Raw genomic sequence first — 71,934 nt, forward strand, 5'->3', positions numbered from 1 at the left:
CCTGCTCTGGTGCCTTTTGCAAGTTAGCTAGCATGTGGAAATCACTCTAACAGAAAAATCTTCCTCCCTTTCTTCATTTAGGATGACCCCCCCCCCCCGCCCGTGCCCCAAACTACTCAGCTCCTAAATGTGTCCTTGATTGACCCTTAATCTAGGACAGTTGTTACCTTTTTTCTACTGGCCCTGTTCCTGTGCCATTAGCAAACACCTGACATGCAGAAATGCCTAGACTTTCCCCATCCCTTGATCTCTGCTAGGAAAAGTTTCTCTGGCTTAACTTCTGTCCATCAGGTTGCCATTCAAGAGACTGGATCAGGGCCAGTAAAAAGGCCATTTCTTACGGTTGGTCACATTCACCACTGTTTCCTCTCCACCGGTGTTCAGTCTGCAAAAAGCCGCTGAAATCCCTCCGCACGTATCAGCCACCCACAGGCACAGCTAGAAATTTTCCATACGTGCTAAATTTACCCAGTGTTACTTTGTCCCAGCCCACTCACGCACATCAAAGCTTATGCACTGAGAACAGAATCCCAGACACAGCCTCTCACTCACTTCGGGGCCCTGAAACAGGCCCTAAACTTACTCACACTCAGATGTCCTCGCCCACTGGTTTGCTTGCCTACACACAGAGAGAGAAATGTTCTTTCATGCTCTCACGGGGTCTCAGATCAATTATTTTTGTTTGTTTATATATTTCAAATATCCGCAGCATGTGGCACACATAATTCCTAATTTTGTAAACAGGGCCCATGTCGTTCTCCACATACTGCATATGGGCGGTGTACCTAAACCCCTAATGTAGGGTTCTTTATTCTGACACAGGGTGGTGGACACAGCCACGGAATGGCTGCTGCAGGTGGTGCCAGCCACAAAATGGCTGCAATAGCTTACCTACAGTTGCATAGTGAAGATCTTTATGCTGAGGCAACATTTTTAAAAATCTGCGCAGCCCATTGAATTTCCAGCAAGGCAGAAGCTGCGTCAGGCCCCGCCTGTTTTTGAAAAACACTCGGCTGGCACCAAGAAAGGTGTCAGTGGGTTCCATGGCACCCATGGATGCCGTGTTGGAGATGCCAGCCCTAGTGAATGAACAGCGGGAGTGAGATTTGGATTTGTTCCAGTTCATGCTGCTAGACCAGCGGTTCTCAACCTGTGGGTTGCGATCCCTTTGGGGGTCGAATGACCCTTTCACAGGGGTCACCTAAGACTCTTTGCATCAGTGTTCCCCATCTGTAAAATGAATAAATGTTAGGGTTGGGGGTCACCACAACATGAGGAACTGTATGAAAGGGCTGTGGAATTAGGAAGGTTGAGAACCACTGTGCTAGACCCTAAGTTAAGGGCCCAATTAATTGTACCCAAGATACTGTGGCTCTCCAAGTCTAGCGCTCTTCCACACTAGCTTTGCCATGAAATGTTGCTTTTTTAAAAGTGCCTTCTAGTTTGGGGAGAAGAAGGGAAAGGAGAATCTCCTTACAGGAGAGAAAAGCAATGTATGAATCCAAACTCTTTTTCGTCTCCTCTTCAACAAAAGCGCAGCATCCAACAATGGGTGTGGATGCAATCTGAGAATGTCTTGTAGCCTCTGCTTGCTTCTTCCCAGCCTCCTGGAACTCCTACGTAAGATAATATTATGATACAGGTTCGTTTATACCAGAGGAAACAGATTCTGTATAGGATGTGTCAGTGCGGCTTGCTTGACAATTTCCTTCCTTGTTGTCCTTTTACTATGAAAGAACATACTACATGTACTAATGTGTAGTTAATAATAATAATAAACATAATAATAAACATAATAATGTATTTCCTAAATCATAGACATGAATTATATCTTAGTCGTCCTCCACAACTTTATAAGGGAAGCAGCATCACTATTCTCATAGTGAAGAGCACAAAAATTACCTTCCTGGGTCAGAACAAGGTCCACAATACTCCTTGACCCAAAAGAGGCAATTGTTTCACTTCTGTTGTCTGGCCCCTACATCTGGTATTCAGAGGTACACTGCCTCTGTACATGGAGGTGCTGTGTAGGCGTTATGGGTAACAGCACTTGCTAGATAACAAATTCTTGCTTCCCTGAGATACAGATGAACACAGGGATGCCCTTATGCAGTGCCTGATGGAGGGTGGCCACTTTTCTTGGGAGGGGGGGGGGGGGGCTTCCTGCTATGCTTTGGCTAGCATGTTACCCAACAAGCAGAAATTAAACAGGTAAAACTTTTCACATCACCTTCTTGCCATGGCAGGAAAACTTCCCTTTCTTATCATTCTAGCTAGGGTGGGAGTCAAGAAGAAGAGTAGAAGAGTTTGGATTTATAACCCCCTGAGGAAACTGAGAGGGGTTTATAGACTCTTTTCCCTTCCTCTCCCCACAACAGACACCTTGTGAGGTAGGTGGGGCTGAGAGAGTTCCAAAGAACTGTGACTAGGCCAAGGTCACCCAGCAGGAATGTAGGAGTGTGGAAACAAATTCAGTTCACCAGATAGGTTGGCAGAGAGGTGGGAGGGTCACTTGAATATCCACTGCTTTGCCATGAGGAGGGGGGGGGGGTTTGGTGCTGTCCATGGTCCTATCATATACCCCCTTTTCCCTCCCTGCATTTACTAACAGGGCGTGGCAGAAGATCGCTATCTCTAAAATGAGAATTACAGCAACCTTTGGTCTTTAGAGGAGGAAGTAGCCTCTGTCTTACATTCCTTATCAAATGAGAGTCGGTGTGGGGTCGCGGTTAGAGTGCTGGACTAAGATCTGAGAGATCCAAATTTGACTCCCTGCTCTGGCACAGAAACTCTCTGGGGGACCGTAGGCCAGTCACACACTCTTAGACGGTGATGACAAAATGGACAAGAAAAGGATGAGGCAAACTGCTTTGGGTGCCCATTTAGGGGAGGAGCTGGGAATCAAACCCGGTTCTCCTCATATGGAGGACCTGGGAATCAAACCCGGTTCTCTGGATTAAAGTCCATCTGCTCTTAAGCACTACATCACACTGGTTCTCAAGAGCTGTCTTTGGACGGAGCATCTTCTTCTTCTCGGGGAGCTCCAACCCTTTTATAAGTAGAAGAGACGAGTTTGGATATATAGTCCACTTTTCTCAACCATAAGGAGTCTCAAAGCAGCCTACAATCCCTTTCCCTTCCTCTCTCCACCACAGGGGTCTTGTGAGGCAGGTGAGGCTGAAAGAATTTGAAGAGAACTGTGACTAGCCCAAGGTCACCCATGTGTAGCAAACCCAGTTCTTCAGATTACAGTCCCCCGCTCTTACCCGCGACACCGCGCTAGCTCCTGTGCCTTGATATGAACCTAAGAAGCAAATTTGCTATAAACCAAAGATCAGACTGAAGACTTGTTTAATTCAACACCCTTGTTCCAGCAGTGGCTGCCCAAATGCCCCTAAAAACTCACAAGCAGGCCAGGAAGCCTTCATCTTCTTCTTGCCTTCATCTTCCTGTATTTAGGGATACATTGCCTCTAAACATTGAAGCTCTATTTAGATGCAGTGGCTAATAACCAACGACAAATCTCTTAAGTGCGAATTCATTTGCTCCCCTTTGCGAAAGCTTCTTTAGAGATTAGACAAGTAAATGAGTGTGAATGAACCCGTTTCAAGAATTCACTACACGGCTGGATTCTTTTGAAAGGTTTAGTTCATATGGAGTCTGACTGCCCCCTTGTGGCAACACACGATGTCCCCTTTGCTTGGGTTGCACAAGTCTTCTGCACTGAGCGAGCCAAGTTTCTGCCAAGTCAGATCTCGGGGTTCAAGGCAACCTTCAAGGAAATCTCTGTTTATGACTTGGACAGTGCACAGGCACATGGGTATGCTGAGGAATTATTATTAATATATATGTCCCAATACTCATCTCTGGCATTAAAAATAGGTTCCGGTGCTGAGACTCTGATTAACTCTGCCTTAAGTTTGGCCTCAAAGGGGCCCCAGACTTGAATGCAAAAGATACTTTCATGCAAGGAGTGTCACTAATGGACCAGAAAGCAATGTTCTGGCTTGCTCTTTTGTCTTTCATAGAAATGTGATGGACACATGTCAGCACACCAAACCTGTCAGCACAGAAGCAATAAATGAACAGAGGCTACTAGTCCCTGCCTGTCTGGTGTTGCTAAGACACAGGTATGATGGCTGATTGGTAAGATGACAACTCCAAATGAAAATGTTTCTTGTATTGCCATTCTTCTGCACAAGTTGAGGTTGTCCATGTCAAAGGAAGCATTCAAGGTTCCCTTTCATAGAAGAGCCAGTTGTGGCTGGGCAGTGGGTGTTCTCCAGTATGCCCCTGAATTGCAAGCTGTCCCTGCCCATGTTCTTCCTGAAGATGCAACAGTCTTTGCAGAATGATAGAGGCACTCCAAAGTATCCTTCTTGTCTATTTCTACAGCAACAACTGCAAGGACTTCCCATTTGTTTAGCGTCAGGGCAGGGCTGAGCTCAACACAAAATTGCCATGCAGGACTTGCACCTTTTTTCATTCCAGGTCCTGCATCCGAGCCTTGAGATTCATTGTCCCAAATGTAGCGATGGTTTCTGTCCTTCAGTGGCTTTTTAAAGGGATCAGACATGTCCAAGGTTGTTACTGGTTGGCAGAACAAAACTTTCATGTTCAGAGGCAAATGAAGTTACCTCTGAATACCAGAGCTATCAGCATACAAAGCCATTACACTAATCCTCTGTCTGCAACCTTGCAAAAAGCATTAGGCAAGCCTCTTGTGAAAACAAAACACTGGACTAGTTAGACAGGACCACATCACACAAAGGGTTAAACTGTATTCCTAATGAAGAGGCCTCTTCCAGGTGTGTCTGCACTGGCACTTAATACTATATAAAGATTCAGAGAGGCCTTCCTTGTTTTAAGTTCTTTAAAAGACTGGATGTAATTTTTACCTCCATTAATAGCCAAGGGAAGGACTATTTTTGTGTTCTTTTGGTTGCGGCCTCTTGGGGGCTGTTTTTTGGCCATGCGTGTATCCTTTGACTGTTGGCCTGTATTTTTGGGTTTTCTTTGGCTGTGGCCAGGTAAAGGGCTCTTCTTTCTGGTCCTGTGGTATCAGTAGGTGGTGTTTATAGCTGCGGGGAGGAGTTGGCTGCCCTCAAGGCTAGCCTCTTTATGTGGTCCATTTGCGATACCATTAAAGGATGGTAAGCCAGGTGGTTTTGAAACATGAGAGGGTGCTGTTTGGATTTTATCTTATCTTTTGTGGAAGGGCTGCCAACTCCAAGTTGAGAAATTTCTGGAGGGTGATGCTTGAGAAGGGATTTCAGGTTATTGTAACCCTCCCTGAGACCACAGAAAACGACAGGGAATAAATGTAAATAAATAGAAATAGTCCACCCTCCAAATCAGCTGCTTTCTCAAAGGAAGCTGATTTGTATGGTCAGAGATCAGCTGTAATTCTTTGTGATTACGAGGCCTCATCTGAAGGTGGATAGGTCCAGTAGTGGGATTCAAATAATTTTACAGCTGGTTCCGGTGGTAGGATTCAAATAATTTAACAACTGGTTGTTTACAAGCACCATTTTAACAACCGGTTCTGCCGGCTGAATCCCAACACTGGGTAGGTCTATCCCTTGGTGGTCTCTGTCTTAGTTAAATCTTGTATTGGCTTGTTTCGAAGTGTCTTACGCAAACTGCTGTTGTGTGGTTTTCCTGGAAACTACTTTGGCCTCTATGAGGGAGAATGCCTCTCTCCCCATACAGTATGTTATGCAAGGCTCCCTCCTGCTTTCCCGCTTGCCACCTAACTCGAATCTGGCTGTTTCACTTAACAAGGCTGATGGAATCATTGAAATAATGTACTTCAATTGCTTCTTGAAAGTGAAAGAAGCAATTTTTTGGCATTAGCAGCCTTTCATTGTCTAATGGGTAAAATGTATTTTGTGCAAACCTCTCTGCTACTTTGTGGCGAAATCTCATACGTATTATCAAGGAAATTTGCATTACTGTTATTCAGCTTTAAAAAAAAGGACAGAAAAATATTTCTCCTACAGGTTATTTTCCCCTGTTTGTTTCTTCTGGAGCAACGAATGCACTCTTTAAAGAGGTGGGGAGCACAACTCTAATTAAAAACAGTTTGTGCTTCTTCTTCTTTTTTGGTTCAGAGTAAATAGCAACTTGAAGGGCTCGATTCTTCCTCTAATATTGTTTCACACTATTTTACCTATTTCCCCATCCCCTGCAACTCTGTTACATTAAAATCTTAATAATGCTATGGAGCTGAGTCGTATATCTTAACATTTTATATAAATTATTTTGTTGCCCTTCAATTTATTTAGTATGATGTGGTTTTAAGTGTTGTGTGTCACTGGGAGATGCTCTAGGTGAGAGGCAACTGAAAAACTAATAAATAAAATCCTGCTATGTGGAATTCTGGGTCAGTGTCTACTCCAGCTGTCCTGAAAATTTTGGATGTTTGTTTTCCATAGAGGCAGCTCACTGAAGGGACTTCTTATGAAAGAAGCTGAACTCCTGTCCATTCTGTAAAAATAGAACTAGTTCATTTCCTTCATTTATACCGTATCTTTCTTCCCAATGGGGGAGCAGCAGGGGTGTAGTGGTAAAGAGCAGGTGCATTCTAATTTGGAGGAACTGGGTTTGATTCCTCGCTCTGCCACTTGAGCTGTGAAGGCTTATCTGGGGAATTCAGATTATCCTGTGCACTCCAACACATGCCAGCTGGGTGACCTGGGGCTAGTCACAGCTTTTTGGAGCTCTCTCAGCCCCACCCACCTCACAGGGTATTTGTTGTGAGGGGGGAAGGGCAAGGAGATTGTAAGCCCCTTTGAGTCTCCTACAGGAGAGAAAGGGGGAATATAAATCCAAAGTCTTCTACTCTTCTTCTTCAAGGTAGCTTGCATCATTTTCCGCTCCTCTGTTTTATTCTCACAACCCTGTGAGATGCGTTATGCTGAGTGGAACCCAAGAACTAGGATCCCTTCTTCAAATCATGGCAGTTGCTAGGATTCAAGAGCTTGGGGTTGCCAGTGTTCAGAAAAAGAGGTTGAGCATAGTATAAACCCATAATGGCTGGTGTCTACTTGACTTAGACCAGTGGTTCTCAACCTTCCTAGTGCTGCGATCCTTTAACACAGTTCCTCATGTTGTGGTGACCCCCAACCCTAACATTTATCCATTTTATAGATGGAGAACACTGATGCAGAGAGTCTTAGGTGACCCCTGTGAAAGGGTCATTTGACCACCAAAGGGGTCACGACCTACAGGTTGAGAACCACTGACTTAGACTGTACAAGGCACAAGTATAGCTATGAGGGTATGGCGTAGTGGCTAAAATTTGGGAAACTCAGGTTCAATTCAGTGCAAAGTCCACTGAATGATCTTGGGGGCATGTTACATTCTAGTCTTGCCTACTTTCTTAGAATGATTGTGTGGACTAAATGGAGGGGAAGTGTAGATGCCTACCTAATCCCCTTGATGGGTGGATGGATACGTTCCTTGAGATAGCCCTGAGTTTGCAGTAAGGCTGAAGCCCCAAAATTGCTTTTCTTAGCCCTGCTTGCGAATGGCCATGAAGATGCATTCCAAGAAAACACCCAGGAGAATAACTTGCCAGAAGGTGGTCATTCCTCAGATGACATTCTCGACATTAACCAACGTAAGTAACTGTCTCCAGACAGATTGAAAAGTCCTGCACATGTGTGACAATTTGCCCTGATTTTAAGCTATTCTATAAAGTAGTAATGGATGCACAGTTTAGTCTTTTTGACCCCTATACGGCCTACTGGAAGTGACATAAAGGCCACTAAAGAAGAGTAATGAAGGCCACCAAAACCCCAGCCAGTTCTGACAACCTTAGCAGGCAACTGTTCCAAGGTTAGGAGGTAAGACAGAGTCCCTGGGAAGCTGGAGGCCTCATCAACCCTCCCCTCCCTCCCCTTCCTTATTCCCTCTCCCCTATATAGAGAGAGAAAGAGAGAGAGAACTGAATTTGTGTCTCTCCACCACGACCATTCTTAGGGTCTCTCTTTCCTTCAGTGTGGTGTAGTAGTTAAGAGTAGCTGGATGCTAACCTGGAGAGTGGGGTTTGATTCCTCAGTTCTCCACATGAGTGGCAGACTCTTATCTGCTAAACTGAAGAAAACTGAACAATTTGGGGTGCTTTTTGTCAAACGCCCAAACATGCCCTCTTCTAAATGTGGTACCAGTTTTCTCTGAATTCATGAAAGCTTGCCGTGTTGATGCTGTTTGGTAGCTGGCACACACTGGTAGTTGGTGGTGGAGAGGTCTGCTCAAAACAGTCAAGATGCTGTCTGAGGTTTAGGACTTCAACACAGATAGCAATGTTGCGTTCAAGATTCCAGCGCCATAACTGGTGAGCCAAAGTGAATGTCTGCAGACCTTGACTTCAGCTGTCAGCCTCAGTGACATCAGCATGTGGCATTTGAATGTATGAGCTTGCATCATGGTGAGCCTCAAACGATGACTCCCATTTCTCTCATTCCAGCGCTGATCCCTCTGGAGGCACCAGAAAGCAGCTTCCTGACTGAGGGGGACATTATCAAGGCGGTGAGTAATCACTGAATCATCTTGCGGAGGGGTGTTCCTTGTGGTTGGCTGATGTTTGATGCCCTAAAGTGGATCTGGATTCTGCTGCACATGAGTGGGAAGGGCAGGAGCTTTCCTGACCTCAGCCTCTTGCCACCCTGATTAATCCAACAAAAAGGAAAGGGGGTGGGTGAGGCTGGGAATAAATGGCTACATCTACACCATAGACCTTTTGGACTTGGGTGGGAGAGAGATTGTACGTTCACTCTCATGCCTGACTGCAGTTCCTTTCCCCAGCTCTGTAGTATTTGCTAATGATCAAAAGGGTAGAATCAGGGAGTGGGGGTGCTTGCCTCTGCCTCTCAGGCTCTGTTGACCCAAGCAAATTTATCATGGCAGGGGAGATATCTGGGGATTCCTGTTGGGGAGAGGAAACGTAGGGGTTTCTTGATTGCCTTTGAGGTCTTGGGCTTCAAGTGCCTGTAGCTGCTTACTGGGTGGCCAACTAGAGTTATCAGTCCCACCTACCTCACAGGGTGTTTGTTGTGAGGGGGGAAGGGCAAGGAGATTGTAAGCCCCTTTGAGCCTCCTACAGGAGAGAAAGGGGGGATATAAATCCAAACTCTGTCTTCTTCTTCGCCACCAGTGGGGGATGCGGGGAGACTAATGTCTGTTTTTGCTCCTCTAGAGTCCGTTCCGGCTATTTTCATCTGCCAACCCAAGATGGCCAAAGAAGGGTGGGATTGTCCAGATTCCTTATGTTATCTCTCACAAATATGGTGAGGAACAGTTTCTTGAAAGTTCTCCTTAGGAATGAGGGGGAGTGAGGGGGATTAAACCAAAACATGCTGAGGCAAAGGACCAGTGTCATTCTGCTACTTTCGGGGGTGAATGAAAGGGTACTAGAGGAAGAATCTTCAACTCCTGGGCATCCACAGGGTAGTGCATATATGTTGTTCAAATGTTTTGCCCTACGTAAATAAATGGAGGCATCACAGAATGCGAGTTCTCAACCTACAGAAGCACTTTTCATGAATGGATCCTAATCCATCCACTGTGGCTGGGTTCTTAAGCTATTGCCCTTCCTCCTCCTCCTCCTCCTCCTCCTCCGCCCACCTGCTTTCCTTCTGGCATTGCTGATGATATGTAGAAGCTGGAGGAGGTAATTGCATGCTGCTGTTTGTAGGCACTATGCAGTTGTTACAAGCATGGCTTGAAAAAGCTGCCATCTTGTGCCCATTTACCAGGCTATAAACCCCACTGCCTTGAATTAGTTGATATCAAACATTGGAAGCTAAGCAGGGTCAGCCCTACTTAGTAGTTGGATAAGAGACCACCAAAGAAGTCTAGGGTTGTGACACAGAGGTAGGAAATGGCAAATCCCCTCTAAACGTTTCGTGCCTTGAAAAAACTACGGGGCCACTGTAAGTCAGCTGTGGCAATGGCACACAAACAACAGAAGAAGCCCAACTGAATGATGCTGGTTTTCTTCAGAGTAAACATGCATGGGATTGCAGTGTGAGTTGGGTAATTTCTGTGAAGCATCAGTGCTTCAATGCAAGAGCAGAACCGAGATTCCTAGGAATTATGATTCTTTGAAGGGGGAGTCAAGCTTCTAGCTCTGGAAAACTATAAGACTTGGCAAGCAAGTGCAGTCATCAAGTATGAATTTTGTACTCCATATGAGCCTTTCTGCTACTGGTTCTGGGACTGCTCCTGACATCTGGTCACAAATCTATTTCTGTTGTACAATTACAAGTTTATATTGTGCTGGCAGCCTGTCATTAGAGCATTGCATTAATTCCCTAGATCCTACGTGGGAGGGCCAGAGAGCTGTGCTAACTATAAATGCAATGATGTGTTTAAAGACAGCGCTACAGGCCTATTTAAAAGGTGTTAGATCAGGCCAATAATGGAGAAAATGAGTAACAAATCCAATTTAACACTCCTCTTCTGGGAAAATGAATTCAGCCCTGACCACAACTCCATTCCTTTTTCTGGTTACCTCTTCAGATAAATCCAGTGTAAAGATGATCCAAGAAGCCTTCGAAGACTTTGCCGAGTTCACCTGCATAAAGTTCATCCCATATTCCTACCAGAGAGATTTTATCTCCATTGTTCCTCTTTCTGGGTTAGTAGTGACCTAGGGAGGGAATACAACTGGCTGTTCGGAGTGGGCAGGGTGTCTGTAGAGATGCTCACGAGGATATTTTGACAGATTAATGCCCTGTAGGCATTGGAATCATTCTTCCCCCACCCCATCACACTGTTGTCCCTCCAGGGGTCTTGGATTGCCCCAACACCCCTTTCATCTGCAAATTTCAAGGGCTACCCTTTGCATCTGTTGACTTCTCAATGGTGGCTGGCTTGCAATAGCATTTACTAGAGCACTGTGTTAACTTCACTTGTCCATTGAAACAGCTGAGATATGCGCACAAATGGAAACAGAATCCATAAGGGCTGCCTCTAGTTTGGTCAGACGGCTGGATGGGTCACTTTGTTGCATTGCAACATCTGACTTTCCCTGTTTCTCTGTGCCTTTCTCCCTAGATGCTTCTCCAATGTTGGGCGCATTGGTGGAATGCAGGTGGTGTCATTGGCTCCTGCTTGTCTCAGGAAGGGGAAGGGAGTAGCTCTGCATGAGTTCATGCATGTCCTGGGCTTCTGGCATGAGCACTCTAGAGCAGACAGAGACAAGTATGTCAGCATCTCCTGGAATGAAATCTTGACAGGTATGTACTGCTGCAGTACTTCCACTGTGTAAGGGACATGGTTTCATTGGAATAAGGCTGAGAATTTGGGTGGCAAAACCTGAGCGTGTCTGTCTCCTGGTGGAAGAAATTCTCTCTTTAGAGTTAAATAGCATGATGTAGATGTGGTTTCCATTGTATAGTCATGCTTGTTTGTTAATCTCCTTTCCATTTTGGTGGAACACTCATCTGGAACAATTCAGCCTTAGGATATATTTATATGATCCAAATGCATGTGGTTTCATATCATTTTAATTGGCTTCTGATAGAACCCTGGAAATTGTAATTCAAGGATGCAGAGAACAATCCTTCCTTCACAACCATATTTCCCAGGGGAGAAAAGACTGAAACAGAGATTAGTGTAAATGTGTTGGCATACCACTTTTAATACTATAAAGCACCATGGGGGAGAAATGGTGTTTGCTTTGAGTCAGGCTCTGCAGCGCCCTCTGCCTGCCGGCACTAGCCTAAAGGTGTCTACCTGCTTTCTCCCTTTTATTACCCCAACCCCTCCATTGTAGGGAAACAGCTTTCCCTCAGATGCCTCTTAGTACAGGCAAAAGTGTATTTGGGTGCTTGAAAATTTCTCTGTCCTTGCAGTGGGTTGTTGCACAGAACGCAGTCCCAGCTCGAAGACCAACTGAAATTCCGTTAATCATTTACAGCTCACGCCAGGAGAATTACATGACTGTGCATAATTTCCTTGTCTTCCAGGCTTTGAAATAAACTTCATGAAGTCTTGGAATCCCAACATGCTAGCAGACTACGACTACTCATCTGTTATGCATTATGGCAGGTAAGGAAGCCTATATAAGACTAGAATAGTAAAGTGGTTAGAGGATAGACTTGGAAACTGAGGTTCAGGTCTCCACTCTGCTATGACGCTTGCTTAGAGATTTTAGGTTAGTCTCATACTAGCTGTCAACGTAATTAACCCCACTAGGGCAAAGGGGGGAAAATGAGTTCCTTGAAAGAAGGATAGGATCAAAATGTATTAGATAAAGCTCCCAGACTCCATAAGACTTGACCTAAATAATTTTTTTCATGTGTGTTTGTGGAAGGTTCCCATCCACCCATCTACTTTCAAACATGACTTTTATATTGCTGAATTGGCTTTCCGTGTTTAGGACTACATTATTCTTGCAAGAGGAGAGTTTGTGTTTTACTTCCTAGCATTGGACTGTACTGTTCCCATTCACTTAAAAAGGTCCATTTTAAAGCATACAGCATGACCGTCAAGCCATGGAGAATAGATGTAACTCAATCTGTCCTTCAAAGTTACATTGAGCTATCAGGAGATGAAGATAGGGGGCTGCTGGTAATAGGGACCTATGCAGCATAGCTTAACTATGGGAGAGTCGTCTGGACCTGAAGAATAGCTGGTACTCACAGAACCTCCATTCCATATACCTTCACAGGAATGCCTTCAGCATGACGGGCTTGCCGACCATTATACCACTCTCCAGTTCTCACGCCATCCTTGGTCAGCGGTGGAACCTGAGCAGTTTGGATATTGTCCGAGTCAACAAACTCTACAAGTGTTCTCAGGTGGCACTGCAGCCAGGTATGGAATCTGTGGAGTCCTCAAGACCAATACAGGCTGCCATCTCTGGAGACTGAAGTGGGTAGCAGTAGGTTCAAGGACAGCATCTTATATATTGACTTGATGGATTCAAAACTGTCACTAAACTGTGGGGCAGCCCCATCCACAGGCTGGGTGTCCAGCCGTGGCACTGCAGCTGCACCAGCATGCGGTTCCCAGAGGGGCTTCCGAGTGGCATGGGGAAAGCAAAAAGCCTCCCTGCCTCTGAGAAGCCCCAATGGGCGGCACTGCACTTACGCCAGCCAAAATGCTGGCCTGAGAGTGGGCTGCAGCCTGCTGGCGCAATGCTGGAAAAGGCTGGGGGAGAGCCCACTAATGTCAACTCCTCCCCTGTCTCTGCTTCTCTGATGGAAGAAGAAGAGTTTGGATTTATATCCTCCCCTTTCTCTGCTGTAGGAGACTCAAAGGGGCTGACAATCTCCTTGCCCTTCCCCCCTCACAACAAACACCCTGTGAGTAGGTGAGGCTGAGAGAGCTCCAAAGAACTGTGACTAGCCCAAGGTCACAGGGAGCAGTAGGGATGCTGCTGCAGGGTCCTGTGCTGTGTCCCACCCCCAGGGGAAGGCAGTGGCAGCTGCACAGCAGTGGTTTCACCCCTTCACAAGGCAAGTGTCCCGGAGAAGGGGAATTCATCAGTGCAGCCTCCCCACTGCTCCCAGTGGCAATTTTCCACCATCCCCCCCTTTTGGGTGGGACTGTGAGTGAGGAATCTTGGTTTTGGGAAGCAGTGTGGAGATATTTTACAGGCCTTTCTACCTCATAGTTAACAGTTAGCTTCCTAAAGAGAGCCTGGTGTAGTGGTTAAGAGCAGGTGGATGCTAATCTGGAGAACTGGGTTTGATTCCTCTCTCCTCCACACGAGTGGCAGAGCCTTATCTGGTGAATTAGATTTGTTTCCCCACTCCTACACGTTCCAGCTGGATCATCTTTGGGATAGTCACTGCTTGGATGCAGATTCGTGATGAGGGTAAGCACAGTTGTGACTCTCTGACTGTAACAGAATGGCTACATTGGTGGTACTTCTGCATTTTACTGTACAGGAAGTAAATCTAAAGTAATTCTAATTATGCTAATTATGACTGAGAACAAAGGATACCTATATGAAGTGATGGATGCTCTAATCTTCTGTGCTAATCTTCAGAAACGTCAACTGAGAGAATTCTGCAAGAGAAAATAAAGGACTTCATTCCACATGAACCAGAGCCCTGTTCAAGTCCAAGCCAAATCAAACTCTCCACTGCCCAGAGTCTTGGTTCAATCACTGAGGCTGCACAGATGGCCCATTCTGCTAGAGAGACTCTTCAGAAGCCAGACAACCAAACCAAAGTGGGTATTACCCAACTGTTGAACAATCCTACTGGGAAAGGCTCTGATGCTGTACAAACCCAGACACCCCAGATAATGGAAATTCCGTTGGCAGCTACATTGACCCAAGAGGGGCATGGCCAAACCCTACTGTCTTCAGCAGTGGCCACCAAAATGGAGGACCTAACTGTTGCTCAGGAGGTGCCACCTGAAACCCAGCCTGCAGAAACAGAGATTCAGACAGTGGTGAAGGTAGCCCAGGACAGCACATTTTGGCGAGCTCTAGAGAACCCAACCAGTAGTGCCAAGGCGCTGAAAACCCAGGCTTCAGACTTTGAAAAGGCCTACACCCCGAGCCAGCAAAAGACCACTGAAGCCATGACAAGAACTGCTTCTCAAATGAAGCATACCATTTTCTTTGCAACCAGAACTGTCCAGGGAACTCTGTATGGGCCCCTCTCTGGTACAAGAGCCACATATGCAGAGAATGAAACTAAAACCTCTATCCTTAAAGAGATGAGGGGTCAACCGGCAATTGGGAGCAGCGAGTCTGAAGATGTGAGTGGTCCTGTCCAGTCAACTGAGGGTTACCCATTTACTCTAAATGGGAAACAATCAGAGGAGCTTGTCCAGCAGTCAATCAGCAGCTCTGGAAATGAACTTGGCAATTTTACTGATGTGCTTTTGAGGGAGGGCACTCAGGCGAAAGCATCAGCCTCTCCAGGAGTTCCTGAGAACCCAACTGAAGCTTCACAGGCCTCTGGAGTAGAAGTAACCATTAGCAGAGAAGCAGGGAGCCAAGCATTGTTTACCACTGACATCTCTCATAGAATGACAGAAGAAGAAACTAAAAGCTCCTACAAAACAAAGGGAAGTAGGCCAGTGCACACCCAACCCTCCAGCACCAGAGGAAGTTCTCCAGCAAATGATTTTGAACAGTTGCATTCTACTGAGGAGGCTCTAGCGTTTGGAAATTCAGAGGTTCAAGACCATCACACTGGTCAGATAGGTGCTACTGCAGTGGCCACCTCCCCTTGGGCCTTGGTCACACACCGTTTTGCTGCTCCAGGAATGAAGGAAGCCATTCCCTCTCAAAGCAGTTCTGTGGTGCCTTCTGTAGAAGTGGAGTGGTCTTCTCTGCCACGTGGTAGTCTGACAAGAAAGGGCAGATGGGAAGAGACTGTTACACCTTCAGGCTCTCTCTTTGAGAACGGATGGGTGCAAGCTACTGAAATGCCGATGAAGTCTGAGAAATTGACTCCTCTCCATGCAGAATTAGCGGGCCAAGCTCCAACCAAAATTAACTCGTATTCCTTTGCTGAGCCAGCTTCACTAACAGTGGAAAACAATCAGGCCATGTTCTCTGCAGAGAGAGGCCCTCTACAAGAGGTTGCTTGGTCTCAAAATCCTGGAAAGCCTGACCAAAGAGAAGGTTTAATATTGCAGGCAAGTAAAACTGAAAAATATGGCCTCAGTGCCCCATCTACAGGCGTGCAAACTGAAGGACCACAAGTAAAGCAAACCACAGAAACAGCATTTGCTTCAGCTACAGAGAACGTGTCTATAGAGCAGAAGATCACTGTGAGCCATGGGAAGGAAACTGGAAGCAAAATCCTGGTCGGAACTGAAGAAATTGAGGCCCACAGAAGGGAATCTATGCAGGGAGCATTGACCAGCAAGTCAGTGAAGAGTCCAGTGCCATCCTACACCCAGGTTGGGCAAGCAGAGACTCTACATCCACTTACTGACTTCTCACTAGTAAACAATATTACTGGAGCACAAAATGGGGATACCCAAGCCAGGCTCAGGAGAGCAACTTCTGCAAGGCAAGAAACGACTGCTTCTTCATCTGGAGCAAAATTTTCCTACGTGGAACTTACAACGAAGGGACTGTCACTCCTAGAGAGACAATTCAAACTGAGATCTAGTAGCCAACCAAATCCAGGAACAGAAGTAGAAGAACATGGCACCATCTTGGAAGGGACACTTCTGCCCATGCATGAAAAAACCAAAACTGCCCTCAGCTGGGTGATGGGGTCCAGAAACCCACCCAAGAGTATTGGATTTGGCAATTTTGTAGAACTCCTTAAAGACACAACTTCATCTGCGGTGAGTGAGCAAGAGCATACAATGCCATACAAGAGGACGATTCCAGAGATTACAGTGAGTGGAAAAGTTTCCAATATTAGTTCTAATTTTTTTACTACTTTGGTTCTTGGTAACCAAACATCAAAGTACACAAAAGAACCAACAAACTCTCCTCTGTTGTGGGAAACACAATCAATAGGAAGTTCTGAGAGGTCATTGCCACAAATCCTGAGTAAATTATCCTCTAACCCTAGAGAAATGAGCTACTTCATAGACAAGGAACATGCTAATTTATCAAGTACCACTGAACAGATGTTTCTTGGGGTGAAGAGGACCACTGCCAATGGTCAGAAAGACATAGCGCAAAGGACCATTGTCCCTTCTTCTCTAGTAGACATGCAACCAACAGCAATACCTCATGCTGCCACTGGAGAGATGGCTGTTCCTTTGACTACTAGTTTGCTGAAGTCCATAACCTACAGAGGGGAACCTGCTACTATCAGCCCTATAAAAGAAAGTCTGCCAGCTACAGTAGGCATTACAACTGCACCCATGACATTCTCAGCCAATGCTATTCCTGTACAGACTCGGGAAATCCAAGCAAGTATACCATTTGAAACAGGAGACCTCACAAGCACATCTACTAAGAAAAGTGGGGAAGCTGGCTTAGAGGCTTATGCTAGCTCTGAAATCGACAGAATGCTTTCTGCTAGAGCTTCCACCCTGGGGCTTCATGAAGGACCCACTACAAATACTGCTCAGACAAAAGTGATAGGAATCCCACAACTCTCACTTGAACCTGAAACTGCCTGGCCAACATATAAAACTGCAGAAGAGAGACAAACAAATCCCCTCCTGGAGAAAGCAAGCAAGAGTGGAATATATGTATTGGGTGAAAAGACTACTGTGGTGAATTTAGGCTTGGGATCTGAGACAGCTTCAAAAAATGGTGGTGGCACCATAGCAATTACCACTTCATCTGTTAAACTTGCTTCTCAGTCTGGTTACACACATTCCAGTCCTCCTTTGGTGGAAGAACCCACTATTTTCCATGAGAAGGAAAAGGCAATGAACATCTCAGTTGGTCCCACCAGAAAATTGATCTTGGAGATGCTGGGAAGTCCCATCCTAGGCAATGAAAGAATCACATCTCCTGACAGCCAGAACAATTTGAACAGCAAGAAGACCATGATAACCCTTCATTTGGAGATAAGCTCTGAAGGCATGTATCTGACTGATATGGAATCCACTGAAGGAGTTACTGCTACCACAGTTGCCTCACTGGTGCACCCCCAAACTGCCAACTCAGATGAAATTAGAATTCAGTTCAAGTACCATCAGCCACACATAAGCCAAGGTCTAGAAAGAGAAAATGGCAACAGTGGGTTGCTTCCAGTCAAAGGGACTCCTACAGTAATAGACGAGTTACCTGGTCCTTCTGCAGAGACATTAAGGCAAATTTCAGAGACTCACACTGCAATAAGACAGGAAGGAATGAACCAGATGAGGAAAGTGGAACCAGAGCACCAAGAAAAACTATTTGTAGACAGCCCAACTTCTGGTCATCAGCTTGGTAAGAAGCCTTTGTTAACAAGAAAATAGCACATTGGTGGTAGCACCATTCCCATGTGACAGTGTGACCCTGAGGATAGATTAATGATCTCCTTACTTGTAGCCAGCCTTGCTGGCAATGAAAAATATCTTGTGCAACAAGTGAGCAAAATAAACTTAATTTCTTTGCATGTTATGCTGGCAAGTTTGAATGCTTCTACCACATTTTTGGGGCATATAGGTGACAAAACAACCCCTTATAATAAATTTCTGAGTAAAAGCGAGTTGCTGGAATGAATACAAATACAGAAGGGAGTGGATGAATATAGGGCTTATTGATGCCGTCCCTACAGTTTAAGGCCACACTGGGTTTTATGTGATGAGATCATGGCTACCCAACCCCCAAAGAATTATAAGGACTGTAGTTTGAGCTGCCGTAAAGTCAGGGAATCCCAGAGCTTCAGTTCTTATGATTTGAGATTCTGGTGCCCAAACGAAAAAGCTATTAAACTTTTAGGATGTTAGCATGAAGTTTCCTCTGAAATACAAGAAGTTGCTGAATTCCAAAGTGGTAGGAAGAGCTGCAGCAATTCTTTTTATTCTTTTGCTGTTGTAAGGCAAGGTTTTGCTAAAGGTTTTACAACCAAATAAGGATTCCTACTGCTGAACTGTTACAAGCGCTAACTGTTTCTGTTACTGTTGATCTGGAACAACGCAGAACTCCTGGTGTTAATCCATAGCTGAGCATCCTCTTTTCTGTTTCCTAGTCTTGCACTGCTTGGCAGACTCCCACAAACTGGCCCCCACTATGCCACTGTAACCTCAGCTTGTGGGTTCAGTGGGGCAGAACTTGGAAGGAGTTTTGCAACAACTAAATTTTAAACAAGAGTGTTTACTTTTCCTTAACATATAACACTCATCAAATATTAACATTTAACATAACCATTCAAGGTCCTGTTTAAGCTTCATTTCATGTCCCTCTAATTACAGTCCAATAATGCCAAGTCCTTTTCTTCTTCAAGTGGGTGGCTCATGAAGACTCCAGATATTTGGTGTACTGGAATTGAGATGATGAAGGTCCCCAAAAGAACTCTCACCAATTACACACAAAAAGCCCTAAAACAATAAATTCTAACATTTACAACATAGCAAAAATAAACATCTCCCTTCCCACTAGTTCCCAACAACCTTGCGGTTACATTAAAGAAGGTTTTTAAGAGCTTATAATAATCTATCAAGGTCCCAGTCTGGTAGCCTTGCTTCCTTCAACTTCATGAGTTCTGCAGCCTTCTGCTTCTTTCAGTCTCCGCCCCTTTCTGGGTCATCCCATTCTTAACATAGGGGATACATCACTACTGTCCATGTGAAACCCGCATAACTGATTTTCTTCTTATCTCTTTCCTCCTCAACAATAAGACTGCTTCCAAGCACAGTCTCCTCACTCCAGTCTCCTCAAGATTAAAGTCATCTTGGCAGAAAAAGGGATGTCCTACTGGACCTCTTTTGTGGGAGTGTCTACATCTTGTAATAGATGGATGGGTTGAAGAAGAAAAGTTCCCCCTGAAGCTAAAAGAAAGGATTTCTAGGCAGTGCCTCAAGGTGTCATTGGAATAAGGTTTGAGGGTGGGAGGAAGAGGAGAAAATTGCCTAAGAGGCAGACAGGATAATTAGCCTCTCGGGGCTGTCAGAAACAGCTCTAAAGAAAGGAGCTGGAGTCTGTTCACCCCATCAAACAGGTGGGGTGGCTCCTGGGAAGACATGCCAACCAGGAAGGTTCTTGATTGGCAGCTTTCAGCTGCTAAGAAGGAGGATGAACGGCAGTGGGCTGATAGTAGCAGGTGGAAGACTGGGTATCTTACTGTGGGCCAGTACAGAACCCCCAGTTGTTTTGACAGCCCCAGCTATTTTCTCTGGCTGCCTTGCAGCATGAGAAGAATGCTGTAGCCAAATCTTCTGCCAGTGTTAGAGTTCCAGCAATTTTGCAAAATTGACAACATCTGTGCTGCTTTCAGGCTGTAGCCATTATTAGCAATTATTTTGGATGTTGGAGCGAGATCCAAAGATGAAGCTGCAAATGAGTTTGGTGAGCTCAGACAGATGAGATCAAAAATGATACGTTGGGTCCTGTCCCTAAATGCATATTTCTCTCTATATATGAGTATATAATTAACAACTCTTTTAGATGATAGAATAAGCTATGGTGGCCTCTATGAACTATTAATGAATAATTATGCTTTTATATATTTCTCTATATGTGAGTATATAATTAACAACTCTTTTAGATGATAGAATAAGCTATGGTGGCCTCCATGAACTATTAATGAATAATTTTGCTTTTACATTATATTATCTGCTTGAATATCTTCTCAATCCTTCTGCACACATAAAACCCCAACCCAAGGAGAAAGTTTTTCAGTCTAGCCTTTTCCTGGACTTTTTTTTTTTCAAAATTCAGCAACTTAGTTTTGACACGGGGAACACAAAATACATAAGTTGTGCTCCTTTGCAGCCTGAGAAATTACAGCCCAAGAAAAGCTTTATCTGGTGATTATGCTGCTAGAAGTTAAAATAACTAAACTGAAATTACTATTATTTAGTCAATGGAAAATTTTCACTGGAAAAAAAGGTAATGCTGGGAAATGATGTGGAGGGGACAGTAGGAAAATAGGAAGACACGGCATGAGATGGGATTAATTCATTAAAGGAAGCCATGGCCCTCGGTTTGCATGAGGTGTTTGCAAGGCTGTTAACAAGAGGGTGTTTGAGAGGTAACTGATTATAAGTTGGAAGTGACTTGATGGTACATAATGCATGTGAACAGGCCCTCTGTTCTTGTCTATCATTCCCACACCCCTATTTTCGCAAGATGTAAAATCAAGCTTTTTGAGAGAGGCTACCAGGGGGCAGGATTTGGCAAAATCAAGCATAACACATTTCCCAGTTTTAAAGTGGGGACTGGGAGAAGACAAAAGCCCACCCTTCTTCCCTCTGTCCCTTCTGCCTTCTTTGTGTATCTGCACAAGTTTGCAATTTTCATTTTATGTGCAGACAAATGAACGGTCTTTGTGTGCTCTAACACATAATCCAGTTTTGTTTTGGATTTCAGAGGCTCTTTGGAAAACAATTTCTATATTTAACATGGTCCTATTTTTGTGTGTGCTGTTGTCATAACACACTCATGAGCCGGTTTAAAACAGGCTGGACTTAGCTGGTGCCAGTTCTAGCTGATGCCTCTTGTTACAGGGTGGGGGAGAGAAAGCTCTTGTGCTGCTAGGGAGCTACAGTAACCCAAGAGGGATGAGATTGTTCCACAGCACATGTTGGCTGCATCTGTTCCTTGTAAGACACTCAGGTACCAAATATAGGGTTTCTTCTCTCCCTCATTTATCCTTGTATAACCCTGCAAGGCAGAGAAAGTAACTTTTCCCCAATTTATCCTGTAAGCTCAATATCCGTGAGTAATGGTTTAAACCAGGCCTGCAGGGTGAAAGCAGTGGTTCTCAAATTTTGGGGGCCGCACCCCTTGGTTCCATAACCACATCCCCCAAGCCCCCTACCCTGATCATAATAATGGTTTGCACAACCTTCTAAGAAAGTTAACAACAATAATATTCTAATCAATAACTAATTGCAGATTTTATTCAAAATTCAATTTTTTAGCTTAGTTTGTTCATCAAAATGGATGAATTTGATTGAGTGATTATCAGACTTTTCAAAGTCTGATAATCATTTAGCAAGAATCTTAGATACCACACTTAGTAACTACTTCACTGTTCAGCAAATACTTAATGCAATTGGTCTTTGAAGAAATGACACCAGTTTTCCCAATCCATTTTACATCACCACACCTGTAAGCTGTGGATGATGTAAGTAGGATGGAGAGGAATTGGATGATCTCACAAAAATCAAATTTCACTAAACATTTCAATAGTTCCCACCAGATTTTAGCACTGCGTGGAGGTAGAAACTTGGAATGCCATTTGCCAGTATGGTGCCATAGACTGGTCAATTGTAAATAAACAAGCAATTTGGCTGAAGAAACCCACTTCTAGCACCCCCTACTGTTTCCTTGCCTCTTAGCACCCCCTTGGAAAATCCTACCCATGGGCAGTACCACCCCCTTTGGAAACCACTTAAGCATTTGAAGTCATTTTCCTTCTCAACAACAGTTATGACTAAGGAAATGGAATGCAGGGGGATGTTCTTGCATTCTTTCTAACGCTGGTTTCTCAACTTAGATAGAATAGTGTCAGTGGAACATTCTGTGTACAGTCTAAAAAAACCTGGCCTGTACTTTTGCTTTAAAAAAAAGTTTCTAGGAGCAAGAAAGGGGTCGAGGAATTCAGGTCTGTTCCTGGTAATCTTATTTCCTATACTGATAAAAAAACTGGAAGGTTGAGGCAAATTGAGTATAGCAGGTGTCAGGGGAACATTCACTTTAAAAAAAGTGTTTGGCTTGAGATAGCCCAGTCCACCACTTATTTCCCCAACACCTTACTCAGACTACTTAGAGCACTAAAAAGAGCAGGTGGTTTTGGCTATTGCATGAAATAAGACTCCTGTTCATACGTGTAAAGCTTGTATTTGTTAGGATGAAGGGGATATATATAGTCTGCTTCATGTACTGTAGGGCACTAAAATGCCTTGGCTATTAAAATTTCTAAGCCAGCAGAGGGCGATCTTTGGCCAAGTATTCCCAAATTGTCCCCACCCACAAAGTCTTCAGAAAGCTTTCTGTTAACTGTTGCTCTCATGAGGTGCTGACAGAATCTTATGTTCTTCTCAACTCATTCAAAGCTAAATTGTATCAGAGCTGCAGAGAGGGAGAAATCATTTCATGGCTTTGCACATCTCAGCTGCCTTTTCTGGTCTACTAAAAATGGTGGGGTAGGGGCAAAAGACTGGATGGTGGAGAGTACGAGAAATGATGTATGTCACAACTCACAAGTTTCCCCGGGGAGGTGTTTTGTTCTCTTTTACAAAAGCAATCCCTATATAGAGGGTCACATCACCAAGAAGTGCTTAGCAACCTTGCCTTCCCCAGACCAGGTTGGCCTATCCCCGTGGTGGCGAACCTTTGGCACTCCAGATGTTATGGACTACAATTCCCATCAGCCCCTGCCAGCATTGCCAATTGACCATGATGGCAGGGGCTGATGGGAATTGTAGTCCATAACATCTGGAGTGCCAAAGGTTCGCCACCACTGGCCTATCCTTTGGAAAATACACGTGACTTTAGCTTCCACAAGTTAGTAAAGTTTCATCTTCAGTCGTGTCCGACCCTGGGGTACCACTGCAAGCAGTGATTTCATAGGCAAGCCATTTTTGTGGGGTAGTTTGCCATTGCTTTCCCCGGCTACTCTTTACCCCCTAGCTATGAGCTAGGTACTCATTTACCGAACAAGGAATGGATGGATGGCTGAGTTGACCAGAACCAAATTAACATAAGCATTGATAAATGGCCCTAAAAACTGCTTTAATAAAACAAACCTGTTGAGAGGGTATAACTTGTCCCATATAAACATGCCCCCAACTGACTGAAATCCTGGGTCCCACTCCCAACTTTCACTCAGGACTCTCTCCAAGCTCTCCAAGTTCTCAGTCAAAGAAAACTTTCACAACACCTGCTGTTCAAAATACTCTTTTGAGCTGCTTAAAGCTAGGGCCTTCTTTATGCAAAGGGCAGACCTGAGCCTCCCCAAACAGGGCCAGGGAAATCAGTGAGGCGGCAGCCGAAGGCCATTTCAAAAGGGAGCAATTCTACTGAGGAAAGAGGGAGAAAATCTTTTGGACCAGTATGGAATTCCTGGGTCTGCTGTAGATCAGATGAATATGAGTTCTCTAGATCCCAACATAGCCTAAAAGCCAGTTGGCCTGATAAATATGGTTATGACTTGATTTTTTCGGATATACCCGAATATTCGGGTAAATTTATTTACACAGATAGTTTTATGCCCGAATAAATCTGAATCTGAATTTTACCGAATGTTTAGGGTATTTACCAAGCCTAGTAAAAAGAAGGGTATGGGCTGAAGCTGAAATCAGTGGACAACTCATTATGTGGAATTCTGCCTTGAAATTTTGCCTTTGACTCAGTAGCATCTCTCTATTGTTCCAGCAGGGATCAAACGGCATAAATTTTCCCTTGTAATCTCTTACATACTATTACATGCTACCACGTGCTATTTAATATCACAAACCATTGCATGTCACCAATAATAGGCAACATTTCAATTTTCAAATATCAAAAAGTGTGTCACCCGCAGATAACATGAAGGAGGGAGTGAACAATATACTCTGTCCTCAGCCCTGTATGAAAATTGATAGTTAACATTCCGAAAATAATCCAGAGATTGTCTGACATCACAATTTCACGTATTTACTAATAGTTTAACTTTTTTTCTGACGCAACATATAACAGTTGTAACAGTTTAGTACCAAGAAGCATCCCAAAAACAAGGGAGAATTTTGGGGAGCAAATTCTCTTCACCTCTGAGCTAGATGTTGTGACTGTGAGGCATTTCTGCTGAAGGAGTTGGCAAACAACTTAGCAGCTCCTTAATGGAGATATTTAGACTTCATTGTTTCTGCAAAAGAGAAGGGGCCACTTTCCAATCTATTTAGACACCAGTAATGGATAGGCGAGAGTTCTCCAGAATTCATATTGCCCCAAAATGGGGCAGTGTGGTTTGATGAAATGGCTCTGGGAAACTAGACATACCCGTCTTGCGAACACTTGATGAGTCCTTCAATCTCCCCTCCATCAGCCTTCATATTTCTAATGGCTCCACTTATCAGTGTAAGCTGTCTGGGACCAAGACTGTCTGTCTTTAAAGCACTTAATGCCACAGGGCTGTACAGTCCTTTGGGCCTTGAATAGTTACACTTTCTATGTTGTTGCCCCAAAGGTTTTCTTTCAACTTGATGAGGGTTTGGGTCTGGCAGAAAATTTGGCTCTAACAGTATAGAGTTGTGCTGTAGCCAGATAAATTCTGGACATTAATTCTGATACTTTTAATAATTCACTGCACAGATGGGAAAAGGAGCTACTTGCGTCACTCTAGAAAAATTGTGACATTTGTCACATAAACAAATATTCCTTCCCATTGTGCCTTTGATATCCATTAATTTGAAATATCCATTAACTCAGGTTTTGAATCCCTGAAATCTTCTCTCATTTAATTGTTCTTATACATTCCGAAACATATCAACCATACTTGTGAGGTGAAACTGAGACACACTCTTGGAAGTACAGCGGCAGCATTCAGCAGTTACATCTTACATGATTTGTATTTTTTTATCATGGTGGGGGCCACAGTTATAATAAAAATATGGAAGGAGGATAGGGAAATGATAAGATGGCCAAAGACTTACTTTTGATGGCCAGAGATTTGATCAATATTTTGTTCAATCAATTAATATTTTGAATCAATACACGACCTCTAGTTTGGGAAATTTGGAGATGGAGCCTGGAGAAAGGAGGGAGCACAGAGGAGTATAATGCCCTAAATCCAACCCTCTGAACCAGCCATTTTCTCCAGAGGATCTGATGGGTGTAAGTTGGAGATCAGGTGTAATTCCAGGAGATCTTCAGGCCCAGCCTAGAGGTTGGGAACCCAGCTCTGTAGCATCTGGTGAATATGAGCCTCTGCTCATTCTCAGACATTCCCCTCAGAATTGTGCCTCTTTTTCCTCTCAACTCAGACAGCCAACATACTCTAGCTGTTCCAAAATAAGATCTGGGAGACCCGGATCCAAATATCTGTTCTGCCACAGAAGCACACTAGTTAACCTTGGACAAGTCAAACACTCACACAGTTCAGGTGAGGAATATTGAGGCATATATGAGACAAGATATAAAGAAAGCTGAAATCCCTAACATTAGTAGGGTTGTGAGGTCCCCCCGGCCCCCTGTGGGAGATGGGGGGGTAGGGCTGCCTGATCCAGGTTGAGAAACTCCGGGAGCTTTGGGGATGGGTCCTGGGGAGGACACAATGCCATAGAGCACAGGTGTCAAACTTGTGGCCCTCCAGATGTTATGGGCTACAGTTCCCATCACCCCCTGCCAGCATCATGCTGGCAGGGGATGATGGGAACTGTAGTCCATAGCATCTGGAGGGCCACAAGTTTGACAACTAAGCCATAGAGTCTGCCCTCCACCCATTTTCTCTCTGTAATCTGGGGATAAACTGTAATTCTTAGAGATCCCCAGGTCCCACCTGGAGGCTGGAGTCTTTAATAAGTTATCCTCCACTATGCTTATTTTTTTTCTGGAATATGCCACAGGGTAACAGAAAGAGTGCATGAGACCTCACTTGATTTTTATAATTTTAACTTTAGAATAGGGGGTGTGCCAAGTTTTAACAGGGAAGCAGTGATAACAAACATTTGCCCTGATTTGCAAAGGCATACACACACACGTATGCAAAGGCATACACTCACACATACACACCCAAACACGATAGTGTTTGAAAAGCCTGACCAGACCTTTCCAGAAGGAGAGAAACACAGCACCCCAGACTGGAAGCTCTCTGAGTTATATACAAGGCTATCAGCATAATTCAGTTACAAAGCATCTTGTCCAGAAACGCACACCCAGGCCCTGCAGTGGAGGTGAGACAGAAGACAGAAGCAGCAGTCTGGCTCTTGGGGGGGCCTCCCTGAAAGGAGGTCAGGGACTTCTGATCAGGTTGCTGCTGCTGAATGTGTGCATGTGTGAGCACCACATCCTCCACACCCCCTCTTTTATCTTCTTCCTTCTTTTCTCCCCTTCTGAAGCCCTAGCAGGGGATAGGACAAGAGCTGAAAAACTGCCTGACATCCACGTCAGAGATGTGGAGGGGGGGGGGAAACAGTCCTCCTCTTCTGCAGTTCGTTTCAAAAAGCACGGGGAGGCTTGGTCTTTCTTCAGCGAGAGAGTGAGAGCGCACGCAGCACAAGAGCTCGGCAAGCAGGCGCTGCTCGTCTCTCAACTTTCCCAGGGAGGAAGAGCAGAAGAAACTTCGCGGTCTGTTTGCAGCCAGCGATGCTCCTGTGATCAGAGCACCTGGATATGGGAGGAAGGAGGAAGAGGACCAGAGAGAGCGCAAGTGAGTTGGATGCTATAGATTGTCGCTATGGATAGGAGGGAACGGTGCTGCGATTTAGCAGTTCGCTAGCAGCAGTTTTCCTGCACGGCTGAAGGCACAGATGTTCCTGTTGGCAGAATCCCAGTATAGAAGCAATGCTGGGAAGTGAGCCTCAGCTTCTGTTTCCCCGATCATCCTGTGCCACTTCTGGGCCAGGCACCAATGGGGGTTTCTGATCTGTAGACCCTCAGCATCCAGCAAAAGTGAGGAAGTGGACTGTGCATCCCATTTGGACCTACCTTCTCAATGACTGTGGCCACCATGGGTAGCCATGAAGGCTACACAGTCCAAGCCACCGCTGCCATCGCTGCGGTCATCACCTTCCTCATCCTCTTCACCATCTTCGGCAACATCCTGGTGATAATCGCCGTGCTGACCAGCAGATCTCTGAGGGCCCCACAGAACCTCTTCCTGGTATCTCTGGCGGCTGCAGACATATTGGTGGCGACCCTCATCATCCCCTTCTCCCTTGCCAATGAACTGATGGGCTATTGGTACTTTGGCAGAACCTGGTGCAAGGCCTATTTGGCACTGGATGTTCTCTTCTGTACTGCCTCCATCGTGCATCTCTGTGCCATCAGTCTGGACCGTTACTGGTCCGTCAGCCGGGCCATCGAGTACAATTCCAAGAGGACGCCGAGGAGGATTAAGTGCACCATTCTTGTTGTGTGGTTAATTGCCGCCGTCATCTCTCTGCCTCCGCTGGTCGTCAATGAAAACCCAAACAATGCAAAAGAAGAAGAAAAGAAATGTGAACTGAATGAGGAACCGTGGTATATCCTTTCCTCCAGCACCTGTTCCTTTTTTGCTCCCTGTCTTATTATGATCTTGGTGTACCTCAGGATCTACTTCATTGCCAAGCGTCGAAGCAGGCAGGGGTCTAGAGCAAAGAAGCCGAAGGAAAAAGCTGATGAAGGGCTTCCTCAAATAATCACTGGCCCATCCAATGAAATATCTCCCAAGCAGAACCAGCCAGAAAAGGAACTCAATGGGCATCAGTTGGCTATCCAAGAAGGGGACCAATCAGATGCCCATATTCTCTCTACCAAAAGGATTTCTCTCATGAACCAGGAGGAAAAGCTTCCCCAGTCAGCTACTGCCACCAGCCCTTCTGAGCCCCAGTCAGAGAAGAAACCATCTTCAGGATCCAGTCAGGTGCAATGCTCCCTTCATAACAGCGTGAAGCAGAGCAATGGTACCCCACAGAGCTCGCCAAAGGGCATGGACACCTTGGCCACAGCCGGAGGGGAGGTTGTTCTGGTGAGGAGAGTCCTCAGCACCAACCCTTGGAAGAGGAAGACACACCTGAACCGAGAGAAGAGGTTTACTTTTGTTCTTGCTGTAGTGATTGGAGTCTTTGTCATTTGTTGGTTCCCTTTCTTCTTCTTGTACAGCCTCAGAGCCATCTGCCCTGAGAAACACTGTCAAATCCCAGAAAGCACATTCACATTTTTCTTCTGGATTGGCTACTGCAATAGCTCCTTAAACCCTGTCATATACACCATTTTCAATCAGGACTTTCGCAAGGCGTTCCGGAAGATTCTTTGCAGGCAGTGGACTCAGACTGCCTGGTGAGACTCTGAGACAGAAAGAGACACCAAGGAAAGTTAGAGGGGCTTGAAGGACCTTATCATGCTATTTAAACAATCTATTTATTTGTTGGCTTTTGTGTTTGCTGAAAGGGGAGTGAGGTGAGTGTTTCCAGACAGTTCATTTTGGTTCAGCTGTAAAATATGTGTGTGTGTGTAAATATGCATACATATTTTCTGTCAAAAGACCCCCTCCCCTTCAAACAAAAGACTATGTGCCAATGCCAAAAATTTTCTAGGTTGTTTGATAGATCAAATTTACTTTTTTTCCTGGAAACCCTGTGGCCAAATGAAAGTGTGATCAAGGGCTCCAACTTTTCCAGTAGCCCATCTCCTGGGCCATTAGGAACAGCATGACGTGCAGATAGATGTTAGCAGATGGTAATATTTCTCTTTATACTGTGAAAAAGTGTCCCATGCTGATTCCTAAATACCAAGCTGCAGTTTAAAGGCACAAGAGCTGGGAAGGCTGTTCTTCAGCGGCCATTTGGCATTCCTCATGTGAACTGCCATTACAGGCAAGTCACACACACACACACACACAACACACAACACACAACACACACACACACACACACACACACACACACCCCATCTGTCTGAACTGAGGCCTAAAGCCCAGCCACTGTGGAATACTGCTATATCTGTCAGTGAGAACTATACCAAGCACCTAACATTATTTGGTGAAGGTTCTGTGCTAGGATTGCCAAACGGCTGGTGGGGGCGGGGAGCCTGGCCTGGCTTTATGCCTCTTAAAAGCAGCTGGATCAGCAGAAATCAGAAGGTGAAGCTTCCCAAGGTGGAGTTAATCACCACTCCCTGCTATCTGCACGCACATTGAATGGCTGCTAGATTCAGGGTCTGGCGCACGTGTTTGGTGCTCCACTACATCCAGAGGTCAGTGGGATTTTTCAAGGACGAGGAGAGGTTTGACTCGGTGTTAAACTTTTGCTATTGTGCACGCCTTGTTACCTCCAACTATTGGCAGCTCTCTCTCTCTCTCTCTCTCTCTCTCTCTCTGATGTGCTAGGTTTGTGACATTTTAAAACTAGCCCTGCTCCTGTGCCTTTGAGCTGATTAGGAGAAGGTTGACCCACCCCTTTCCCTCCATACTAAGGCAAGCTTTAGCTGCTCAATATGGCCAGAGACAGGCTATTGTTAGATAAGGAGCAGAACTGGCAAAAAGATGGTGCTTCTGTGACAGCAACTCTTGATTTGTGAGGTGGCCCATTTCTTTGCTCCTGGAGTTTTGGCAGGTCAGATCTGGAACCTGGCAAAAGGCCCAAGTATCTAGCTAAGGGCACTTTTACACATGCAGAATAATGCACTTTCAGTCCATTTCCAACGCGCTTTGCAGCTGTGCGGAATAGAAAAATCCACTGGCAAACAATTGTGAAAGTGGATTGAAAGTGCATTATTCTGCATATGCGGAAGTGCCCTAAGAGTTACACATAACTCTGAATGTCAAAAGAAAAGATCTTGGTGCTCTTGATGCCTCTGACCATTCAAGGTTGCTCACTGATCAGGAGAAAACATGATCTTGGGCATGTTGTGAAAGTAAAGGTTTTTACAGCATAGAGCAAACAGTGATCACCTTTTCAGTTCTGCTTGTAAAAGCTGCTGTTAGGCTCAGCTAAAGGGGCTGGTGGAAAAATCAGCTGCCTTACTATTATTTACAAGATGAGCCACGTGTCCTAGAAGGTTTTTTTTTGTAAGGAGTGGGCTGGGAGTGGCATGTGGGAAACAGATCAGATGCAAGAGGGAAAGGTGTTTTTGCGTGGGTGGGTGGTGTCTTTGTGAGAAGGGTATATGGTTGCCAACTAGCTTGGAGAGATAATGTCCCTCCCCTTTAACAGAAAATGAATAGGATGTAAATTACTAAATGATGTTATTTACCTCCAAGCCATGGAAAACTTCAATGGCCCATTTCCACACATTAAGCCTCTGTTCATGGGACAAGACACCTTTCCTCCTGGTCGTTGGCAATCTTGCTAGCATTATGAACAGGTTTCCCATTTCAATTTTCAGTTGAAAGAAACTGGACTTTATGCTTACTTTGGGGTTGAGCTCTCGAGAATGTTTAAATTTTAATGAAAACCGAGCAGTTTTAAAACTCAGCGGGGCCTGCCCTCTGACTTAAAAGCCCTTTTTTCGTCTAGTGTGGGTATTTTTTTCCCTCCCTGCGCTTCTCTGAATTTCAACAGGTAGTGATGTTTGTAGGATGGGAATTCAGAAAAGCACTGCGAGAAAATCAGATATTTCCCCTAGGGTTGCCAATGTTGTTTTAACTAACCCTGTTCTGGTTCCTCTAACAGCACAAAATTTAAGTAGATAAAGGTAATTCTGATACGGAGGTAAAAGAAGTGAAGATAAAACAGAGCGGAAAGTTCCTTTTATATACCAGTCTGCATTCAAAGGCATGGAGCAGCTATAATAAAAAGAGACAAAGATCTTATCTGCATTTTAGGGTTACCAACTTTTCTTCTGAAACTGCTTCCCTGTCTTTAACAGCTGTATGGCGGGCAGAAATTCAGCAGGCAAAGCTTTCTCTGCAGAACCTGCAGAATTTCTGCCTATTCAAGGCACTAGTAACAAAAAGGTGACTGGACTTGTGAGCAGAGCCATTCCTTGGAAATCGCAGTATTTGAGATTTGTGGAGAACGTTTTTAATTAGTTCAAACTGACAATGGAAAAATACAAAGAAAAATGGGGAAAGGAGGATGCTCCCCCCCCCCTTCCTACTTTTTCGTTTTATGCCTCTTTTGGGAAAATTTCTTCAAAGGCTCTCGCCCCCTGAACGTCAGAATATATTAATTTGCTTTCTGTTTCTCCCGGAAACATGTCCTTCTGAATTCACACTGGTTCTGTTTCATGAGCTCCCTCCACGCCCTACTTCTGCCCCCGAGTCCCAAGATATTTCACAAACATCTTCGTTTTTCCCCTCCAGAAATAAATGTAACATTTGATTCTATACATTTTGCATTTCTAATGGAAACAAGATTTACGAAATGGTTGGTGTTCTGAACACGCTGAAGGTGTTCTTTGAATTGTGTGTGGGAAGCAACTGTGCAACAGATAAGAAGATCTCTTAAACTGGTGGGTTTTCAAACAGTTAGAGTACAATGGAGGGACTTCTCAAACACTCGACAGGATCCTTCAGTAAAAAAGAAAACTATCAATGGCCAACCAGCTTCTCTGGAAAACACCTACCCTGCCATTCTTATTCTCTTTCTTGTAACGCACAGCTGTGCTTTATGGTGTGGTTCAATATTTACAGGCCCCATAAGGACCAGCCTCCCTGCTTCAAAATAGGGATTGTAGTACCATGGAATACAACCTAGAATCCTTTGCAACACAGGTGGTTTCATCTTAGATATGCAGGGATTAGATGTCCAGAGAGCCAGTGTGGTGTAGTGGTTGAGAGCAGGTGCACTCTAATCTGGAGAACCGGGTTTGATTCCCCGCTCTGCCACTTGAACTGTGGAGGCTTATCTGAGGAATCAGATTAGCTTGTGCACTCACACATGCCAGCTGGGTGACCTTGGGCTAGTCCAGTGGTGTAGCACCAATGGGGAGGGGGCGTGACGCCCCACCTACGTGTTGTGGTGGGGGAGTGGCAGGGGCGTTCCGGGGCGTGGTGGGGGAGGGGCACAGGATGCACACATGCCCCAGGCGCAGTTCCCCCTTGCTCCACCCCTGGGCTAGTCACACTTCTTCGAAGCTCTCTCAGTTTCACCCACCTCACAGGGTGTTTGTTGTTGTGGGGAGGGGGGAGGGAAAGGGGATTGTAAGCCCCTTTGAGTCTCCTTGCAGGAGAGAAAGGGAGATATAAATCTTCTTTTTCTTCAGCTGAAAAATTAAGGTGGAAAAGATTCCATGAGGGTACAAAAGGTGACAATTATTAGCTTGAATGTTGTGTCCGGTTTCATTAGATGTGGCTGGACCACTTGCCCAGCTAACCCCAGGGGCTGCTTTGAGCAAAAGTATCCAGGAGTGCAAATAAAGGGAGAAGCCTGGGAGATACAGCTCAGGATACTTTGCAAAGGACACTGACTGGAGCACAAGATAGGCAGCCTCCAAAAGTTGCACCCAGCATCTTCTGCAACGTGGCAAGGGCCTTGGGATACCCCTGCTGGAGTGCAGCCGCATGGATAGAAATGTGCGGCTCTCCTTTGGCAAGTTTCTGCACCTTCAGCTGCCTCCTGGAAACATATTCACAAGGCCAAGGGTTTTTTTCTACCATCCTTGATGCCCAGGAAAAACATCACCTTTGTGCCCAGCTTGGGAGTTTCCCCAGAAACATCTGGTTGCCCATTGTGTGAAACCTGATGTTAAATTGGATGGACTTGTAAACTGCTGCAGCTCAGTCTTTCTTCAAATCGTTCAGTCAGACTTGTTAGGAATCTGTGCAGGGAAAGGGAGAGAAAGAGGAGAGCAAACAATAAATTATAGGGTCAATGTATTGTCAAAGGCTCTCAAGGCTGGAATCACTAGGGTGCTGTGTGTTTTCCGGGTTGTGTGGCCGTGTTCCAGTAGTATTTTCTCTTGATGTTTCACTTGCAGGATGCAGGCGAAACATCAGGAGAAAATTCTGCTGGAACACGGTCACACAACCCGGAAAACCCAGAACATCCTGATCATAGGCTCCTTGCCAATAACTGGTTTTGCCAGTTCCCCACTCCTTCGCTCTTGCTGCTAGCCATTGGGAATCACCTTTTCCTCTAGCTGGTGAGTTGAGGGTGGGCTGGAAGCAAACCTGCCGTGGCCCCAGATCTGGTTGCAAAACCTTTCTCAAACAAGATTTGGAATGATGGCTGTAACCTTGCTCTTCAATGAAACTGTGATTGAACTGGGCTTGGAACAAGACAGCTCATCAGAAAACAGCAACTGTTGGAGTTGACAGGAACCGTGGGTTTGTTTTATTTCCCTTGTTTTCTTTTCCCCACCTGCTAAACCTGTGCTTTATAAAAGATTGTATCACTGTAAAACAGCAGGGAAGTAATTTCCGTTCTGGGATCTCTATCATGCTCGTGGCAAAATCGGAAACTCTGCGGTGCCTGCCGTAAATGATGATATACTACTGGCTCTGGATTTGATGGTGGCATCAGGCTATTCCAAATCCATAAAATGCAACGCGTTTTACAAAGTGACATTCCTGATCTAATACTGAATGCTTGTGTACAAGGTGTTTTACTCTGTCAAGGGCTAGATGATAAAAGCAAAGCTGTCCAAATTGCCTGCCAAGATTGTCAAAATCCTGCACCGAAGAAGCCTCAATTTCGGAACAAGCAGCACAGTCTCATTTTGTGCAAACTTTGCTTGATTTTCCAGGAATGATTTACGTAGGAACTACTTGTCTGTAATGTACCTGCTTTCTGTTTTGGAACTAGGGGTTTCAAGCTTTCCCACCAGTCCTGTAGCTGTGTCTTTCCCATCATTTTCCCATAATACAGGAATTATCTAGTGTAGATTTTTGAGGCATGGAGGGTAATGTTAACCTCCCACTAACTGTTGCCTATTGAGCCACTGTAAAAGGCACAGCAACAGGAATGGCCTGAAAGGCTGACAACGCTACATGGTGATCTGTGGACTGGATGGTCAGGATCAGGTCAGCATGAGAAACCCAGAATGAGAAGAGCTAGAGAAGCCTGTTGATTTAGATTACAAAAAGAGCATTAGACATGGAGGGTAGACATAGCAGTTCCTGATAGTGAAGTGGAACTTTCATGGACCCAGGTGCTATGTCAGATGCTGAGGGAGGACTGTTGACTCCATGTCCTGCTGTGGACTCTCCAGACATTAGCACCAGCTTGGTCTGATCCATGAGGGCTCTTTTTACAAAGCTAAGTCCTGAGAGCTCTCTCATTACCTATTGATAGAATTGCCGGTTCTGGATTGGGAAATATCTGGAGATTTTGAGTGTGGATCCCAGAAGGGTATAATGCCAGAATCCACCCTCCACAGCAGACATTTTCTCTTGGGGAACTGACCTTGGTCATCTGGGACCAGCTGTAATTGCAGGCACTCTCTAGGTATGGTGTATGTGTGTAGAGTGGTGGTGGTGGTGGTACCACAACTTGCCAAAAAGCGACTCTGGAACCCAGGCACCTTGGCCCTCTGCCTCAGATTCCATTGTTAAAACTGAACTTGAAGAAAACTAATAGCAGATCAGAATCCAAGGCTTTTCTGTCAGGGAGCTTGCAAAAAGGTTCTGTGGATTTGCACGTTTAATTTTGTACATAGCTTTCAAGCAAATTTATAATTTGGGGTTCTTTTGATGCATCCACACTGCAGGTTAGTTGGAAGTTGGGACCGGATTGAGGTTTTCTGGTTTCTGCTATAGAGATCACTTTGTTGCTTTTAACACTTGAGAACTCTATGGTTGCCCTACTGTGCATGGGGATAGACGATGCACAAAAGGCCTGGGAGAGGAAGGGGCTGCCCGTCTTCTCTTTGACCAGAATTTTTGAAGAAAAATGGCACACTCTCCGGGTTACAACCTGGCAACTCTTTGTGGACCAAAAAATGAAGCTCTGCTTGCTTCTGCAGACTTGAAAACGGAAAGCAATGAGGTCCAAGAGAGAATAAACAGGAGGCATATTGGCCACAGCGTCTCCTGCTGTGAATGTATTGCTTTATTAAAAGGTAAACATACAATCTCCAGGTTACACCCTGGCAACCCTGATGGGGACCAAACTGTACCACTCCTGCAGCGCTCACATCCCGTTAATCTGAATGGACTGCTCCGGGAAACATTATGCTGCCACTGAAAAGAACACAGTTTTCCAGGTTGCCTCTGAAATGGTCAGATTGCTGGAAATGAGATGCTACATAAACCACTGGGTCAGCCTCTGCCCATGTCTTAAGCTGGTGTGTACTCAATGAATGTGATTTCCTGCTCTCCTCCAAGCCCCCTTGTATATACCGAATGATGTTTACTTAAAAAAAGAATCCGACAAGCTATTTTAACAATAAAAGATATTTTAATAAATGTGTGGGACCATATTTTGGGAAGATAATGATGCTTGGCTCTATATGACTGGGAAAGGAATTCTCCCTCTAAACGGTCATCTTTTGGATTTCTTTGCAACGAATAGAAAGTATGTGCTGTGAATCTGAATTGCTTTTAGCAATTACAGAATACCGCTGGCTAGTGAGGAAATATATTGAATTTGGCCTGGTGCTATTTTACTATATGTAGCACTAAAAAGAGCACTTCAGAATGTTCATAAAGCCTTTCATGTGTCATTTGTGTAATCCTTGCAATAGCACTGAATGATAAGCTATTTTTTAATGTATCATTAACATTTATGCCACACCTCCCAGGCAAAAAAGGTCCAGAAGTGATGTCTTGTAGGGTGGACACAGGCACGGAGGATTGTAGCTTTCATTGAGATCCCAGAGCATATCAAGCTGAATGGACCAGGGTTAACATATGAGGGATGAAAGGACTTGTAAGGTGAGAATTGCCCATCTGAAAGCTTGTGGCATGCTTTCAGACAATGAGTGAATTCATGTCTAAGGTGAGATTTCATTTGGGCAGGTCCTGATTATATATGCAACAGAGTGAGCAAGTTTTAAATGGATTTGGTACAGCAGATAGGAGGTTCCTTTTATGCATCTTCCAGTAAGTATTAAACAAAATCCTCTAGCAGTTCAGGAGAATTTTATACTTGTGAGGGGCACTCCAAGGTGTGATTTTCCCATCTGCCATCTGAAGTGGTACATTCAATTCCCCACCATCTCAGGACTCTACCATCTCATTCTGATGTTTATATAAAGCAGCCTCTGCCATAACATTCATTCAACATGTGCCACAAAATTCCTCAAAAAGGTTTCAGATGCAACCGTTTAGAAAAAAACTTCGAAGCTGTCTCGCTGAAAACAAAGGGGGGGGGGGCGACATGTTGCTGAAATCGGCAGGCAAAGCTGATTCACGTACTTAAATCAGTGCAAGGTCACCCAGCAACAGTGCTAGTAAAGGAAACATCCCAGAGAAAAACTCTGTCAATGGTGAGCGACACGGAGCATCACAAGTGGTACAAAATGGTTGGCGCAACAAAATGGAAGTGAGAGCTTTACAGTCAGCCAGGAGAAATAAAACATTTCCTGCCCTTCACATAGCAAGTAGGAAATGTTTTCAAAACATTCCAGGGAGAAAGTGGCTAGTTTAGTGTTTTCAAAATAAAACATTTTGAGGAAAAATAATTTTTTCCCCAAAAAGCTTTGAGAAAAAAGCTGTGTGGAATTCCTGCAGGAAACATTTTATTTTCAGACCTCAAAACGTTTTATTTGTGTTGTGCAGAATGGGACAGGGTGGTCCTTGGTTAGTACTTGGATGGGAGACTACCAAGGAAGTCCAGGCTCACTGGGCAGAGGCCTGCAAAGGCAAACCACCTCAGTATGTCTCTTCCCTTGAAGAGCCTTTGGCTGTGACTTGATAGCACTTTACATGCACACACATAAACTGAAGAGTCAAATCTGCATTCTGAAATGTTGCCAGATTTTAATTTTATTTAAAATAAATAAAATATTTGTTTTTTATTTTGATAAAAAAATTCTCCAAGGCCATTGTTATCAGAACAGAATACAACATTCTTCAAACAATTTAAACCCAACTGAACAGCATATGCAGAACAAATGGCAAGCATATGTTCCGTTGAAAACTTCAGTAAACAAAACAGCTTTTCCTTGGGAACCAAAGAAAGACTTCTGCTTTTGTCTCCTTCCCAGATTATACCCACGATATCTGCAACAGAGAGAAAAAGGGATGGTTCATGTGATAACTGCTATGTAAAAGGCCGAAATTCAACTGGAATAGGTTGCTCTGTCATATAAATATATTGGCTGGGAAAGCTTTACCTGTTCACTTCCTGTCAGTCCTGAAGCTGCTGCAGAAATACACAAGTCCTACCAGACATTATTTATTTACTTACTTCATGTATGCCCTGCCTGTCTCCCCAGTGGGTACCCAAAGTGGCTTGCAACCTCCTTCTTGCCTCTGTTTTATCCTGTGAGGTTGATTAAGCTGAGAATGTGTGACAGACCCAAGATCACCAGTAAGCTTCCACAAAATAGTGGGGCTTTAAACCTGGGTCTCCCAGACCCTGGTCCAGCACTCTAACCACTACCCAACCAGTAATGGGATTCAAATAATTTAACAACTGGTTGTTTACAAGCACCATTTTAACAACCGGTTCTGCCGAAGTGGTGCAAACCTGCTGAATCCCACCACTGTACCCAACATTGGCAATTCGGGTGGCCATCTTTTTTTTCACCTGGGCCTTTAACAGCAGAAATTAAGCAGGGGCTGCTTTTCCTGTCAGAGAGAGAAGAGTCACCTGGTAAATTTCAGTGTGTTATTCTGCTGTTAAAGGCGCAACTTTGTTGTGATCGCTCTGATTGTGAGCTTCACAGCATCCCTTTTAGTTTATTTATGAAGTGAGCTCACAAACATTTCTTCATGAGTTGTAAAGGGCAGATTTTTTTTTTGAGCCGTTCTATTCTCCAAATTAAATTGCAGATATCATCGAGAAGGGGGGCTTTCGAGTGAAGGTGAGATTAAATTGCCTGCTGGATTCCTGAGAGATATATATTTTAAGTTTAAATTTTAACTGCAAGTTTTAAAATGATTTTACATTGTATTTATCATGTATGTTTGAGAGAAGTTGGAAAACACCCTGAGCCTGAAAAAGGAAGGGCAGTATAAAAACACATAATAAATAAACAGAGCCACATACTTTCAAGGTTTCTGCGCTGCCTGGCAGGGAAAGCAGCTGGCCACTGCCTCCCCGCACCCCCACCCCCAGGCTCACAAGAAGAAGAAGAAGAGTTTGGATTTATATCCCCCCTTTCTCTCCTGTAGGAGACTCAAAGGGGCTCACAATCTCCTTGCCCTTCCCCCCTCACAACAAACACCCTGTGAGGTGGGTGGGGCTAGAGAGCTCAGAAGAACTGTGACTAGCCCAAGGTCACCCAGCTGGCATGTGTGGGAGTGTACAGGCTAATGTGAATTCCCCAGATAAGCCTCCACAGCTCAGGCGGCAGAGCAGGGAATCAAACCTGGTTCCTCCAGATTAGATACACGAGCTCTTAACCTCCTACGCCACTGCTTACTTCTCAACCGATCAACTCCAATGTGCCAGCTTTCACACACAATCATCCTAAAACTTGGTCCCCCATCCTCTCTTCCTCTTGGCATGGATTTCAGTGTCCTGATGCTGGACAGCTTAATATAAGCAATAAATATTTATTTATTTCTTCAATTTATAACCTGCAACCTCTCCTCAAGAGAGGACATAAGAGCATAAGAACATAAGAACAAGCCAGCTGGATCAGACCAGAGTCCATCTAGTCCAGCTCTCTGCTACTCACAGTGGCCCACCAGGTGCCTTTGGGAGCTCACATGCAGGATGGACTCAGGGCGGTTCACAACACACAAAGACTGCATCAAAACTTGATGCAGAAAATAAAACTGATAAATACAAATAAATATAATAAAACAGACTCAAATTAATATTCAATAATATTCAAAACTAACCTCCCAGGACAAAATCGGGCAGTCAGCGAGCTCACTTATTCTTGTGCTGCACTATAAGAGGCAGCCTTGCATGCCCTAATTATTTACTAATTTATTTTAATAATTTTATATCCTCCCCCTTCCCTGGTGGGCTCGGGTAGCTATGGCACCTTCATATATCACCACACACACACCTTTATTAGGCATAACCTTAATATATCTTGCAGGGCACAATTCTCCTCAGGGAGCTAGTTCCAGAGGACAGGGGCAGCCACTAAGAAGGCCCTCGCCTTAACAGATGACAAACAAGCTATTCATGAAAACAGGCAACTGCAGGCAACAACAGAACCTTTTTTAGGCATAAATATAAAAAAACCATAACAGGAAAAAATGAACAAATCAGATGAAAATAGGGCCTAGGCTATGCATCTCTTACAATCATGACCTGCAATAAAAACTGGGCTGTTTTCTTTAACACCATAGGATCGTTACTATTCAATAGTTTTACAATACTCGCTTTAGGAGAGCAGTTACATGTAATCCCTGATAGTAAAGCATCCCTGAAAAGCTTGTGTTTTCGGCAGCTAAACAATATATGTTCAAGTGTTTCAATAAGTGTGGGACCATTTGGACAGACTCTATCCGATAGAGGAATATTACCAAACCAGCTCTGTAATAGTGCTGGAGAGAACTCATTACATCTGGCCCTAATAAGGGCCCATCGATGCTTAAGATCGGATAGCTGCAGTAAGGCAGTCATATCTGGAGAGATGGTCCTGAAAAAATACGAAGACCCTAGATTGTTCAGGGCTTTATAGCTCAAAACTAACCTCCCAGGCCTGAGGAGCTTGCCATAAAACTGTCAGCAGAAAATTCACATGGGGCTTAGCTTGCCAAGCACCTTGTTTAAACTGGGAAGCTGTATATGCACACAGTACTTTGTTTGCATTATTGATATATCAGCACAAGGCTGCCTGTCGCCTTTCCCACCAGCTATGGAACTCTGGTGCACTAACACCATAAGCACAGCAGCTGAGGGCTCAGTTTTGATGGAGTTTCTGGGCACAGACAAAGCCACTCAGATAGATTCTTCTGTTTTTTCCAGTGACAGGTTAGAATCAGGAATTACAATCTGAATTTTAACAAAGGAGAGTCAAGAATCACAGTTACTGACTACGAATCTGTGCAAATGCAGTTATACATGCTCAGGCATAGTTTCTGAAGAGGCGGAGAACTAAAGGGGGTGGGGTTGCCCAGGGCTGGAGTGAGGGGAAACTGCGCCCCTGCCATGCCCCCGCTCGCCCCAGAATGCCCCCATCCCACCCCAGAACGCCCCCACCCCGGAACGCCACGTCATGCCCCCACATTGGCGTGCGCCTGGTGCATTGTGCCCCCGCTGCCCCCTAGCGCTACGCCACTGGGGTTGCCCCAAGGGGTCCTGGAAAAAGTGGCATGAATTTCAAGGGGGACAAATGAGCCTAAAAGTGTTCTGAGGAGTTTCAGACAAAAGGGTTAGCAACAGAGAATGGAGCTACACTGTGATTTAGAACTGACTTAACAGCCTTTCCCTCAGTTTTATACCAACAGATTTCTCTGCATGTTCACCAAACTACAATTTCCGGGACTATTTGTAGGACTGCCAATAGGTCTGGAGAAAAATTACTTGTCCCTTTAATAGAGACTTAATGCGTAGAAATGGGCAGCTGAAGCTTTTCATGGCGTGGAGGCAAATGACATCATTTGGTAAATAACACCTAATTAAACCTCTATTAAAGGGATCATAGGATATTGTTTTCCTCCAGGTAGTTGGCAACTCCAGCTCTTAGTGGGGAAGCTATGGTAGCATAAAACCAATATGTTTGCAGCATGGCTAACAGAGATGTATTTTCCCCCTCCCTGGCAGGGCTCCTGTGTTTTTAGGTCAGACCACCACAACTTGTAGCCCAAGTTGATTTTGAGATCTCAGTCACAGACAGAAATTCAACTGATGGCCAACAAGATATCTGGTTGGATTTCTGCCCATTGTGAAGGAGCTGTTGCAGGGAGCCAGAAATAGTATTGTCAGGCAAAGACAAGGTCAGTGATTGGCCATAACCTCGCTCCTTCCTTGACACCACACTGACCATTTCTTGGGACCTTGCTGTTTATTTAAAGATAAGTGCCTGTATTTCAGCTGGCTGATAAACAACTCTGATATGCAGCATGGGAAGAGAGCCGTGCATAGAGCTGAGAGGAATGTTTTAGGGAAAACAAAAAAAATTGGTTTAAAAGAACAAAATGTTTCCATGGTCAAGATAAGTTATTTATAAAATTAACAATTGTAAGCTTTGCAGCCAAGGAGCCTCCCTGGTTTTTTTGCGGTCTCATCAGAATCTAGATTTTGCTGGAAGGTCTTTAAAGGGCCCTGTTTGTTCCAAGATGAGACCCAAATGTCAATCAGTGGTGTAGCTAGGAGGCACAGGGGAAGCTGGAGCAGGGCCATGCCCCCCTCGCAACTGTGCTCTGGTCCAAACTTCCTGTGGAGTTTGGGGCAGGAGCACAGTTGAATGCTAGTGAGCAGGGCTCGCTCCACCCTCAATCTCCACATGGAGCTTGGGGGTGAGGCCAGCTGGAGCTTGGGGGTGGGGCCAACAGTATAAAGCTAGAGTCGGCCACCCCCCATGCTCAGTCTGATCCTGGCCTCAGCAAGGCTTGATCAAGCTCTAAACTGAGGACTGGAAGCTGACTGACCCCACTCCCAAACTCCATGTAGAGATCAGGAGCAGGGCAAGCCCAGTCTCCATGTGGAGGTTGGGTGCGGGGCAAGCCCCACTTTACAGTGTTCAACTACACCCCTGTCCAGAACTCCATGGGGAGTTCGGACTGGGTGCAGCTATACGGGGGGGGGGGGGGGCATTTTGTGAAGCTATGCTCCTGATGCCAATTCATTTTATAATCAGTACTGATCCTCATGAATTTGCATGGAGACCCTTTGGACTCCAGAGGACTCTTTCTTTCTGGTTTCTAGTTCTCAAGATTCATTAGTATATGTGCAAAGTGCTATCAAGTCTCAGCCAACTTCTGACCACCCAGTGAGGCTTTCAAGGCAGAAGATGAGCAGAGGTGGTTTGCCATTCACTTCCCTTAGATAACAACTCTGGTATTCCTTGGTGAACTCCCATCCAAATACTGCTCAGGACTGAGCCTACTTAGTTTCTGAGATCTGATGAGATCTAGCCTGGGCCAGCCAGGTCAGCATTTATGATGTTATGGAGGCAAAGCTTGGAAAACAAAATGGCCAGTAAAAGGATTGTAAACTATATATTTTTAAAATTTTAAAATACTGAGCATCAAAAAAAAAATTAAATCTGTACATTCAAATATCCTGATTTCAGTCTCAGAACCTGTTGCCTTGCCTGCCCCAAAAAGAAATGTGACTGGCAAGGATTTGAAAAAGTGAGTTCCATAAATAAGGGAGAATAACTCTTACTTGATAATGTTTGAACTAGGGGAGCAGATGCCAGTGCAAACAGGATGTTTCCCTTTCTTTCCACTCCCAATAAAATCTAAGGAAAGAGACAGGAGGGTACAAGTAGAGTCGTTTAAACCACTAAGACCCCTTCCACGCATACAGAATAATGTGCTCTCAATCCACTTTCAATGTACTTTGCAGCTGGATTTTACTGAGCAGAAGAGCAAAATCCACTAGCAAACAGTTGTGAAAGTGGATTGAATGTGCACTATTCTGCATGTGCAAAAGGGGCCCAAGTTGGACTCAGAAGTCCTTGGTTCAAATCTCATATTTGTGATGAAGGCACTGTAGAGTGGAGTGTCTTTGGCAAGCCAGATTCTGCCAACCTACTCACCCCTACTCACTCAGCAATATGGAACTGATAATGCTGGCTGACCTGACATGCTTGTTGCAAGGATCACTGAGATAATATATGCAAAGTACTTTCAGTGCTGAAATGCTATGTGCATGTTAGGTTAGTAGGTTCTCAATTGCACAGAGCCTGAGCCATTTAGGCAACTGGAAAAATTCCAGGCAGAGTCTGTAGAAGACCATCATTCAAAGACAAAACTAGTACTGAGACCTATTTTAGTTACGTACCTTCCCTTTAGACTTATTACTTTCCTTCTTCCAAGGTTCTAATGGGTTATACAACAGAAATTCAACTGGTGCCACCTTTTGTGGCAGTGGCACAAAGGTACAGTGAATATGCACCTGTTGATTTTTTGTATATCACGCATATTCCTCCTCCCAGGAAATAATGGGCTTTTAGGTTGCTCTGCCTGGGCTTGCTGCTGCCTCTCTATCCTTTTTTCTCAACCTGTAGATTAACTTTTTTTTCACGTACTCTAGCACACAAGAATCCAGTTTCAAACAGGGTTTTTCTTTGGCGAGCTCCACAATAAAGAACAGGCTGTGAGACTGCCAGAAAACTACACCTCGAACATGTCAGAACATTATTTATTTATTTATTTTATTTATTTATATATTCGGTTTATAGACCGCCCTCCCCCTAAGGATTTTAAGAATTTACCATCCTTGTAAAGTATTCAACTTGCTTTTAGTGGCTTTCAAGCATCTTTTCTTTTCCATTAATTCTAAATAAGGAAATGTTCCTTGAAATTATATAAAAAAACAGGTGGTAAGCTTAGACACAATGCAAAACTGTTTAACTGCAATTGCTACCAGCCACAGAACCCTTGAGAAGTGAAGTTCTGTGACTGGACCAGATATCTCCAGCAAAGGGTACACAACCAGGACCCCCAGGGTTCTGTGGGGGAGCCCTAGTAGTAAAGTTGATTTATATGTACAGTGTAGTCAGTGGTGGGATTCAAATAATTTAACAACTGGTTGTTTACAAGCACCATTTTAACAACCGGTTCTGCCAAAGTGGTGCAAACGGGCAGAATCCCACCACTGAGTGTAGTCCTCTTTCTCATCCAAAGGAGCCTATCCATAGTAAAGACTACCCAGGGATGAAAACAGTGACAATCAGGCAAAGGTGTTTTCCAAGTTCCTCGTAGTCTGCATGTCACAGAGGAGTTAAATCCATAAGCTTGGAGGAAAATGCTTTGCTGCAGCCGCTTGGAGAATTTCTACTCTGAGCCTGTAACAACTTCCCACACATTTTGCAGGCTTTCTAACATCTTCCTGAACAGGCAAGTTCGTGTCTCTAAGAGTTCCCACAGACTTTTTGGAAATGGCTTCTGCACTCTAAAGCAAAAGAATGGTGAGCCACATCTATCTGCTTCTACAAACCATTTTATGCTGGTGAAAATGTGTGATTTGAAACAGGCTCTTACTTACCAAGGCCTGGCCCCAGAATTTGATTTCTAAATTAGAGCTGATTACCTGTTTACATAGAGGATAAGAGAATGATTCTTGCCTCTGCAGAGCATTCTCATGACCACCGAAAACCAAACTAAACATTATCTCAGCAAACATGATCTCGACCTCACATCTGTCAAAATAATGAGAAATGCAGGGAGGGTGCATATATTCACTGGTTCTCCCATGCAAATGCCTGTCTCCTGCAATTTACAAGAATAAGTTGCTCTTTAAACATTTAGCTCCCTCACAGCTTTTCCTGGTTGTATTTGTATCACAATAGTGGCTCCTGCACCTACAGAAATGTAATGAGTAAAAAAATGGGGTTCAGAGATCTCTATTTCCCTTGTATCATCGAATTTGGCCTTCTGTAATCACCCATTAGGAACACTGAGATGTGTAAACACAGCCTATTCGAATTTATTTGGGAAGAGCCAGCTAGAGTTGTCAACTGGGTGGAGGCTTCATGGTGGCGCCATCACTTTCAGACATTCAGGAGTGGGGACTTGCTTGCAGGGCCTTCTCTGAAGTGGCCCCGGTGCTCTGGAACACTCTCCCCTGAGTGGTCCACCAACTCTGCAGCAGTTTAGGCACCAGGCCAAGACCACCCTCTGTGTGCCAAGCACACAGGTGACCCCTTTGGGGTGGTACCTTCCCCTCTTCCCCTCTTATAGTCCCCCTACCTTATACTCTCTCTTATTTTTGGTATTTGTTTCCTGTATTGGCTTTCTTCTGGTTTCAGCTGAGCCAAACTTTGAAACTCTACATGAGTTGAGTGAGTATGTATTTTTAGGAGTGGTGGTTAGGGGATGGGGATGGGGGTTTTTTTGCTGATGGGCTCTTCAGTGTTTACTGATGAAAGCTGCCTGGTCTTCTTAGGTCCTCTGAGTGCCCAGCTTTTAGGCTCCAAGGCCACCTTAATCCTCCATCTGAAAGCAGGCTTAAATGCATGTCATGCTGTGGTGTAGCCACCCACAAGTGGACTTTGTAGGGTGGAAGTTTCCCACTTCTTCTTTTTGATGCAGCCTACTTAGTCCCCTGAAACATTATTGAGTTTGAAGACCTTTCTTCAAAGCAATCCATTGCCGGAGGAATAAGCAATGACTGTACATCTTTAGCATCTGGTTATGTACTGTTTAGTATTCCTGGAAGCAACAGGACAATCTCTCTTGAGCAAGCAGCATCTCAGTAAAAGTAAACCTTGATTATAACTGATAATAGAACACATTTGCATGATGCATCCGGCAACTTCCCATCGCCTGTGAACCTTTTGGCTTGCAAAATTAGAAACTTCTGGACTCAGACCAGCCAAGTCAGGAGGTCACATGCCTTTAATATCAACTCTAATAGGAGTATATACCAGAAAATGAATATAAATCCAGATGCAGCTATTATGACTTGCCTTGTTTGAAAGCATGCCAATGGAAAACAGGACGTTGTGGGGTGCACAGATCACAGAACTGACAGTCCTTCCCTTTTTAACCATCCATTTTCTTTTCCCCAGTATGGCATTTGGGGTCTTTTACATGAAAGTTTCCTTTCCACTTCAGTGCCAATGTGCAGCATTTTCCTAAACCTTTGTTCTGCTGCTTATTGTCTGTCTTTAGGAAGCATCACTGTGTGTTCCAAGTCCCACGGAAGCTTCTCGAACTTCTTTTTTGGATCAGTATGCATATCCCATACAGGTGGATTGTTTATCAGCCCAAACTGGCTGTCAGCTCTCACACTGAGTACCTTTGGGATGACAGGAATGCAGTCTAAATGAAAAGCCAGAAACACTCATTAGGTAGTTCCAAACTGGGCACCAAACTGCAGTGTTTTTTTTCTCCAAGCTTCCTCATGGCACTATTGTCCATTTGTTCTCTTTCCATGATTTTGTTGTTCTTCCTACAAACTTTCTCAGAATCAGAACAAAGGTGGTACATAAGAACATAAGAGCAAGCCAGCTGGATCAGACCAGAGTCCATCTAGTCCAGCACTCTTCTACTCGCAGAGGCCCACCAGGTGCCTTTGGGAGCTCACATGCAGGATGTGAAAGCAATGGCCTGCTGCTGCTGCTGCTGCTGCTGCTGCTCCTGAGCACCTGGTCTGCTAAGGCATTTGCAATCTGAGATCAAGGAGGATCAAGATTGGTAGCCATAGATCGACTTCTCCTCCATAAATCTGTCCAAGCCCTTTTTAAAACTATCCAGGTTAGTGGCCATCACCACCTCCTGTGGCAGCATATTCCAAACACCAATCACACGTTGCATGAAGAAGTGTTTCCTTTTATTAGTCCTAATTCCCCCCCCTCCCCCAGCATTTTCAATGAATGCCCCCTGGTTCTAGTATTATGAGAAAGAGAGAAAAATTTCTCTCTGTCAACATTTTCTACCCCATGCATAATTTTATAGAGTTCAATCATATCCCCCCTCAGAGGGTTGAGGAAGAAATACTAAGGAATTTTTTCATGGCAAATGACAGCTTTTTGCAAGGAGGAACTAGCAGACAATGTAAGAAAGGACAAAGAAGGAAGGCTCTGGTTCAAACGTTGCTTCAATTGAGAACTCACATTATGGTCCTGCATAAACCACCCTCCTCTCAGTCAGAATTCATCATCCGCTTTACCCCCACCTACAGATAACCCCCCCCTCCAAATATTTTTATGTTTTTTGACCTGGTAGCTTCCATTTGAAGAATGGGTGCCAATTTTCAGAACAACAGTACTGCTGGTTAAAAAATAAACAAAGAAAAACACTACCCCCCCCTCCCCTCCCCGCCAGTCATCTCTGCCCACCCATGTCCTGAGATGAATTTCTCAGGATGATTATCACTCTTGTTCTGCCTAAGTGGATCCAGGTAGGCAAAAAGAAAAACTTTTGCTGCTGTGTGCAGAAAGACTAACGCAAAGAAAGGATTCATTATTTGATTCTGAATTTTAAAGGAAAGAAGTGCTCTTTTTCAGTGAATTCATGGACACTAAAATACACATCTGAGCTCATTAGAATGCCACAGATGTTTATGTTGGTTACATTCTGTTACAGGAAGAGTCATCCCTGATGAACGGGGTGGGGGGTGGGGGGAGGGGGGGTTGGAATGTAAAGCTGCTTCGTTTATTTACTTTATGTATACCCAGTCTTTGTCTCCGATGCGGACTTAAAGTGAGGAGCCATAGTCCTCTTGTCTTAATCACTGCACTGATTGTTTATGAGTGGAGTTGTTGGTTTTAATATTTATGGCTTTAGCTATCTGGAAAATTGTTTTGAGCATTTGTCAGAAAAACACTATAAAGGAAGGAAGGAAGCTGCTCCTTTGCCATATACTTCCTTTGAAATCCCACCTGGAAATGTAGCAAACCCCACCTGGTAGGAGGCTGACTGCACCCCTGTAAAGGTTGGTGTAGTACAGCATGAGATGTGCCCTGAACTCTTGGAAAGCCCTGTATCAACACTAAATGTTATTCTGTTTTTAATTCAAACCATGACGTGGGGGGGGGGGGGAGCTTTCCTTGGCGGCTTGTGGTGGTGACAGCAATTGGCAGATGGATCCCTGTAGATCTGTATTTAAAGAGGCACGGAGCCACTTGGGGCCTCTTCCATGAATTTGGGGAGCAGCTAGACAGGAGGCAGTGTGAGGCTCCTGTGATTTTTTAGGGGCTCTCTCGCGTTGGCTTTTTCGCCATGCTCCACTTAAGGGACAGTGCGGCCACATTCTGAGAAATGCCTCATCTTCTCTGCCCAGCTGCATTTCTCCAGAGCTTATAAAATATATGGATGCATCTGTTTGTAGTAATAAAATTCTGACTCTCCACTTTATTAACTTCAGGAAACAAAAATGAGTTATGATTATCAGGGGACAAAAATGCGTTGAGTGGAAGAACAAACATATTAGCTTGTTTTTCTTCTGAATCCTCGTTATCTGTGATTTGGCTGATTTTATCCCGTTGGGGTTTGTTTTCTGATCTTGACAACCAAGAAACCACATTCCCGACTGCACAAAGACCTTTCTGTTAGCAACTGAGAGGGATTACATTTCAATACTGAACTCTGAGTGGCAAGCAGAGACCAGGTACATCGTATACACTTTGCAAAAGGAGGCAACAAGAGACTATGGGGAAGATGGGTCATATTGACTGGAGTGGGAGGGGATAATTTTCATTAATTTCCAGGCTGGCAACAGGCAAAGGGTACCTTCTGTTTTTTTCTTTTTGGAGGAGAGTCAGTTTGTCGGAGATAATCCACTGTTTGTCAGGGAGGGAGGGTCTATCGCCATTGCAGGCGCGTTCTTGCCTTTCCTGATACCACCTTGGTCATGCACTTACTAGCAACCTGAATGTGCGAAAAGGATGCAGAGCCTATTGTGAGCATTAAATGAACTGTGATTTACTCATTGGGCAGTTCCTAATGCAGATTAGGGTTGCTAATCTCTGGACAGGGAGTGGGGGCGGGAGATCTCTTTGAATGACAACTGATCTCCAGATAACAGACATTAGCTCCCCTGAAGAAAATGATTGCTATGGAGAATGGCCTGTATGTCCTTGTACTCTGCTGAGGTCCCTTCCTTCTCCAAACCCTTCTGTTCCCAGGCTCCATACCCCAAATCTCCAGGAATTTTCCAACCTAGAGTTGGCAATCTGACTACCGATTCTGTCTTAAGCATCTATGAGATTAATCTATATGCAAGCTCCTCAGACTTGTTTTTGTGTCCCAAGAATATCACGGGAAAGTGAGTTCTGTAAGGAGGACACAGATGGAGCAATAAGTTTGTGGCTACCAGAAATGCTGCACTTCGGGACTATCAATAGTTTGAGAGCAAAATGTCCTGTCCCTTTAACAGAGGCTTAACGTAGGGAACAGACTGGTAAAGCTTTGCATGGCATGGAAGTAAATTATATTGCCTGGGAATAACCCCCCACTCAGTCTCCATTAAAGGCACGGGGCATTTTTTTTCTCCAGGCCTTACGGCAACTCTAGCTGCAGTGTGATTCATAACTGGGCAGCCACCCACTGGGCCTTGTGCATGACCCTCATTCTCAACATGGCACTTGAAAGCAGAGCCTGCAGCTGATCCCACTTTTGCTAAACTGTGCCAGTTTGCGACTCTACATAGACCTCAATGATGAAATTCTTCCTCCAGGCTGAAGAATGCCCGTGTTGATGCCAGCCGGTTATTGGACTAGACGGCTTGGTTGTCTGTAGCAAAGCAATGTACAAAAACTTCATTATCACATGTGCATATATCTGATGGATGCAACAAAGACAGCACATTTATAATCTTATTCAAAATACAGTGTTTTGTATCATGGGAACTTGTGCTTTCAGTTTGCGGCCAGACCATTAAGAAAACAAGCGAACAATTTCAGGGTGGGTGGGGCATGGTAAACACAGCATTCCTCGGTTTTGATCAGGCAGATATATACATTTTCCCATCTACAGCTCCTGGGGGGAAAAATCAGGCTGCATAAATATTCCAGCATTGACTTTGTACAATTGAGGGAGTGTATGATTATCCAAGGACATTTTAAAAATATTTTAAAGTAGGGCAAGAAATATACTGTATTGCATTCTGATGAGCAAATAGTCACCAAGGACATTTTTAATTATAAAAAATGTTCAAAAATGGTACAGGGTCATGTCACCTGTCCTGCAGTGATGGCGCAGTCACAATGCACTGTCCAACACTATCCGACATGTCTCTGGTAGTTACACAGCTGCATTTTGCTATAGTCTTCATATCTATAGTTTTGTAATGGGTTAATGAAAGCCGTGGTGGTAGGGAAGAGAAGTGCATGTGACTTAAAGCTGTGGGAGAGAGGCAGGCTGCCCTCACATTGATAGATTTTGAAGTATGTGTATGGATTGCACCAAGATTTTTCCAGTTACAGACAACCCATATTGCAATTGAATAGTCTGGGACAGACTCCCTTGACTACTTCCTAGACAATGATTTTAATGAACGAGTCGCTGGCCTTGCTGCTAGACTTGGCTAAGCAAAGAAGGCAATCTAGCAGGCATTTATTAGCAACCAGGGTAAGGTATTTCCATGTGGTTAGTTGCAGATTGTCCAAACAATTGTTTTTTTCCCCTCAAGGGCAGCTTTTAAAAGAGACACGTTAAATACAAAAAGCAGTATTTTCTATTTTGATATCCCTGCTTCTGCCGCATTAGGGGTCTCCTTGCCTTTCATGTCTGTCATTCAGTGCACATGATCAGAGTTCTGAGATTTAGCTGGAGTCCGAGGATATCCGATAAGCACAGTGATCAGGTAGGAATGCCAGCAGCTTGGAGAGGAAAAAAACAAAGATTTCCGTTCCTTTAATAGAGCTGTAATGGGATGTTATTTCCTTTCCTCCACACCATGAAAAACTTCTTCACAAGCTTATTGCCAGACATTCCATCTCTGTTAAAGAGACAGGACTTTTTCCTCAGGATTGTCGGCAACCCTGTGTGTTCGTGGGCTGTTAGCTCAAAATAAAGTAGGTATACCTGAGTGGTGTGAAAAGCTGGCAGCCCAACTAAGTAAGGGTCCTGTTTCCTCCTTTACATGTACTGTCCATCTGCTTTCCCTGTCACCCTGATTTTCTGCAGCTGACCCATTCCTTATTCACATTCTGCTTTTTTCTTAATTAAAAAATGCTCTTGTCTCAGCAGAGTTCCTGCAGAGCGGTTGTCTCCCTTTTGCCCTCTACCCCCTTCCCTGGAATGTGCCTCCCTCAAGAGAAAAGCGGCCGCTGAACTTCTGGAAAGCTCATCCCTTTCCTGCTGCCCAGTAATGTGTTCTTCGTTCTCTGGCTCCGTCCTCTTGCCCTTTCTAGAGATGGGAGTAATCTGGGGAATTCAGAATGAATTCCTGGTAAGGGGTTAGGCCTGCTGGTAAGCTACAGCACGTCTTGCCTTTCTGCACATTGCAAACATTATGCAAGCTTCCTGGAGACTTGGGTGCAGACTTTAAAAGATGGCCTGTCTAGTTTCTGGGCGTTAGACCCTGCCCTTCTAACCCCTGCTGCTAGAGCTGAGGCAAATGTGCTCTTCTGTGTCTTTTCAGGTCAGCTGTCTTACTGGTATTCTCCAAATATTGAAACCTCTGCCTTGGGGTGCCAGCCTGAGCCTCCAGGTGGGGCCAGGAGATCAGCAGTAATAATAGGAGGGCTTCAGCCACCCCCTAAAGATTGGCAATGCTATATTTGAGGGGGGAAATCATACCAGAACAGATTTGCAGGGGAAAGTAGAGAATATGCAGGGAGAAGGTAGTGCTGAATTTTTTTGCTGCCGTTTGGGAGAGAAAGCAGAGCTAAAGATCCATTTGGAAGCCACAAAAACGGGTATTACTATTTCCCCTCCTCTTTCCTATTTAAAGACTCTTAAGTAAGAGAAAGGCAGTTTGTATTCAAAAGCTTCGGAGTACACGGAGTCCTCCCCCCAGAGCATCCTTCCCTTTGGGAAGTTTTCCAGGGTGACCATGGATATAGCAGAGGTCATGTGAAAAGGGATAGCAATGTCAGTTATGACACACAATTGTTAACATGCCTGCTCTTTGGCCCTCTCACTGAGCCCAAGCAAGAGACTGTGTGTGTGCAGGATCAAGTCTCGCTGCTTCCCTCCTGCCTATGCTGTTGCCAGAGAGTTCAGTCTCACAAGTCTCCTTAGAGTACTTTGGGCTCAAAGCCTGTCCTCTCTTTCTAGCCTCTCTCCATCCTCTCCCCTCCCCTGGTTTCTTCTCTCATAGTTGTATTTCCCCACATTGGTGTCAAAGATAAACAGAAATCAAGATTATGGGTGAAAGGGAAACACCCGTTAGCAGAACTGAAGATATGAATGCTGATTATTATCATATCAGCTGTTGGTTCATCTTAGCACTGCTGGGATCTTGCCCACATCTGGTCAGAGGGTGAGCAAAGAGGCCCTCTGTGGTTCCAAAATAACCTAGGCCTGCTGGATTAACCAACCTGACCTCAATCTAGAAAAATAATTTGCTAGGTCTCTGTTATGCCCATTTAGAATTGGTAGGTGTTCATTCATCTTTAGTGATGCAACTATGTGTAAGGGGGATTTTTTTGATGGAATCGTATATTATTTTGCCATGACTCTATCATTTTCTTAGCTGCAGCTACAGAATCTGGACAAATAGTCGCTTGAGATGCAACTTTCTTTACACTGTCACACCTAAAGCTGTCAATATACTGGTGGGCCCTGGAGACTAGAGTATCTGGAATTACAGCTGATCTCTAGGCTACAGAGGTCGGCTCCTTTTTGAGAAAATGGCTGTTTTGAAGGGTGAGCTTTATGGCATTATACCCTGATGAGGTCCCTCCCCTCCCTAAACCTTGGCCTCTCCACACTCCACACCCAAATCAAACCTTAGTCAGGGATGGGGCAGGTGACCTTAGATAAGCCATTCTTCTATCTGCCTTATTTTATTTATTTAAAACATTTATTAGCCACCTTTCTATCTTGTATCACACAAGGCAGCTTACAATCCTAACCTATAACCAGTGGGGGGATTCAAATAATTTAACAACCGGCTCCGGTGATGAGATTCAAATAATTTAAGAACTGGTTGTTTACAAGCACCATTTTAACAACCGGTTCTGCCAAAGTGGTGCGAACCTGCTGAATCCCACCACTGCCTATAACTGTCTAAGCAGTGGAATGTCACAACAACGAACCCTTCACCAATCAGCGAGCAACAACGAACCCTCCACTCACTCCCCTGCCCGTCTTCTCCTGACCCAGGAGCAAGCCCAGCTCTGTCAGGGCCCCCGACTCCCAGTTCCTACCCTCCTGCAACCCCCCAAAACCCAGACCAGACAGTGGAGCAGTGATGTCTTGGTGCCCACTGCTCTTCTGGCTTGCCAACAGCCTCCCAGTTCCCCCTTCACCCCCAACACCCCAAGCCACACCTTCAACCCTCCCCTGATTCCAAGCCACACCTTCCAACCCTCCCCCCACCTCAAGCCACAGACTCAGGACCAGGTAGGTGGGAAGCGTCACATTGGGAGAGGTGTCACACTGCTAGTGGGAAAACCACATTGAGCCATGAGAAAAGACAGACTATAAACGTTTCAATAAATTAATAAAAGCAACAGCAAGTTGACTAACATTGCAGTAGATTAGAAATATATTCCATTATAGAGACATCCTCCTAATCAGTTCCATTCTACTCCCTTTATAGATATGCCATCCCGAACATTTATGATTTAGACAGTCTGCAGAATGATAGAAGATGGGGAACCTTCCTGAATTCCTCAATCAGGCTTTCTACAATGTGGGAACCACTGTTAAAAACATACCAGTTTATTAGTGGCACCTTCAGAAGGTTTTACTGGGATCAGTGAAGCTGTCATAGAAAAGCATATCAGGAGAGGTGGTCCTGCATCTATGTAGGTCCCTTAAGCGTTTTATAGATGATGACCAGTACCTTGAACTGAACCCAATAACTGTGGTAACCAATGGATTGAATGGTGTGACGTACATGCTTTGCCCGTTGCCCAGTAGTATTTGGGCTGTGGAATTCTGTGCCAACTGGAGTTTCCAAGCTGACTTTATGGGCAGACCCATGTAGAGTGAATTGTGGTAATCCAGCTTTAAGGTAAATCATCCATTGAGGGACCTGTCCTTCATGAATCTGTCTAATCCACAATCAGAAGATGCATTGAGGAGCCCTGGTCATCACTGTGGCCTGAAAGTGAGCTGTAGCTGTCCCTGTAAGAGTTAAAATAATAATTCATTGGCATTGATAGTTTTGGGTTTGACACTCAAGATTCAGACAGATCCTTCTGTAGAGTTATGAGTAGAACAAAGGCATCAGTTCTCCACCCCATCCCAGGAGTAGGTGGCACTTTGCTCATATTTCCATTGACTGTGATTAGTTCACTGCCCCATCTTAGTAATGCTGCAACAGACATGTTTAATTCAGAAAGTGCTTTAGCTGTGAATAACAAATCTCTCTCTGGCCTTTTATCTCCCATCATTCACGGGTGTTTTGTTATTCACCAATAATTACCCTAAATGGTACATCTGTTGTCATGACAGCATATTAACAATCCATTGGTAAAGAATGGAACTGGAAACCTTTCTTTCTTTCTTTCTTTCTTTCTTTCTTTCTTTCTTTCTTTCTTTCTTTCTTTCTTTCTTTCTTTCTTTCTTTCTTTCTTTCTCACCCTTCCTTCGTTCCTTCTGCCTTCGTTCTGCTCCCTCTGCTCCTTCCTTCCTTTCTTCCTTCTGCTCCTTCTCGCTGCCTTCCTTCGTTCGTTCCTGCTTTCGTTCGCTCTGCTCGTTCCTTCCTTCGTTCCTTCGTTCCTTCGTTCCTTCCTTCCTTCCTTCCTTCCTTCCTTCCTTCCTTCCTTCCTTCCTTCCTTCCTTCCTTCCTTCCTTCCTTCCTTCCTTCCTTCCTTCCTTCCTTCCTTCCTTCCTTCCTTCCTTCCTTCCTTCCCTGTCTGTCTGTCTGTCTGTCTGTCTGTCTGTCTGTCTGTCTGTCTGTCTGTCTGTCTGTCTGTCTGTCTGTCTGTCTGTCTGTCTGTCTGTCTGTCATTGCTTCATTTCCCTTGTGAGAAACAGATGTGACCTCTATCATGAGGAAAAAGAATTGTCCAGTTCCAAATGTTGGATCTGAAGTGCTATTAACTCACCATCTGTAAGAAGTTCTCTGCATACCACCTAACAGAAGCCCTCTTCTTTCTGAAATGGATTGTGGCCTGTCCTATAAACTGGTGGACTGAGGGTACTGCCAATTGGATTTTCTACTGCAGTACTGGTTTGTGTTGTCCCTGTGTGGGACAGAAATGCTTTTATGACTTTCTCATCACATGTATTTCCTTCCTTCCTTCCCCCTCTCTCTCCCTCCCTTCCAACTTCACTTTTCATGCCTCACACTCTAGGGATTCTGATCAAAACATCTGTTAATATTGTTCAGACTTATCTATTGAATTTATTATGTATGACGTTTTTATTCTGCTTTACAGCCAAAATTGCCTCCCAAAGCTTGTGGGGATGAAAAAAAAACCCCTAATAGCATTAAAATTCAATTCAGATGTTCTGTGGAGATGGGATTCTTACCTGAGGCTTGACAAAGACACAATGAAGAGGTGTCTGGGTGCTTCCTTTCATAAGAAGCAATAGCCAGATTGGAAAAAATAGAAAAAATAAACCAACTTTGGCTTGGATTCGGAGGAAAATATCTACTAATAGAAGGATTTTGGTTAATAGAGTATAACCTACTCTTCTCTCTCCACCACTGCAGCTCCAAAATACTTCCCCGCTCTGCTCCTGGGGAATAGGAACATGAAAGGAACAACTTAAAAGGAAAAGAGGTCTGTTTGGGAGGAGCAAATGAGTGAAAATCCCCCCACCCGCCCTTTCATTAGTTGAAATCCTCTAAGGGATCCATTCAGCCTTTTATTTTTTTTCCCTTTAGAAGTTTGGGAAGGGAAGCAAGACTGTCATCTGAAATTCCCAAGTTCAACTAGTAGCAATAATGAGTCATCAGTCATTTTAAAAGTTTCCATCGGTGGGGGTGGGGGAATACTGTCCACTTGCGATCTTGGATAATTTTAGTAAATTCCCAAGATTCTTTGGGAAGTCATGAGAGGCACAAAGCTGATAAAAGGTTAAAGATTTCTTAAGCTCAAGTCTTCACCCCAACAGACACTTGCAAATCCAAGACCCAGAAGATGAACGTGTGTGTGTGTGTGTCCCTCTTGCAGTTTATGGAAGAATTCATATCTGTATCCAGTGTCTCTGGCTACTTCATTGCACATGATTATAATTGAATTGGGGCACATGTGTAATGTGTACAATACATCCTTGTATTGCTGTGTCAGCCTGAAGCTGACAACCAGTATAATATCGGGGAGGGCAGAGACCTACCAGTTCCCGTGCCTCCGTTTCACAACAACACTTCCAGTGGTTAAAAATGTCAGATTCTAATCTGGAGAATCAGTTTTGAGTCCCCATTCCTCCACATGAGCAGTGAACTCTTATCTAGTGAACTGGATTTGTTTCCCTGCTCCTACACACAAAGCCTGATGGGCAACCTTGGGCTAGTCACAGTTCTTACAGAACTCTCTCAGCCCTACCTACCTCACAAGGTTTTAGTTATGGGGAGAGGAAAGGAAAGGAGTTTGTAAGCTGCTTTGAGGCTCCTTACAGGAGTGAAAGGGGGTGTATAAGTCCAAACTCCTCCTCCTCCTCCTCCTCTTCTTCTTCTCTTCCTCCTCCTCCTCCTCCTCCTCCTCCTCCTCCTCCTCCTCCTCCTCCTCCTCCTCCTCCTTCTTGTTCGTGAATCTGAAGTGACATTGGTACACCAGGGAGACAATTGAGTATGTGCTTGAAACTCTACAGTTTTACCATAGAGTTTTGGGCAAATGCCAAAATATTATCTCAACACATTGACTTAATTTCCAGTTTGCGTTGCTAGGGACAACTCAATGGCCATGGTCCTATCCCTGCTCTATTTCTCTCCTGCCAGCATGTTAAAAAGGGTGTGGAAAAATGGTGCTTCCATTATACTGGAAGAACTGTTAATCATGGCGCTTTGCCTTCTTGTGCCTCAGGCACTAGTGGGAGGAAATGTGGGGGAAAGGAGTTCACCCTGGTGTGCTGGCAACCTGACATCTCTTCTAGTAAAAACTGTAAGTGATATAGTAGACAATCTAGAATTCACAAAAACTCCATGATAAAACCAGATAGTGTCTTCAAATTCTAGAGTATCTAATAAAGTTGCCAGGTCCCCTCAGCCGCCAGTGGGGGATGGGGAAGTAAGGTTGACAGATCCCAATAGGGGAAATCCTTGAGATTTGGGGATAGAGTCTGGGGAGGACAGGGACTTCCATGGGATACAATGCCAAAGAGTCGACTCATTCACATTCTAACTAGCTAGTATGGGGCTTGAGTTTATTCAGGAGTGAAACGGGTGTGACATTCATGTAAGGATGAAGTAAAGGCAGCTTGGGTTTTGTCTGTCCTTGCTCACCGCAGTGTTCGCAAAGAGATAGGAAAAGTCAGACATAACGAGGGGAATTTATTAGTCTGAAAGCCTTTAGTAAAGGATAAATAACTTTAATCCCTGTGGCTTATTGGCTGTGGCCTAAACATGGCTTTCCACATTGCCCCCAGTTTTGATTACAACAACAGGCTTTCTCTGAACTGTTGTTGTCCGTTGAGGCTTCTCTTTGCTCGGCAGCTGTGAGGAAGCAAGAATAGTAACCAGCTTAAGCCACACATCTGTCAGTGCAGACTTTGAATATGTTATTAAAATGTCATCAAAGTGGGGTTTTTTTGCAGGGGTGGGGCTTCTCTCTCTTTCACGCCAAGCAGAGCACTCAAATGGACAAGCGAAAGAAAACGAAGAGGGCTCTTGTCAGTTTGCTTGTGGGGTGCCTGTCGACTTCCTTCCAATAATCAGACTTGGGTGTCTCTGAAATTGATTTATTGCATCAGAGAAATGAACAGGTACACTCCACAATTTCTTTGCTGGATCTGGCGTTCTCACACTAAGCAGCAGTCTGTATCTCCTGTGATGCACTTCTTCCCTCTCACGATTTCCCCAAAAGTGAAAGCGTTCTCCGGCTGTGCAGCTACTCCAAGGTCGGAACCCTGATAAGGGCCAGGTGCTATCTGGCTAGGGAATTATTACTAATCTCTAAACAAAGTGTAACCAATTTGCCCGGATTCCTGTTCAGCCCTTTAAGCCAAAAGGGCAAGGAATCCTGCTCTCCTCAAGCCAGAGAAGAAATAGAGATGCCTCTCTAGCTAGGGTCTCCATTACAGCCTACTAAGCCAAGGGGGCAAGGGACCCTTTCCCCCTCAAGCCAGAGGGAAGAAAGAGAGGCAAAGAATCCCAATCACAGACAAAGTCGTTGAGAGAATAAAGTAAAGTTTTATTTCTAAGCCAGCACAGGTCTCACTAGTGATGAGAGCTGCCCCGAACTGTTGAAAGGTCCAAGGTTTTAAAGGGTCTTCTTGGGTAACATCAAAGCAAAGTCATATACATTTCAAAAGATTTAGGATTGCAACAAATTAACACACGTCAAGCATTTTTAGAAGTTCCCAAACATTCCAGGATGTTCCCAAAACAAAGTAAGTTGTAAATGCAAAGTTAGCCATCCATTTACATCCTGATTGCCTTTAGCTCCAGTCTGGCTATCACCTTGTTTATGATACCCCTTGTACCAACAGTAAGGTCATTTAGTTCCTGAGAAGCAAGTGAGTGGTGTCAGACATTTGGGCTCCCATAGGGGGTGTTCTAGGGAAGTAGCCCAAGTTGGGAGGAATCCCAAGAGGAGGCCTAGGGACAGTAGGGATCTTGGGGATATTCTAGGGTGTCCAGGCTGCATTGACATGGTGAAATCAGGTCATTTAGAGACCAAAACAGGTGAGGTGCAGTCACCGGGGTACACACAAACTCGTAACAATCAAACTTGGGGAACCAGGGGTTCGTCTGATAGGTGGCTGAATCCTCAATTGAAATTTGGTCCCCGTATATTTTTAATTCCCCGTATAATGCGGACACAATTTTAGAGCCCCACTGAAGAAGGCTAGTGGGAAGGCGTTGAAAGATTGTAAGATATTCTACGGTAATATTACCTACTGCAAGGCTATATATCTGGCGGGCGTAGTGTGGGCAAGGGCAACAGACAGGAGCTAAATATGGGGTAATCCAGTAACTATAAAAAGGGAGCCCAGATGGGGTGAGGATCTTATACATATATGCAATTAGTGGAAGAAAAGAAAGAAAATATAAATGCACACATATAAAACTAGAATATTGTCACAGTCCTGCCTCAGCCTCGTCTTCGGTCCTTTCCAGCGATGGCTTCAACCGGGAGAGTTTGGGGTTCTAGTAAGCCGAAAGTACGTAAAGCAGAGTTTAGTGTCACAGGACACCGGGTCCCTCTTAGCATGGAGCAACCCGGACTTATGCCTACACTGGAGACCGCACCAGGTCCCTATTACAGGAAACAACCCGGTAAGCGGTTTAGATGTGTTCGTTTTCTGGCAAGGTTAGAGCAACATCAGCTTCGTCCCTTTCAATTTCAGGCGACGGAGGGGGTGTATCACGTTGGGCTGGCCTTTTGCGGAAAAGCATGCGCAGATCAGAGCCCAATTCGGCCGACCAAAGATTTTCATCACGAGCTGCTGTATCTCTAGCTTCCACAAGGGGTGGTGCATCAGCGTGCTTCAGGCGAGTGTGATGGATCCAGGTCTTTACCCCTCCGACTTTCACTGAAGTTTGGGTGGTTAGAAGGACTTGAAAGGGTCCCTTCCAGACCGGGACGAGAGGCTCCTTCTTGTATCCCTTGATGTAGACCCAGTCTCCCGGCACGAAAGGATGCAGCGGGGCGGTCAGTCCTTCCAGTCGTATCTCGTTTAGGTCACGATGAAGTTGTGAGACTGAGGCAGCTAGGCAGGAGATATAATCAATTGTTAACCCATCCCCCACCCTCGCTTTGTCAGCCAGGATGGGACGTGACAAAGGGTAAGGCCTCCCATACATTATCTCAAAAGGCCTGAGTTTCCATTTTCCCCGGGGGCTAGTCCTGACCCTCAGGAGGGCCAAGGGAAGAGCATTGGGCCATTTCAGAGAGGTCTCCTGCATGATTTTAGTCAGTGTATATCGGGAGTATCGGGAGTCAGTGTATATGTTTGCCCGTTGGCCTGTTGCTAAAGCCAGGGCTTGCTGTAAAGCCACGAGTTCCGCAGCCTGTGCAGAGTATGTTGGGGGCAGCGTTCTGGCTTTTATGATAGCATTTTGAGTAACAACTGCAAAACCAGTGAACCGCTTCCTTTTTACCATATAACTGCTCTCATCTGTCCAAAATTCCACTTCAGGATTATCTAATGGTTGATCCTGTAAGTCTGCACAGGCAGTGTATGTCATGTCTATGGTTTCAATACAATCATGCAGAAGAGGACTCTTATCAGGCAAAAGAGTGGCTGGGTTCCATTTTGTGGACCCCATACACTTTACCCCTGGGCTGTCGATCAGAATGGCTTGATACTTGGCCATCCTTTGTTGTGTTAGCCAATGCCCTCCCTTTTGTTCTAATATAGCTAAAACCGCATGAGGGACATAAACAGTCAGATTCCCTCCCAGCGTAAACTTTAAAGCGTCTTTTACCAGTAAGCAAGCAGCTGCTACAGCGCATAGACAAGCAGGCCACCCCTTTGCCATCAGGTCTAATTGCTTTGACAGATATGCTGCAGGTCTCTGGGTATCAGCAAATTCTTGGGTCAAAACCCTTTTTGCTATTTCTTTTTGTTCGTGTAGGAAGAGAAATTTTTTTTTGTGGAGTTAGGGAGACCCAATGCCAGGGCGCTGATGAGAGACCGCTTAACTAACTGGAATGCATTGAGCCCAATGTTTTCCCATTCTAGTTTAGTTAGTTCAGGCCCAGGTAGCATATCATATAGAGGTTTGGTTAAGGTAGCATAGTCTGGAATTCAATTTCTTGTATACCCTGCGATCCCCAAGAATTTTTTTAAACTCCTTCCTGGTCCTTGGAAGCTGTATCTTGGCTACCGCATCTTTCCTAGACATTGTTAAAGCCCTCTCCCCCTTTTTTAACTAGCAGCCAAGATACAGCACGGACTGTTGGGAGACCTGGGCCTTTGCCTGCGAGACCCGGAAGCCTTCATGAGCCAGGAAATTAAGGAGTGAGATAGTTGCCTGTGTGCATGTGCAAGCATCAGCCGTGGAAAGCAGGAGGTCATCTACATATTGAAGGAGGTTGAGACCCTCCAGAGGAGTCCAATCCCGAAGCCTGTGCTCCAGGGCAGAACCAAACAGAGTGGGACTGTTTTTGAACCCCTGGGGCAAGCTAGTCCATCTGAACTGAGTCTTACGACCATCCGGGTAAGACCATTTAAAAGCAAAAATGTCCCTGCAAGCGGGGTCCAGAGGCACAGAAAAAATCCATCTTTCAGATCAAGGCAGGTAAAATAAGCATGGTCATGGGGAATGAGCGTGAACAAGGTGTAAGTGTTGGCCACTAGGGGGTGCGAATGTTCCGTAATCTGATTAATGCTGTGGAGATCATGCACCATGCGGAAGGAGCCGTCCTTTTTTGGGACCCCGATTATCGGGATATTAAAAGGGGATGCACACTCTTCTAAAATACCATTCTGCAGGAGCCAATCAATCACCAGCTGTAACCCGACCCGTACATGCTGTGCAATGGGGTACTGCTGGAGACGAACCGGTAGGACCCCGGGCTTCAGGGCAACATAAACAGGAGGAACAAAAGAGGCATGTTGAATATGGGCAACATCCGACATGACAGGGTTCATGGCGGAGAGGACCTGTGGGGGGTTGGGAGCAGCTGGAGCAGTCACTGACAAAGAAAAAATCCCATCAACTTCAGGGGATACCTCAAGGCAGCATTTCTCATTCTCGAACGTGATGGTTGCATTAAATTTCCCCAGCAGATATCGTCCCAATAAGGAAATGGGGCAGTCCTCGATGCTCAAAAAGGAGTGTGAGGTGACCGTAGTTCTCAAGGCGACCGGGGTGGGGACCAGTTTAGGCACCGATTGAGCCAGGTCGCTTGCCCCCACCACCCGGACCGTCTGTCCAGTCTCAGGAATAGGAGTTTTCCCACTGAGCACCAAGTAAGCAGCTCCCGTATCAACTAGCATTGGGATTTGTCGGCCCCCTACGTTTACCAGGATGACAGGTTCTTCCCTAGGTAGAATGAGAGAGGTGGTAGCAGTGACCGGGGCCAGGAGGGGGTCACCAGACCTGTCTCAGCTACATCACTGTTGGGCAGGTTGAAAACTGGGAGGCTGGGCCGACAGGCCGCTTCTCGGGGTATAACGGCCCTGTGAATTTACATCCCCTCTCCCCTGCCCCCTGGGAGATGACAGGAACGGAGGATTTGGGCTCGACAAAGAGGCTGAGGAGAGTTGCCGTCCGTCCGTCCAAAGCTGGTCAGTGTCAGTAGCGTAGTCAGGTTGGCTCAGATCCCCCTCCCGTTCTTGCCGCTGTGGGCAGGATTTCCTCCAGTGGCCAGTTTGAAAACAGAATGAGCATTGGTCATGGCGAGGCCGGGAGGCCCTACCTCGACCTCTGCTTCGTCCTTGGGTATAGGGAAGCCCTTTGGGGGAATGGGAGACAGGGGGGCGTAGGGCGCCTATGAGTTCCCTCTGCATCGCCAACTGTTCCTCGTGCCTCAAAGCGGCTAACCTCTTTTCCTCCTGTTTTTCCTTTAACTCCCTCACTTGGTAAACGCGCATAGCTACATCCAGTAATTCCCCTGGGTCCTTGGAGGTCCCTCCCTCTAACCTGTTCAGGCGCTTCCTTATATCAGGGCTGGATCCTCCTATAAAGATCTCGTTGAGGTAATTTTGATTGTCCCTATGCATTGGGTCCAGGGTGGTATGTTTACGGCAGGTGGCTCTAATCCGTTTCATAAAGGCGGAAGGAGATTCGTCTGTTTCCTGCATCAAATTGTGGAGGGCCGATAAATTTTTCTGACAGGGAATCCCATTTTCCAACCCAGTCAGAATGAAACCCTGATAAGTGGCCAGTTGTGCCAAGTGGGCATCGTTGTTGACGTCCCACTGGGGGTCTGCTTCGGTAGGGAAAATTTTGGCTATCGTGATGGTGTCGTCCCTGACCCTATGTGCCGGGAGAGCCGCGGTTGCAGCAGCTGTGGCTGCTTGCATGACCAGATTGATTTCCTCGTGGGTCAGGAGGACCTGAAGGAGCTGTTGCACATCTGCCCAAGTGGGGGAGTGTGTGCTAAAGATGGAACGAACAAGATTGGTCATAGCTAAGGGATCGGTTGAGTATGGGGGTTGTTGGTTCTTCCAACTGTAAAGGTCTGAGGTTAAGAATGGGGCATAAACCTGTAAGGTGCGAGGTTCCCCATTAGGGTTGAGCACAACTTGATCCCTTAGGGGAAAAGTTCCTGCTGCATATCGATCAGGTGACCTATCATGGCTGGACCGTTGGAGGGTCATAGCTGGGGAGACCGTTTCCTTGGTGTTCCCTCCCCCTTCTGTGTCCCTCATTACGTGTGCTAATCTTTCGATTTTTGCCTGTGCCGCCACCGCTGCTGCAGCTGCTGCGGCTTCCCTTGCTTGTTTCTCTTTTCGTTCCCTGGCTGCTAGCTGGATTTGTAGGTCACGTGCTGCGGCAGCAGCTTGAGCAGCGGCTTGAGCAGCCTCCCTCTGTTCTGTTGCTAATCGAAGGTCCTCTTCTTGTCTAGCTAATTCGGCTAACTGGGGTCCCATTATGGGTACCCCTGATGTATCTGGCGGAGTGGGCAGTGGCGGGGCTCGGGGGCTAGGTAAGGGAGGGTATAATTCTTCCGGGTGGGTTGGTAAAACCGGAGCCGAGCAGCAGAGGGGAGGGCCAGTCCCCGGCGCTGTGGGCAGAGGCCAGTTAACCACCAATGATGAACCATCCGGGACAGTATAGTTGCTTGGGCATAAACTAATTTCTATAAAAGTAGCTTTCAGGGCTGCTCCTTGCTGCAAACGACCCGTAGTCATGAGAACTTGATAAAGATTCTGAATGGTGAGGAGATCCAGGGTTCCCTCCGGAGGCCAGCGGGCACAACCGTCTAAATAGAAGAGTGGCCACTCTTTTTCACACCATTCAGTCAGTATTTCCTTTTTTCCTTTGTTTTTACATTTGAGAAGTTTCCAATTATGTAAAACACAGGCAAGAGCTGAGTGCGTCGACTGGGGACCTTGCTTCTCAACCTTTCGTCGTTTGCTAGGCCAAACCATGATGGTATCAGAGAACGGAGGGAAAAAATCCCACACAGTTCTACCAGCCTGTTTCAGTGTAATCAGGTACCAACACTAACTCGTCTGTTAAAGCACACTAGCACAGGACCTCAGACGTCTGGGCTTTTGTTGCAAAGGTGGGCCTAGGGGTACCCCACACAACATTAAACAAGACACGAGCTTTACTGGGACCAGACAAGCACAGACAAAACACAGAATATACTGCACCTGGCTTTCGTCGTACTGAAGAGTTGTTGTAGAGAGGATCCTGGAGCGTTGTCCTGGGCGTGGGGCGGGGAGCCGGCGGCAGCTCTCCTGGTTCCTTAATACCAGCTGGTTCTCGGGTTAGTATAGCCCAAAGGCAAAAACTCCCAGAACCAGGACCTGGTGGGCCCTGAGCCCAAAAGGGGCAAAGGGGCGCGCTCCCACCAGACCACGGACAGGGGTAGAGCCAAAGAGCTGTATTCAAATCCAAGTCACGGCACCAATTTTGTAACCAATTAAGCCAAAAGGGCAAGGAATCCTGCTCTCCTCAAGCCACAGGAGAAATAGAGATGCCTCTCTAGCTAGGGTCTCTGTTACAGCCTACTAAGCCAAGGGGGCAAGGGACCCTTCTCCCCTCAAGCCAGAGGGAAGAAAGAGAGGCAAAGAATCCCAATCACAGACAAAGTCTGTGAGAGAATAAAGCAAAGTTTTATTTCTAAGCCAGCACAGGTCTCACCAGTGATGAGAGCTGCCCCGAACTGCTGAAAGGTCCAAGGTTTTAAAGGGTCTTCTTGGGTAACATCAAAGCAAAGTCATATACATTTCAAAAGATTTAGGATTGCAACAAATTAACACACGTCAAGCATTTTTAGGAGTTCCCAAACATTCCAGGATGTTCCCAAAACAAAGAAAGTTGTAAATGCAAAGTTAGCCATCCATTTAAATCCTGATTGCCTTTAGCTCCGGTATGGCTATCACCTTGTTTATGATACCCCTTGTACCAACAGTAAGGTCATTTAGTTCCTGAGAAGCAAGCCAGTGGTGTCAGACATTTGGGTTGTTTACAGCTACTTCAAAAATACTGTGAGATGTTATCTTTCTGATAGCCATGTGTAAATTTTCTGTCAGACTAAGGGGCTCCACTGGTCGTACTGGTTATGTTGATTTTGGTAGCTAAAGCAATTTGCAAAGGAATGTGACTTCTAACCTGGGGAGGGGGTGTATTCATGGCTTTCAATCTATATTTCTAAGCTGAATCAATTTATACTTCTAAAGTTGGATTTCTTGCTCCCTGGTATTGCTCACAAAAGCAAGCACAAGCATTAGCAAGGACTGTTGCGTGCCATTGTCTCCTAGACTCCCCTCAGTGCCCATGGCAAGACCTGAGGGGGGAGGAGTTTTTGACAGTTTATCAGATAAAAAGGTGAAGTAAAAACCTCACAGTTCATCCCCTTTTTCCTTCTGGTGAGAGGCCCCAATTTCTTTCAAGCCAGAAGTCGCATTAGGATTGCTAACCTCCAGTTGAACCCTGGGGATCTCTTAGAATTATCACTGATCTCCAGACTACAGAAAGCCTTCCTCAAGAGTGGAATGATTGGAATCTATATCATTACACTCTGCCAAGGACCCTTCCCTCCCCAAATCCTGCCTTCCTCAAGCTCCACTATCATATCTCAAAGAATTGACTACCCTGGAGTTGGCAACCTTTTGCCCATTCCTCTCCAATTAAATAATATGGAACAGAATTTCTCCTGCATAATGCCTATAAAAATGGATAGGAGTTGGGCACAGAGAATATTTAATCAGCTACTTTCAGCTGGTGGCTGTCATTTTTCCTTCTTCTTTCCAGAAAGCTGAAGATGTAACTTGACACCTATTCCACACAGCATCACTTCTTGGGTCTTGAATTGCTCAGGAGAAAGACTGGGATAAAAACGTTTTAAATAAAATTCTGTAAAACTTTCTATATGGGGATGTAGACAAGAAGCATTAAGAACAAAGCCTGAAGCATATTTTTTCTCATCCCTCCCCCTATTTTCACATCAAGCCAGATAGAATGTTCTAGAAAACGCAACAGCTTGCATAATGTTTTGTGTGATTTGGATTAGTTCTAATAAAAGGTATTACATGACTTTTCTTTTTGAATTTTGCCAGTAGCTTTGACATGTATTAAATGATGGAAATGTGCATAGCACTAGTTCTGGAGGGTTTTCCGGGCTGTGTGGCCTGGTGGATTTTGTTCCTAACGTTTCACCTGCATCTGTGGCTGGCATCTTCAGAGGTGTATCACAGATAAAAGTCTGTTTCTCACTGTGTCTAAGTGAGAAGGGAAAGTTTAGTGTGGTATATTGTCCATGTCCCAGGGTGGGGAACCAATCATTAACTGTTTGGGTGGAACTTGCTATGCAAAGGTGTGGTTGAGTGCATTGTATTGCGGGTGGGATTATCAGTCCATTTTTTAAGTACTGCATAGCACTGTTTCGTATTTCTGCTTTGGGCATCAAAATGTCTTGAGCTGGCCCTGAGTACATTTGTTTTGTTACTGGACAACCCAAGAATTCCTTATAGAGGCCAGGAAGCAAGCAATGGGAGGAGGAGGAGGAGGAGGAGGAGGAGGAGGATTAGTAGTTTGGATTTATATCTCACCTTTCTCTCCTGTAAGGAGACTCAAGGTGGCTTACAAGCTCCTTTCCCCTCCTCTCCCCACAAAAGACACCTTGTGAAGTAGGTGGGGCTGAGAGAGTTCCAAAGAACTGTGACTAGCCCAAGGTCACCCAACAGGAATGTAGGAGTGCAGAAACACATCTGGTTCACCAGATAAGTTTCTGCCACTCAGGTGGAGGAGTGGGGAATCAAACCCAGTTCTCCAGATTAGAATCCACCTGCTCTTAACCACTACAACATGCTGGCTCTCAGAGCCAAATTGCAAAGGCCCCTTACATCGCCAGTTATGGTGTAGAGGGAGTATCATTTTTACAATGCTCCCTTTCCCCAAGCTTATGTTGTATTGAACTAAACTTGCTGCAGGTTGGAAAGATGAAAATGAGTCTGAAGCTCTCTCCCTTTTTACAGTTGCCCGAGGCTCTTGGAGGTAATATTGTTATATCCAAACATGATACAGAAGAGCCTGGGAAGATATAAATATCCCCAAGAGTCCTGTTTAATTTCAGGATCGATCTGCAGTGTTGCCACTGACAGAGGAAGTGGGGTGGGGTGGGGTGGGGTGGGAGGGAGCAGGAAGGCAGGAGAAGGAAAATCTATATTTTATACTGTTTGCCCTTATGAGAGGCCAGAGCTAGGAGGCTAATCCCTCATATCTAGCTGTATACATTCAAATATTCCAGTGATCTGACTCTTTGACATGGTCTGTCTATTTATGAAAACCAGCACTTCGCACACAGAATTCTACAGAGACTAGTAATGTCAGGGTGGGGGGGGGGGCATCATGGTAGTATGCTCCATACATTGGAAGATATGTAAATATTCTTTGCATATATAAGAAGACTTCAGATAAGCAGGAATCAAGAAAACAAGGGTTCATAATTGTGAAAAGAGAGTTGTACAGTTGTGTGTTTGTGGTTATGCAAGACCTTCACATTCAAGAGAGGGGTGGAGCATTCCGGTTTGATACCATTCCCCCTCCCCCCACCCGCACCCATGTTCAGTCTCTAGGGCTTAATCTAACAGTAAAGTGGATGATTTAGGCTGGTGATTCAAAAACAATAAACTGTGCCTCCCACAGACAGTATAAGCTGCCCACCTAAAACTCCAGGTTAGGAAATACATAGAGATTTAGGGAACAGGATGGAGGGATGGAGGGGTTTGGGGAGGGAAGAGACTTCAGTAGGTTATACTGCCATAGAGTTCACCTTCCAAAGCCGCCATTTTCTTCAAGGGAATTGATATCTGTAGTTGGGAGGACAATTGTAATACTGGGAGATCTCTGGGCCCCACTAGGAGGTTGGCAATTCTAACAGGAGGGGAGGCACAAATAGTTGGGGGCATTTGGGAGTCCAGTTAAAGGAGAAGAAAGGAAAAAAAAGATGAGGTACTTGGCCTGCCCAAGTCCCCAACTTTAGTATTCCCCACTTTGCTATCAGTTTTACTGGCCCAGCTTGTTCCTGCAACAGTAAAAGAGATGATCCCATACTGATTGCCATAAAGGACTGTCTACAAACAACAGAGCAGTTTCTTGGTATTTGGGGAACTTCCCAAGTAGCAGAAAAATATGATCACCCCTTTTAACTTCCCCTGAAATGATCAAAGTATCAAAAATAAGGGGAAAGGACTGTATGTATTTGAATCCCTTATGGTGCCAGAGAATCCTGGCAGAATGAGGGAAGAGTAAAGACTCAAGCCCTTTGACCTTTACCTGAAAGGGAGCAGACTGTTTACTTGCATTCAGCCTATACCAGGGGTAGGGAACCTGCGGCTCTCCAGATGTTCAGGAACTACAATTCCCATCAGCCTCTGTCAGCATGGCCAATTGGCCATGCTGGTAGGGGCTGATGGGAATTGTAGTTCCTGAACATCTGGAGAGCCGCAGGTTCCCTACCCCTGGCCTATACCATGGAAAGAAAATGCACCTGTTCTCATCTCTTAACAGGAGATGCAGGCTCACCTTGTGTCTGGGCAGAGGGTTTAGGAGACTTTCCTGAGCCTTTCATGAAGAATTTCCCTCACAAACGTCCAATGTCACAAAGCAACATTTTGTAATATGGTCTTCCTTAGATACGGACAACTTTTGGTCACCTCACAGTGCCGTACCAGACTGTGATAAATAGAAGTCAGAGAACTGGCTTATGGTTTGCTTTGCTTTGCTTTCAGTTCAAAGACAGTTCATGGTTTGGGGTGATGCTGGCATGCAGTGCATGAAAGACCAGTGCTGAATAAGTAAGCCGTGCTTAGCATGGAGTGCTGCTTTGGACTGAGAACTATTGTCCACTGAGGAAGGTTGTGCTCCAACAAGATGTTCAGTGAATGCACTGAATGTACTGTTTGCCTGTTTTTCAACCCTTCTTACTCTTATAATTTTATTATCAGTTTTGGAGAGACCAACAGACCAACAGGGGAAAGGGTGATCTCCTGTTTTCCTTTGCACCAAATATAAACGCAGTTAAAGATTTACCACTTGCTCCTTAGATAAAATTATGAAAGTATAATTCAATTAATTCTTGATTATTGCTACTAGTTAAGTAGGATTCACACTTTTCTCTGTCAGATCCATTTTCTAATTGTCCTAGTTCTCAAATTCACAAATTTTAAGTTCACTTTTTTTCTGGTTTGAGCAAAAAAGTCTTTCAGGGGTTCACAGTTATCAATAAACTTAGATAAGTGCTTTTCTCAATCAAAGCCATCTCAACCAATTACAATATCGGCACAAATCATTCTTTTATTGTGGGTATGGATAAATTTTCCATTTTGGGGCCGAAGTCATATACAAAATCAAAACTCCATATCTTTAAAAAAAAAAGTCTGGCCATAAGACCAAAAAGAAAAGCCTCTGGTTTAATTTGTGTAGGGCAGCCCCATTCACAAACTGGGAGTATGGCTGCGGCGCTGTAGCCATTCCCAGCTGTTGCCCCCAAAGAGACTTAACCACAAGGCAGGGAGGCTGGAAAAGTCAAACAGCCTCCTTGCCGCCAAGGAGCCTCTATGGGCCTTAATGGACTTACTCCGCTCAAAAGGGTGGCTTATGTCCAAAGCACGGTCCTCTGGCATAATACCGGGAAAGGCTGGGAGGGAGCCAACTAAGGTTGGCTCCTCCCCTGGCTACACCCCAGCCTGCCCCCCACTGCATCGGTGGTGAACAAGGGCCCTGGGATGCTGGTGCGGCATCCAGCACTATATCCCAGTGCCAAGTGGTGGCAGCGGCTGCATGCCAGCAGGATTGCCCTGCCACTGGGCGAATCTCATGGCATGTCCCTTTAATTTCAGCAATCTTCTATTTCTCAACAGAACCCATTCTTTCAACCAAGCCAAACAACAGGCAGCAAAATATAATTTCAGATCCGATAAACCTAATCCTCCTCTTTCCTTTGCATCTTGCAAGATTATATTTAATCAAAGTTTTTTTCCCTTGTGAAACGGGGGAATGTATCTTTTTTCCCTGGCTATTCTCAAGAGTATTAGGGAAAGGTAATGAGGTGATGGAATGGGGTGAGATTTTAGAGACCACTGCATAATTCACATATACAGGCTGGTTGTGCCTTTCATTCCATTGAATGGTTATAGTTGTATGTAACAATACAGGATTGTCTGGGACTGCCATGACAACCTTTTCAAGTATGTTTGTGTGCATGTGAGTGTAAGAGAGAGTTCTGATTAGGGTCATAGCCTGAATACGCCTGTATGATTCCCTGTTTAATTTTTTTTCATCAAGGTGCTGATTACATACTTTCATTGTGCCCTCCATCCATTTTTCGTAGAGAGAAAAAAAGTATGAAAGAGCTGGAGAGTCACAAAACCATTAACCTTTAAACAGGATGGAATTAAACCAGCACATAAGTTTTTTCATTTTGAATTTTGGTTTAATAATAATATTTAGCATTCAGAGAACACTTGAGGATGTTCCAACAATTCTGAAAGGTAGTCAGGCTACTATTATCTACCTCATATTGCAGATGAGGGGTTGGGGTCTAGAAGCTTCCTATTGAGTTGATAGCTGAGGGGGTCATAGCCTCTTTATCCAGTTTACCAACAGTGAAATAATTTTGAAAGGGTAGAACTAGACAGGAGTATTAGAAGGAATGTAGGGCTGTTACTAAATGCCACCTCTCCCTTTCTGTTTCCTGAGTTTTTACCACATGTTCTAATGATTCAGGATCCATTCTTGACTGGCAGAATGCAGAATATCACAAAACTTACTCATGACCTAATTGTTATTGGAGAGTGAGGAAGTCAATATTTAGTTTCTATCTTCAAAAAGGCAATTATGCAGCTGAATCTATCCATCCATTGAGTCCATCCCGTCATGCCACTGTAATGTTGTACACATAAGGCTGCCCTGGCAACAGGAAGCTGCAACTGGTACGAACGACGGTGGCAAGATTGCTGACAAGCTCTGGTTTCCTGGATGATGGCTCATCAGTTTTTATCATCAATGCTTATTTATTTGCTTTCAGTCAAAATGTTGGTTATGATCTTTTAAGACACTGAACAACTTTGGAGTAGGGCTCTTAAAGGACTATTTGCTTCCATATGAACCTACCTGACCATTAAAATGTTCTATAGAGACCCTTTACCTGGGATCCTTCAATGATAGAGGTGTAGCGGGTAGCTGTCAAAGATAAGGACTTTTCTTAGTGGGACCTCAGCTGTGGAATTTCTACCTCACAGCACTTTCCGGGCATCTCATCTTTTTCATTTTAGGCATATTGTTCATCTAGGGTGCTGGCAGTGGAGTTCTAAGCAGAATTTCACCCTTCCAAGCTCACTAACTTCAGTGAATTTAAAACGGTGTAACTCTGCTTAAGATAACACTGAGTTTTTTTAAAAAAATCCTGTATGAGTGTGTTACAGAATACCACATAGACCTTTAATTAGGGCCAGAAATATGAATTTGCTGTAATTCTAAATAAATCTCCTCTTTCTGTCTTTAAAAATTATCAAAGCTATATCAAACTGTGTCTCTAAGGGGGATTTATAGTATAATTCATACATCCCTTGTGTGGTTTTGTCAAAGCCAGCTGGTTTTGAAAATGATAGGCATCAATTACCTCTGTGTATGTGTTTTCTAATGTAAACCCCCACATGGACATTAAATTCTGTCCTAGAAAACCAACAAGTATATTGGTTTCATACATAGAGCACAGTTTCCTTAATTGCCTGCACCATCAGTGAAATGACTTTACTTTTACTTGAAGAGAAGAGA

At 44.9% G+C, this 71,934-nt stretch overlaps 2 protein-coding genes across 2 annotated transcripts; one reads left to right on the forward strand and one right to left on the reverse strand.

The window, feature by feature from the left end:
* The first annotated feature begins 26,705 nt into the window (after positions 1-26,705).
* ADRA2B (adrenoceptor alpha 2B) lies at positions 26,706-31,499 on the forward strand. Its single transcript, XM_048513088.1, has one exon. It carries the CDS (start codon positions 27,186-27,188, stop codon positions 28,512-28,514), a length of 1,329 nt encoding a protein of 442 aa, XP_048369045.1. The 5' UTR covers positions 26,706-27,185; the 3' UTR covers positions 28,515-31,499.
* Positions 31,500-58,198: 26,699 nt separating this feature from the next.
* On the reverse strand, positions 58,199-60,513 carry LOC125442259. The gene has a single exon (XM_048513529.1). It carries the CDS (start codon positions 60,511-60,513, stop codon positions 59,317-59,319), a length of 1,197 nt encoding a protein of 398 aa, XP_048369486.1. The 3' UTR covers positions 58,199-59,316.
* Between the last annotated feature and the right edge of the window lie 11,421 nt (positions 60,514-71,934).

Source organism: Sphaerodactylus townsendi, linkage group LG12 (genome assembly GCF_021028975.2).
Source record: "Sphaerodactylus townsendi isolate TG3544 linkage group LG12, MPM_Stown_v2.3, whole genome shotgun sequence".
In the NCBI taxonomy this organism is placed as follows: domain Eukaryota; kingdom Metazoa; phylum Chordata; class Lepidosauria; order Squamata; family Sphaerodactylidae; genus Sphaerodactylus; species Sphaerodactylus townsendi.

What these genes read in the sequence shown, in the direction of transcription:
- ADRA2B (XM_048513088.1), top strand. Translation starts at nt 27,186, where the DNA reads ATGACTGTGGCCACCATGGGTAGCCATGAAGGCTACACAGTCCAAGCC.
- LOC125442259 (XM_048513529.1), bottom strand. Translation starts at nt 60,513, where the DNA reads ATGGCAAAGGGGTGGCCTGCTTGTCTATGCGCTGTAGCAGCTGCTTGC.